We start from the raw sequence: 71,707 nt of genomic DNA, 5'->3' as shown, positions 1-71,707 counted from the left end.
CTTTCTCTTGCCTCAGCCAGTCACTGGGATTACAGGTGTAATACTACTGTGCACCTGAACTGTGCCCAACTGAGATTACCTGTCTTGCCATTTGTGCAAACTCTTCAGCAATGTGACCCCCAACCCTTGCCCTCATTTCCCTACCCAGAAAACCTTAAATTTATTGTCAATCCCTCAAAGACATTTCTAAGGACATGAGTCCCCCATTTCTTCCTGGTGTAGCTACATTAATTAAATCTCCTTTCCTCCTTTTTTTTTTTTTTTTTTTTTGCTGGGGGGGGGGGTGGGTGGAACCCAGGGGTGCTTAACTCCCTGAGCCAGCACCTTTTATATTTTTGTTTAGAGAGAGGGTCTCACTAAGTTGCTGAGGCTGGCTTTGAACTTGCAATCCTCCTGCCTCTGCCACCCCAGCCACTGGGATACCAGGTGTGTGCTTCCACACCCTACTCCTTTCCTGCTTTTTTACCATTACTTTATCCTTTGGTTTTGGGAAGCAAGTAACTGGGTACGATTTGTTGACATCTCCAGAGTCAGGCCTCTGGAAACATTTTCAGCTACTTTTTCACTTTCATGAGTTCTGTCTTAACACATCTTTTTTTTTTTTTTTTTTTTTAGCAAATTTTCTCCCAAACTTACTAGGTCCTGAGGGATGGTGATGACCTCTATCTGCTCCTACTCCAGATTTAGGATGAAAAGCTAGATGGAGTCAATGGAAGAGTGAGGATAGGAGGGGCAGGGGGACCCAGCTCACTGGTAGAGTGCTTGCCTAGCATCCATGAAGCCCTGGGTTTTATTTCAGCTCTGGAAGAAAAAAAATAAAATAAAACATTTAAAAAGGAAAAAGCTACTGTTGCCTAAAAGCATGTCATGGGCTCCACCCTTCAGACTGACATTATTATTATTTTTTCCTCACAAGCACTCCAGAAGGAAGCTGTACATTTTCCATACAAACAAGCTAAGAATGGAAGACCAATGAGCCGTGAGCCCAACTGCATTCCAAAATCAAAGAGCAGCGATGCCTACGATCTTCATTGGTTCCCACACTCTATATCTCCCAGACTTTTCTAAGATTCCTAATCTGGCAAGATCTTTTCTATCAGTGAGTTTTTAATCAAAACTATGCTGCATAGCAATGACAAAATCTCAGTTATGCTTAAAAAGAATTCATAATTGTTATTATTAATGCCAAGTGTATCTAAATTGCTCATGCAACCCTGGGTGGCCGGTGGGGCAGCCCTGTTGATCTTTGATAGTATATCGGTCTGTTTTATGTTGCTAATAACACAATATTATACAATGGATAAGTTCTCAAAGAGAGTCTTGGACTGGGGTTGTAGCTCAGGGGTAGAGTGCTTGCCTAGCATTTGTGAGGCACTGGGTTCAATCCTAAGCACCACATAAAAAATAAATAAAAAACAAAACAAAACAAAGGTCCATTGACATAAAAAAAAAATTTTAAAAAAAGAGAGAGTCTTCCTCCTCATAAAAGCCCTGCAGCTCACTTGCACCTGATTGGCCAAAGAAAGTTATATGAATGACAGTGATAGTCAGAGGTACTGCAAAGTCATATAGAAAAATGTGTGGACACAGGAGGACTGAGAAGAAATGAGCCACACAGAAACCTCCAGAACGAAGGGTCTATTAAGGTATGTGTTGATAATCAGCTTTGGGAAAGGAGGGGATGAGTAGGCAGGGACACTTTTATGTCCTCAGGGAGAGGCACAGAAAAGGCTAATATTTTAGAGATGAATTTTAAGAAACTTTGCATGTCTTCAGAGCCCACAAACTGCAGGTGTCTTAGAGGCTGCCTGTGGCTGTGACTGAGAGAAGCAAGTCATCGAGCCATGCCACTTTCTCTGCAGGACATAGGAGGGAATCAAAGCTCATACATGAGTGAAGAGTAGATAAGAAAAGATACCTCCTTTCATTAAGCATTTGGGGGGACCTGGTCTTAATATATAGAATATATTTTATTTTGATCATCTTATTGGGCTCAGTGTGTTCTCTTTCATGCTTTTCAGTGAAGAAACATGTATGCATGTATGTGTGTACGTGTGTGTGTGTGTGTGTGTGTGTGTGTTGGGAATTGTTCCCAGACTTGTGCATGCTGAGCATGCACTACCATTGGACTATATTCCTGGGCCCTATAATTTTTTATACAACTGAATTGCAGTTTTCATTAGGTTTACTGCTAGTGAATCTGGTGATTTTCATTTTTGGTACAATTGGGATCACTTTTTTTTTTTCCCTACTGCATTTTAAACTTAGCTATTTCTGGTGCTTAAGAAAGCAATTAAAAGAATGAACTAAACTTATGAATATCACGTTGGTGCATCTCTAAAATACAAAACATTCTGTAATCTGTGTAACTTCAAAGTGAACACAGAACAATATTACAGATAAGCATGAAAAGAACGGGGGGGGGGTAAGGAAAGAGAGAGACTGAGAGAGGGACAGAGAGAGAGAGAGAAGAAAATAATGAAGGAAAGCAAGAAAGAACGTGGAGAGGGAGGGAGAGGAAAAGGGAGGGATTGGGCCTTTCTGAACTTATTGAACTTTACTTACCTTCTAAAAGGTACGATCTCCAAACACGGTCACTTTGAGGGTGAGGACTTCAACATGTGCATTGGGGATGGGACACAATTGGATCCATAACATACACAACATTTGTTTAAATAAAAATATTTTTAAGGAATGAGTGACTTTGCAGTACCTTCTTATGTGTCTCTTTGACCAGGTCCCCTGCCTTGATGGATTATACCCTTGAGCCCAACCTGACGGTGACATCCGACTACTACTATCCTGACACCTTCTCGAGCCCCTGCGATGGGGAACTTATCCAGAGAGACAGCAAGTTGCTTCTTGCCATCATCTACTGCTTCCTGTTTGTATTTGGCCTTCTGGGAAACAGCCTGGTTATCCTGGTCCTTGTGGTCTGCAAGAAGCTGAGGAGCATCACGGACATATACCTCTTGAACTTGGCCCTGTCTGACCTGCTTTTTGTCTTTTCCTTCCCCTTTCAGACCCACTATCAGCTGGATCAGTGGGTATTTGGGACCGTCATGTGCAAGGTGTTCTCTGGTTTTTATTACATTGGCTTCTTCAGCAGCATGTTCTTCATCACCCTCATGAGCATGGACAGGTACCTGGCTGTTGTCCACGCCGTGTATGCTATAAAGGTGAGGACGGTCAGGACGGGCACAGTCCTGAGCCTGGCAGTGTGGCTGATCACCATGATCGCCACTGGCCCATTGCTAGTATTTTACCAGGTGGCCTCTGAAGATGGTGTTCTCCAGTGTTATTCATTTTACAATCAACAGACATTGAAGTGGAAGATCTTCATCCACTTTGAAATAAACATCTTAGGCTTGTTGATCCCATTCGCCATCCTCCTGTTCTGCTACGCCAGGATCCTGCACCAGCTAAAGACTTGCCAAAACCACAACAAGACCAAGGCCATCAAGTTGGTGCTTATTGTGGTCATTGCATCTTTACTCTTCTGGGTCCCATTCAACGTGGTCCTCTTCCTCACGTCCCTGCACGACATGCATGTCTTGGATGGGTGCATCCTGAACCAGCAACTGATTTATGCCACCCATGTCACAGAAACCATTTCCTTCACTCACTGCTGTGTGAACCCTGTTATCTATGCTTTCATGGGTGAGAAGTTCAAGAAATGCCTCTCAGAAATATTTCAGAAAATTTTCAGCTACATTTTCCCCTCCATGGGAAGACAGATGCCCAGGGAGGGGTGGGAAAGGCGGTCATCTTCCCACCCTATGGCCTCCCGCTCCTCCAGCATAGACTACATTTTGTAAGGGGGGGGGGCGTGTCTCCAAGTGTCCTCTGCCTTCATTGCCACTTTTCTCTAAAGAGATAAAAATGACTTCCGTGGGGGCTGTGAAGCCATGTAGGAAAACTCTTAGGAACTTTGGTTTAAGATACAGACATATTTTATATATTTAATCCATTCCTACTATTGCAAGTTAATCTCAACTTTCAAAAACATTGGTACTATTCTAGAAATATTCTAAATATTCCACTTTTTTATTTTTTAGCTTTAGGAGGACACAATATCTTTATTTTATGTTTATGTGGTGCTGAGGATTGAACCCAGTGCCTCATGCATGCTAGGAGAGCACTCTACCGCTAAGCCACAACCCCAGCCCCTCCACTACTAATTTTAATGCTAGCAGTAGGGTATTTTTTTTTTAATATTCTTAATCCGGTGCAGTGGTACACACCTGTAATCCCAGCTACTTAGGAGACTGAGGCAGGAGGGTCACAAGTTTGAGGCCAGCCTCAGCAACTTAGCAAGAACTTGTCTCAAGAGACAAAACAAACCAACGCCTTCCACAAAACCAAACCATAATCTTGATATTGAAGAACTTCTATTCTTGCTTCTTTGATGTCTTTATTAGGCACAAATTTAAATGTTATCAAATCCGTTTTTCTTATCTATTGATGTAACCATATAGTTTTCCACCATTGTTAATTTGTTTTATTATACTGATTTTAGTATCTTAAGTCAACCTACATTTTTCCTAAAAAATTAAAAATGACCCCTTGATCTTGGGATTCTTATACCTGTGTTCATTAGTCTTGAAGTTTCCTTTCTTTTCATGGCCTGGTCAGATTTGGCCTCTTAAAATGTATTGGGAAGTACTCTCCTTTTCTCCAGTTTCTAAAACACTTTGTGTATAAATTTGATATGATTTCCTCCTTGAATGTTTGGTAGAATGCACCAATGAATTTATCTGGGGTTCCTCTCCAGGAAAATTTCAAATTATGCACACACGTTCTGTGACAGAGTCTATTCAGTTTCTCCTCCCTTTTCCCTCTTTTTTCTTATCACCAGCCCTTTCCATTTTTATATCGTGAGACAGGGTCTTACCAAGTTTCCAAGGCTGGCCTGGAACTTGCAATCCTCTTGACTCCTTCTCCCAAGTTGCTGAGATTACAGGCATGCCTGGATAGACTATTCAGATTTTCTAGTTTTGCTTATCTCAGTTCTGAAAAGTTGTGATTTCATTTTATTTGACAAGTCTACTAGCATTATATTGTCCTCAATATCTTCTCATTACCTTTTAAATACATGAGGAGCTAAGTAATGTCCCTTTTCGGCCCTGATACTGACAACTGGTATTCTCTTTCTCTTTTAGATCAGTCTTTGAGGCTTATCAGTTGTATTAATCATTTCAAAGAACCAGCTTTGGCTTTGTTGGTTTCCTGCCTCATCTGTTCATTGATTTCTGCTCTTATCTTCATCTTTTTTGCTTTCTTTGAGCTTAATTTACTGTTTTATATTAGTTTCTTGAAATAAAACCTTCCATCATTAATTGCCAATTGTTGTTCATGTATTTAAATCTACAAGCTGAGTGCAGTGGTGCATGCCTATAATCCCAGTAGTTTGGGAGGTTGAGGCAGGAGGATTGTGAGTCAGTCTCAGCAACTTAGTGAGGCCCTAAGCAATTCTGTTTTCTAAATAAAATTTAAAAGGGGCTGGGGATGTTGTTCAGTGGTAAAACACTCCTGGGTTCAATACCCAATACAAAAAAAAAAAAAAAAAACCTACAAAATTCCCTTAAAGCACTGCCTTAGGTGTATCGTGTACATTTTAATGTAATAAGTCTTCATTATTTTTTCAGTTTAAATTATTTTCTATTTTCCATTGTGTTCTCCCGCTTATAATCATGAGTTACTTAGAAATTAATTTTAAATTTTGAAACATATGCAGACTCTATATATGTGTACACTTTCAGTTATTTGTAATTTGTTGAGAATTATTTTATGATGCAAGATTTGGTTTGTTTCAATAAGTGTTAAAAAGAATGGCCATAGTAGGGAGGGAAAGGGGGGTCATGAACTGAAATCAATTTCCATGCATGTATGAGTTTATTGGGACGAAACCAACTACTATGTTTAAATATAAAGCTCTGAAGGGAAAAAGAAAGAAAAAGAATGGTTGTATTCTGAAGTTGTTGTCCATAGCTGATTAATTAGATTGTTCAAGACTTCTATACTCTTGCAGGCTTTTTCTTTTGCTTACTCTGTGAGTAGCTAAGAGAAGTACATTAAAATCTCTAGCTGTGGTTGTGAATTGTCTAATTTTTTTCATTTTATTTTAGGTTACTTTTTCAGTGTATATTTTAAAGCTACCTTATTAAGTACATACAAATAGAAGATTGTTATGCCTTTTTATTGAATTGGTCCCTTTATCATTTTGCAATATCTCTTTTCTCCAGTAATACTTCACTAGGCCCAACCTCTTAAAAAATTCCTCATGTCGAAATAGCACCAAGCTGAGATCAGGTCTTTAATAGATGGACTTTTTGTGTGTGTGGGGGGGGAGGTGCTACCAGGAATTGAACTCAGGGGTACTTGACACACTGAGCCACGTCTCCAACCCTATTTTGTATTTTTTATTTAGACACAGGGTTTCACTGAGTTGCTTAGCGCCTTGCTTTTGCTGAGGCTGGATTTGAACTTGCGATCCTCCTGTCTCAGCCTCCTAAACCACTGGGATTACAGGCATGCGCCACCACACCCAGTATTAGGAATTTTTGAGGGACAATTCAGATCCAATTCGTAAAGTCTACTCTATTCAGCATAGAAACACTGGCTTTCTTTTCATAAGTATATGCATTGCTTAAACCAAATTACTATCCTATGACTAAATGACCTCTTTTGTAAGTATAATTTAGTTGGTGTTTTTTCCACAAACAGAGAGGGTCGTATTACCACAAGGATATATACAAAATCTAAAAATTGATAGACTCTACTGGAGGCACACACTTGTAATCTCAGCTACTTAGAAGCCTGTGGCAGGAGGATTAGAAAACTGAGGCCAAACTGGGCACCTTAGCAAGAACTTGTCTCAATACTTTGCCCCCTGCCTCCTGGGTTCAGTTCTCAGAAGAGAGAGAGAGAGAGAGAGAGAGAGAGAGAGAGAGAGAGATTTAAAATATCACTTTTAGGTAAAATATTCTCTACAAAAGACTGACTTCACAATTTTTTTTTATCTTTTATTTTCTAGTTTAACAATATAATTTTAATCACAGACAATAATACATTCTGCAAGGTGCAAGTTTAGTGATCTACATGGGATGGTATTTGTTAGTCAACTTTCTTTTGCTGGAACAAAATACCTAAGATAATCAACTTTAAAGGAGGAAAGGTTTATTTTGGTTCACAGTTTTGGAGGTTTCAGTTCACTGTCACTTAGTTCTGTCATTCTTGGGCCTGTGGCAAGGCAGGACATCAGAGCAGGAGCACATGGAAAAGGAAACTGCTCATCTCATGGCATCTGGGAAGCAAAAAGAGCAAGAAAGAGGAGGGAACTGGGGACTGGATATGCCTTTCACTAGGCCCAATCTCTTAAAATTTTTTCATATTGCAATGGCACCACACTAAGATTGATGAACCCTTTTCTTTCTTTCTTTTTAAATAATTTTTAGTTGTCGATGGACCTTTATTTTATTTATTTATATGTGCTGCTCAGAATCAAACCCGGGACTTCACATATGCTAGTCAAGTGCTCTACCACTGAGCCACAGCCCCAGCCCAACATGTAGACTCTTTTTTTTTTTTAAACTTCTTTTTTTTTTAAATATTTTATTTTTTAGTTCTCGGCGGACACAACATCTTTGTTGGTATGTGGTGCTGAGGATCGAACCCGGGCCACACGCATGCCAGGCGAGCGCGCTACCGCCTGAGCCACATTCCCAGCCCCCAACATGTAGACTCTTGAGGGACAATTCAGATCCAAACTATAGTATCATGAGCAAGATTCCCAAACTATAGAATCATGAGGAAGGCAGGAGGATTGCAAGTTGAGACCAGTTTGGGCAACTTAGTGAGACCCTGTTTCTAAAGGTTTATATATATATATATATATATGTAATGAAAAAATAAAACTAAATGATTGGGAGTTACTTGCCAACTTGGAAGTAGAGTTCTTTTCTATCCTAAGATAGAAGTCCTCTGGCATGAATTATCTGAAATCATGAACTAAACAATTACCTAAACCCAACTTTTAACTGCAAGATTGTGCAATGCTTCAAAAACCCATTCAGATACCAGATTGTTACAATAAAAAAATCATCTCTATAATAACCTTTAAAACAGACATACCAGATAAGAGAAAAATCTCCCCAGGTTTCTAACTCCCATTTAATTATGACTCCAATATCAGTGGCACCATAGATTTCCCCAGGAGTGGACCAGAAGTGTAAAATCAAGGGTCTCAGTGTGGCGACTTTACTGCATTCAGTGTCCCCTTCTTTTTAAGTAGACAGAGATGGAGCAATCCTTACAGTGCAGGGAAGAAATATGGGAGGTTCTCCGAAGCGGAAGGGGTTTCGGCAGCTGCTGGGAGTCCCTCAGTCCCTCCTTTTACTTACAGGATTAGCTCCTTTGGTTAGGTCTGATCCCAGGCATGCTGGCATATCTCCTAACTTTCCACTAGTCAGCTCCCAAAAAGTTAATCCTCTGCTTGCAGTTGTTTCGGAGTGTTAGGCTTCTCCAAGAAGGCAGAGTGGGGACTCCTCTAAAGTCCCCTCTGGGGTGCCAAAATTTATGAAAATTCGATTCCCGCTCTTGAAGCCAATTAATGCCAATTTAATAATGAGGGCAGGGTTTTGAGAAAAAGAAAAAGTGAGGTATCAAAGTTCTTAGATCCCCAGTAGGCATTTCCCTCTGCAGTGGGTACACTCAAGCCAACTAGGGGAAGAAAAGAAAACACTGCTTCCCTAATCTCGCTTAACAAAGGGGAGTAAAGTTTATCAAAGTTCTTTAAAACACAGCTGAAGGGGTGTAAAAAAGATGAGAACAGAAAAGCTGGCAGTTCTATTGACTTTTGGTCCCTTACAGGAGAAGCATACTAGGGACAATTTAGGCTAAAATTTAGCTAAAGTTACCTCCACACGTCTAAGGCAGATTGGAATTTGGGACTCTGCATCTGTCCAAAGTAAACCAATGCCATCACACTTAACAGAGACACAGACAAAGACACACAAAGACATAGATTCCCTTTTCAGATTGTCAAAAAAATGAAAGTGGGTGCTGGCCCCAAGCCAACTGGGGCCTTCCCTTCAGACAGACAAACGGATTGGGAGAGCATCCCCCTCAGATTGAGTCTGACAACCCCAGATTGGGAGATTAGTTCTCTTGTCAGGGTGTTGGGGTGGAGACAGACAGGACAATAGAAACAAACACACATAACACAAAATTCGCAGCACGGCCACAGAATTCGCAGTGCATCGTGGATTGCTACCCAGAAACTAAAGGCTCAGGCGGACCGCAGATCTGTCAGCTAAAAAATACTTTACCAAATACTTCACAAAATACTTTACTACAGGCAATCCACTCAGAACCCAGAAAGGGGGGCTGGGGATATCTTCCACAAACCCCGTCGGCTGCCCGTCGGTGCGTCCGCCTGGACCTTTTGCCGACCTCACAACACAAAACCAGAACTGTATGCATCCAGAGTACAGAAACTTACACATAGGCAATGCCTTTACTTACTGGCCGGGTTTTCATCACCTCTCAATCGGGGTGTCTGGGTAGGCTTATTAGGGGGATCCCGGGCGAGCCCCCATATGTTATGCTCGAATTTGGGACCCCCAAAGACCACCAGAGACCCAAGATCGATGTAAGCAGCAAAGAGGTGTTTATTGCAGGCTAGCTTGGTCCTCCGCGCACACTCACAGCAACTGGTGACGCTGAGAGGCCCCGAGCCCAGGGTTTGCAGCAGTTTTATACAGTCTTTGGAGAAGACAGGGACTTCACATACATCATAGCATCTCTTAGCAAATCATCACACACTGTGGGAAAATCAAATAACAACTCTAAAACATGTTTAGCACATTCACTGGCCGGAACAAGTTTGGTAGGGGTGATTGGTCAGAACAAAAGGGGTATTGGTTTGAACTGATTGGTTTGAGCCAAGAGGGGTGTACGTGCTGAACTACATGGTTTCCCAACATGTTATCAACCACCATAAACTACTGGGAGGGTCATCTGGCATCCCAGGTATTTCCCTGTCTCATGCTGATTGGTGGCTGCTAGGGGGTTGCTATGGGTCCCCACCTAGCCTGACTGAGTCAGGGACACCTGGGGCAGCAGATCTCTCCTGTTATTTGTAGATAAACAACTTAGCAGGGTGGGAATGTGCTTAGGAGTGCTCTGTGGGTTTTTCCAAGGACAAAGGCCATGTCCCTTTCTTGGACAGGCTTTACTCTGAGATAGAGGCTGGTTTATATATATATATATATATATGACGGGGTTGTGGCTCAGTGCTTGCCTAGCATGTGCAAGGCACTGGGTTCGATCCTCAGCACCACATAAAAATAAATAAATAAAATAAAGGTATTGTGTATCGGATGGGGGACCATGGCCATCGACTCATTAAGGGGTCCTTCTTCCTGCCAAGGATAATCCAAGCCACCCTAAGACTTACAATCTCAAATAATTAAAATAACAAAGCACAAATACTCAGAAATATTTACAGAAAACGAATCCCCTGATAGATCTAGTCCACATGGGTTCTGGAACTAGATAGTTCCAGTGGTTTAAGGTTTCAAGGGCGGAGCCTAGCTTCCTGATGTCCTGCAGTCTGCAGGTTGATTGACATCTTGGCAGGTCACACCCATCTCAGGTGCTGGGTGGGATCTTTGGTAGAGCTTGAAGGGGAAGTTCATCTGTATCAGGCAATCTATCCCTGTGGGGGGTGCCACCAGAGTTCCCAATGCCAAACTTATCCCCTCAGGAGCCTACTATGCGCAGCAGTCCACACACAGCCCATGAACTGATGGCTCGAGACAATTGTGTTCAACTACAACTAAAACAAAATTTAAAACACACACACACACACACACACACACACACACGCACACACACTAATAATAATAATAATAATAATAATAATAATAATAATAATAATAATAGGACTGGGGATATAGCTTGGTGGTAAAAAGCCTCTTGGTTCAATCCCTAGCACTAAACTAAGCTAAATTAAACTAAGCTAATTCTAACCTGAGGAAGAAATCCATCAGTTGTTATGTTATGATTGGGGTCTATTGTAACCAGAAAGTAGCATTAAAACTTATTTGATAAGGGAGAAAGAGAGGAGTATAGTTAACCTAAGAGACTGCCAATCTGGAATCCCAAGTGTAGGATATCCCCAAGTCCTGGGCTCTTCCTACTCTACCTCCCACATGGGCCAGTAAATCCACTGTTCTGCTCACACAGGCCCAGTGCTTCTCAGCCTGACTGCCCTACTGCCCCGCCTAGAGCCAGCCACGCCCTGTGGACCAGGATTAAGAGGACAGGGCCTTCACCCTGGTGTAACCAGCATCTGTTGGGGACAGGACACAAGCTCCCTCTAGTGGTCTATTTGAGCTGAGTCCTGATTGGATAAAGAATGATGGACAAAAAAGAAAGGGAGGAAAGAGAAAATAGCATATAAAATCGGGGGTGGGGGGCAGCAGCTGGAAAACTACTAATCTAGAAATTCTGTCTTAAGATTCTTGGTAAAATGCAGGGTTTTTTTTTTGTATTTGGATTTTATATACTGGAGATTTCACTCAAGACTGCAAATTAAGTCCTATAAACCTGCTAATCCCCCTTGGAGGTCCTACTCTATAGACAGACCTCATTTGAACAGACTCCCAAAACCTGTGGGTGTTAGAGGAGGGGATACACTTGTTCACCCTAAAGAAAGAATTCACTTCTGCTCCTTCCTTGATCCGTCCAAATCAGTGCATGTCAGATTAGTATTTCCCAGTTGGTTGATAGAAACAGTAGCATCCTGATTTCACGAACAGCTCACTCCTCCTCTGTGACCCTTACACCACTGATTGCTTCCCCTTCCTGGAAGCATCTCTTTTGCTTGAAGGAATCCTGAGGGAAGAGGGCTTTCCCGAGGTCCTCCTCTGGTCAAGTGCCTTCTGATCTGGACCATCCTAAGGGTCAGACACCATCCAGAGGTCCTCTTACAGACCTGAACCTTTTTCCAAGTCCAAATGATAGAAGATGCTCTTGCTCAGGTTCACACAGACAGAAAGACCTGGCTTTGAGTATGTCCTCTTCTACAGTGACTCAGAGAAGAAATGTATCTGCTTGTTCCAGCCTAGGCCCCGGCTGGAAGGGCTGCCTGGGTAAGGCACAGATGGCCATCCCAGCCAGCAGGGCCAGTTGGAAAGCAGCTACCAAGTTCTTGTTTACCGAAATGCAGAGGCGACAGGCCTCATTCTACCAGCTCCCTGGGTCGAAGCTCCCCCAGCCACTGGTCCAGGGTGTGTCCTATACTTCTATGGGAATTCTTCTCCTTTGATATCCACCCTCCGAAACTGTAGAGGAGTAAGCAGTGGACCTTAAGAATGAGAAGGGGGAAACTATTCTCATTCAGTGGTGGCCACATGCCAAACCCTGTACCACCAAGAACTTGGGCTATGTTGACTCCCCAACCCAACTGGGGATCAAACCCAGGGCCTGCCCCCTCCCTCTGCCAGCCTTGGTTATGTTGAGGTAATGGTCACAGGAACTTTTAGAAGAGAGTGTTTTCTCCTGCTTTATAAATGAATCAACAGATGACCCAACTGGTTAGAAATGTAGGATCGAGAGTCAGGTGTTTGCCTGCAGAGCCAGTGCTGTTTTCCCCGCACCATTATATTGATAATAATTCAGGAGGAAACACAGATCCATCAGAATTGGAGAGTGAGGGTGGAGCTGGGGCAGAGGGCTTGCCCTCTACACACCTTGGTCTTTTCTTTGCATTTGTTTTGTCCCCAATTCATCTGCTCCACACCAAGTGGGACAGTACTGTGATGCTGGCTGGAAGACAGCCCTTGGGCATATCACTTCACCAGCACCTGGCCATGTGGAGGACAGGGCCTGCTTCTTCCCTTTCTCCCCTCATGTGGCCCTACTGGATTATCCATGGAGGTGCACCAAGGACCATGATAGACACCACGTTTTTCATGACAGCCAACAGTCTTTACAGGAACAATAACCATCACCATCAAGAGGTCTGTTTCCTTGTCTGGGTTCAAGTTAGAAGTAGGCTGGTAGAGGGTCATTCCACGTGTTATGGTGGGAAATAAAGATTCACACAACAATCCTGACAGCAAAGAGTTTTCTGCTTTTGATTTTTAACATGCAGCAATCGGAACTTTTTAGATGATTCTTCTTCACCCAAGGACATGAAGCTTGAAGATGACTTATTGTGTTCAAACATATATTCTACAGAGAGCCAGATGTGGTGGCTCACACCTGTAATCCCAGCTACTTAGGAGGTTGAGGCAGGAGGATCATGAGCTTGAGGCCAGCCTGGGCAATTTAGCAAGACTCTTTCTCAAAATTAACATTTTTAAAAAAGGGCTGGAAATTTAGGTCAGTGCTTGCCTAGCATATGTGAGGCCCTGTGTTTGAACCCCAGTACCACAATAAATAAATAATGTACATATAAATATTATATTATAAACATTCCACATAGAATTATGATGAACTATGTTTCACTGCCTACGGTTGAGAGAAAACTGATCAAGATGCTTATAAATAAATATTAACTCAGTTTACAAATAATTACTGAGCCCCTATGTAATGATGATTTCTCACATTTTATTATCTCTCTACGAAACACTTCTATATACATTGTTTTATTTGCTCTTTACAATAATCCTGGGAGGTTAGGTAATGTTACCTTCAAGTTGACAAATAAGGATTTGAGGTAAATATACACGTTGTTGGGTCATCGACAGGACCAAATGCAGGAATTTGTACTATACCCCTCTGCCTCATTTACTGCTCTCTTGTAGCCCAGTCATTTTGGGCCAGGTGATAAGACTTGAAGCAAAGGTCACCGGCACAGAAGGAGGAAGGGCATTTCTCTCTTGTGAAGCCCAAAGCAGCAACAGGATCATCCTCTAGGCCAAAGCTGCTGGTTAGGCCATTGGAATTCTCTTTTCCTGCTGTTTGTGCCCATCCATATTGGTGGGCACAGACGGTGGCTTCCCCCTTTGCTGAAGATTTCAGCCTTAAGGATGGAGATCATCACAAGATATCCACAGACCTCTCTGAGAGCACTAAGCTTAGAGAGGTTTATGAAAATGGCAGAATATCAGTGCTATATCCCCTTTCTACTCCTACTGGCTTCCAGAGGGTAAAGGTAGGCTTATTGCTTTGGCATCAGAAGTGAGAACTTAGACTCCAGGCAGGCAGAAGGACCTTGCTGGACTGGTTTCCCTGGAAGCATGGGGGTGATTCACCTGTATTCTTTGCCTTTATAGTCATTTTCTTCCATGTAAACTGACCCAGCTGCAAAGACTACAAGGCCCATCTCCCCTGCCCTTGCAGGGAGAAGAAAAAGAAACCAAACATCTGCTGGAGCAGATTCTGTTGGTCCCATTCACTCCAGTTCCCATGTGTACTTTAGCCCTCACTCTGATGGCAGAAACTTCTCCAGGTGTCAAACCTTGCTGTGAATAAAATTTTAAGAAGCGTCCCTGTGCTCAAACTTGTATATGTCTTCCTGGATAGAGGGTGTCTACAATCCCTGGAATGGGAAAGCATCACGTGACCTGAACATCTAACCCAGAAAGCAAAAGCCACATTGGGTTTTTAAAGGGAGGGGGCTGGGGTGTAGCTCGTTGTAAGAGCGCCCCTGAGCTAATTTCTCTCTCTCTCTCTATCCTCTGTTGAGAGCCACAGCCGAAGGGTCTGGCAATCCTCCTTCAACAGGCCCAGGCAAGAACAGCGGTAATTATATGAGCTTCCACAAGGTGGCACTAAAGACACGCTCACCAGGGGCGTGACCCAGCGAAGCACCCGGAAGGGAAATCTTTCCGGCTGTGCCTTTCCATGGGGTTCACCGGGCTTTCTCTTCCCCGGTACACGTAGGACGGTGCTCCTCTAGCGCTGCCGACTTCGGCTGGGCGGGATGGGTAAGGTAGGCTGGAGAGCCGAGTCACGCAGCCTGCGGAGCTAACGAAGAAGGGCTAGTAGCTTCCGCGCAAAGTCCGGGCGTGGACGTAGCTGGGACGCGCAGGCCAGCCAGGCGCTGGGAGCTCGGGGCTCCTTCTTCCGGAGACCCCGACGCGTTGCCCGGCTACCGCGTGGACTCATCTCCCTTCCACAGTCTCCAGGGCCGGGCCTCGCGGCCACCGAGGCACCCGACCCCGAGCTCTCGCTGTTCGCCTCTCCAATGAATCAGAAGGTGCGCGCAGCGCTGCTGCCTCCCCAAGATGTCGGAGACAAGGTGGAGACACTTATGGTGAGGAGCCTGCGAGAAGGGAAGGAAGGGGTTCCGAGGCCGCCAGCTCGGGCGGATTCGAGGCTCCAGGGGGACCCTCGGCACACTCAGATGGCGCGCAGGATTGGGACGTGCGGGAGTGGTAAAGTTGGGCTGTGGGATTAACGCAAGGCGGGACGGGAGGAGCTGCCGCCCAAACCCTGGGACGGGCTGGGTTGACATCTGGGGAGAGCGGCGGTATTGCAGCGGCCGGGACGAGGTGTCGGGGAGTGTGCCCGCGCGGGCCCAGCACCGTGCACGGTACCAGAAGTTGTTCCGAGTGCGAGTCCTGGAGCGATAGATGAGAGGGCAGCCGGGCAGAGCTTTGAACCATAGCAAGGCCAGGGATCGCGCCGAGCCTGAGGAGCCGTAGTAGCCAGAGCGAGCCGTCCCAGGGTTGCCCCAGGAAGCCAGTGGACCACCGCTTAGGCTCCTCCGGGGCGCAGCCTCTTGACCAGCAGTGGCAGGCGGATTCGCTGGCGCCAAAGACGCCACGCCCCTTGCGGTCCGTACTGGCTGCAGCCTGCGAGCCGCTCAGCCGCCATTGGTGGAGGCGGAGGTGTTGGTGGGCGAGGCCGGCGGTCCCCCAGAGCGTTCTCTCCTAATCCTCGCCGGTGATTGGTGAAGGCGGGGGTGTGGCTATGCTGGGGGCGGGCCCTAGGAATTGGGTAGCTAGCTAGATGAGGTGGCTAGCTTTTTTGTTTTTTAAAAGAAATTTAAAGGCAGCCGCAGCAGCTCTACGTTCATGATTTTGAAAATCTGCTTACCTTTTTTCTATCCCTCCAGCCTTCACCTCCAGATCTGAATTGGATTTAGGATATTTTTGTAGATTAGGAATTATTTGTAGAATCACTTTGCAAACTGTTATTGTTACCTTTGTGTTTGTGTTCTTTTCTCTTTTATTCGCCCTATCCCTCTCACACCTAAAAAAAGAAATCAATTATTCATCTTATTTTCCATGAATAATTGAGCACTTTTTAAAAATTAAGTCTATTCTTGAAGGCTGGAGGTGTAGATCAGTGGTAAAGCACATATTTAGCATGGGCAAAAGGCCACCAGAAAGGGGGGAGGGGAAGGGAAGGAGAGGGGGGAAAGAGAGAGGGAGGGAGGGAAGAAAGAAAAGTCCACTCGCAAATGGTGTGCTATCTACCATTGACAAAATCTTAATTATCTGCCTTTTTTAGTTTACCTACTAGAGGTTAATCGATACTTCTGGCATAAATATATTTAGCATCTGGTCTGTGTTCATAGACCTGAAAAATTATAAATATTATGGGCTTTATTAGTTTATTCAACAAATATTGAGTCAATAATAGTTCCAATCTGTGCTGTGAAATGAAAGATATTAAAAAGATAATTTTTGTCATCCGGGGTCCAGAGGTGAAGGATTTCAGCCTTGAAACAAATTAAGTGCAATACCAGAGGGAGCCTTGGGGAAGCAGCACCTAAGAGAACTGCTGGAGGGAGAAGGGCTGGAGAAGGGCTGGAAGGAGCTGAGGAGGATTAACCTGTCCTGGGATGAGGCACCCTGAGCCCACTGAACTTTATCCTGTGGATGTGTGCTCAAGGGATAGGCCTTGAGCATGTCACATTTCCTATTATGTGACAAGAGCCTTTCATTTATCACTGTTGAACACCTATTGTGCCCAGTTATTGAGATACCACCATGAAGAAGAGTTACCATATCTTTTGTCATGGACCCTTAGTTATAAAGGAGATGGGCATGGGTGCTGCTGCAGGAATCCTGGGGAGGGGGCATTGAACCCAGAAGCAGGGGAGTTAGGGAGCAGTAGATGAATTAGGGTAGAGAGACAATACCTCAGTTTTTCTGGGGTGAGAGGAAGGTAATAGGCCTCCATTATGGCAGAGGAATTGTATTTGAGAGAGAGTGAGAGCAAGCACAAAAATGATAAAGAAGGAGCTGCATGATTCATGAAGACTTTGCAGCCCGCAGTTTGGACTTTATCCTGAGAGGAATGTAGAGCAATAAAAGGGTGTTGACTTTTAAAATTTTTTTATTTCAATAAGTACTAATGACTAATATTCTTTCTTTTTTAGTTCTAAAGATTGAGCCCAGGGGTGCTCTACCACTCCAAATCCCTAGCCATTTTTATATTTTATTTTGAGACACAGGCTCTTGCAAATTTGCTCAGGCTGGGACTATAGGCATGTGCCACCATGCCCAGGGATACTTTGTAGTTTCTAACACATTTATTGGTACTATACTTTCAACACATTTATTCTTTTTTAAGTTGATAAATTTTTAAAAATATTTATTTTTTAGTTGTAGTTGGACACAATACCTTTATGTTATTTATTTATTTTTATGAGGTGCTGAGGATCGAACCCAGGGCCTCGGACATGCTAGGCCAGCGCTCTACCACTGAGCCACAACCCCAGCCTCTTAAGTTGATAACTTAAAATTGTATAAAGCATTAACTCTTTCATTGAAGGGTTTTATACCAAAAAGCACTATGGTTAGATCTGCAGTTTTGAAAGATGACTCTGGCTGCAGGGTAGAGTGTGAGTTAGCCTGTCAAAGAGATGAGGTAAAGAGGTAATTTTTTTGGCAGTCAAGAAGGCAAGAGATGATGTATCCTGAGCCAGGATGGATACAAGACATAAATTTGAGCGCTGTTCAGGAGGTGAATGAGCAAGTGTGGAGTGTGGATGGTGCTTGGGTTTTTGGCCCAGGAAGCTGGGTAGATAAATGGCAGTGCATTCACTGGGATGGGGCATCCTAGAGGAGGAGCAAGTTGAAGGTGAGGGGTGGGGATCGTTCATATTTGGAAATATCATCAGAGGTGTGTGGGGGACATCTGAGCAAGTGACTGTGTGGGCCTGAATCTCCTGAGGGAGATGGTAACTGAAGCCATGGGAGGGGTGTGGAAGCATGGTTCCAGGGGAAATAAAGGAGGTCTTCATTTAAGAGAGTGTCCTGAGAAGTGGGAGGAAACCATGGACACTGTTAATACCTGAAGCCCCCCCAAAAAGCATTTCAAGAGGAAATGAGTAGTGGTCAGCAGTGGTGTGTGAGTGATCAGCCTGAATATCCTAGATTTTCACTTCAGTGGAGCATGAATTTTGAGTTTTGACCAATGGCTTCAATACCTCTGACCTAGGACACATTCACAACCTCTGTGAGCTTCAGTTTGATCTGTAAAATGGATTTAAATAGCTCCTGGGGTTGTGAGATTTACCCAATGCTATTCTGGGAGTGGCCTGGAGGTTGACTTTGCACCCTTGAGACTAGAAACTGTCAAGGAGGCCAAAAGGATGGATATATGGGAGTATATAAGGAGTTAGCACCAAAATGGAGTGACTTATGTCAAAATGAAACTAAAGAGAGCCAGCAGGGTCCTCGTGCCTATTTGCCTTATAGCAAGAACGATCACGAGAGACTTTGCCAAATCTAACCACAATCTTGCAAGTAGCTTTGTTAAACACAACTTTGTTAAGGTCAATTCAATGAAGACAAATTCCTAGTAACAGCCAATACTGCCAGTCAGCTAATGAAGCTCCTGCAGTGAACTCTGGGACCAGTGATTCTTTTTTTTTTTTTTTAATGATTTTATTATTTTTTTTAAATACTAGTATTCTTGTTTAAAACACTTTACATGGTGGACTTCCTTCTGCCTTAAAATTTTTCCCTTTGCAATAACCTCCTCCAATGGGTCTATGATCCATCATAGCACACAGATTGCAGATTTGCAAATCCCCTACTCATTCCTGAATACACTATTTCTTTTTTTCTTTTTTTTTTAATGCAGTTCTGGGTATTGATTTGAGGACCTTGCCCATGGTAGGGAAGCACTCTACCACTGAACTATATCCCCAGCTATTTTTATTTTATTTTTGAGACAGGGTCTCACTAAGTTGCCTTGGCTATCCCTGAGATTCTCCTGCCTCAGCCTCCCAAGTAGCTGGGGTTATAGGTGTATACCAATAAACTCAGTATTCTTTAGAGTCCTTTTAGATTGACAGGGGCCAGACTGGGAAGACCAAGGGATCAGCCAGCAGGACATGGTCATGAAGCTGCAGGCAAAGAAAGCCTTCATGTCTTCTGGGTTTCCAGCCTGATGCCTGGAGAATCCCAGTATGGATCAGAGGAGAAACAGATGTGTGTGCAGAACTGTTGACCAAGTTTCCATTTTGCATCTATTGAGTTTGAGACTCTTATGAGACTGAAGGAGGAGGTGTTGAGTTAGTGGGGCCAGAGATGTGGGCGTTACTAGCATGTGTGTGAAGTTGCCCTGAGAGGGCTGCAGACAGAGGAGATAAGAGGAGCAGCAATATCTAAGTGGCAGGTCAAGGAAAAGGAGACTTTGAAGGAGAGCCAGAAACAAAGAGAAAGAGAAACCAAGACTGAGAGGAGAGGCAATCATCTGTATCAGATGCATCAGAGAATCTAAGTAAGATAAAGACAGGGACAGGACAGGAAAGAACATGCACGTCCTTGGTGAGCCCTCAGAACCACTTTAGTGAAGGATATCTAGCTAGATGGCACACTGGGGGCCCAAGGAATGACTGGCAAAGTGTGAGTGAAGCTGATATAGGCATCGGTCTGGAAAGACGGCTTTGAAGCACCAGGCAGAGAAGAGAAGCCAACAATGGAAGGCAAAGGCCCAGTGTGTGAAGCAGCAGTACTCCTTGATGCTGCAAAGTCTCAGGTGAGGCTGAGAAACACAGATCTCCTGGGATATTGGTTAGCAGAAAAGCAAGACATCTCTGGGTAAGAGGGAGTTGGGCCCATACAGACAAAATGTACACCTTTGCCAGGCATCGTGGTGCATATATCTGGAATCCCAGCAGCTAAGGAGACTGAGACAGGAGGATCACAAGTTCAGAGCCAGCCCTAGCAACTTAGTGAGACCCGAAGCAATTCAACAAGACCCTGTCTCTAAATAAACATAAAAAAGGGCTGGGTATGTGGCTGAGTGGTTAAGAACCCCTGGGTTCAATCCCCAGTACAAAAAAAAAAAAAAAAAAAAAAAATATATATATATATATATATATATATATATATATATATATATATATAAACCTTTGTTTGATTTTACCTATTGTCTTATCAAAACACCTGCTGTCATTTCAGGGCTATTGCAACATGGTTGTAAACTCCAGTCTTTAATTTCTGAATTTATTTAGACCTCCCCAGTGGTTTTCTAAGTCATTGCAGTTATAACTTGTTCATGGTGGCTCTTGGGATGATCTGTCTTTTCTGTATATATATATATATATATATATATATATATATATATATATATATATATAATTTGTGATGATTTGTTTTTTCTGTGAAACAATTACTACATATTAGATATTTCAGTTCCTGTAGGTGATTATGTGATATGTATAATGGCAAACTGAATTTATCTTAACAGTATTTTAGGGCTACAGTAGTATAAAAGCTACTAAATGAGGGAAAAGGTCTTTTTTAGATGGAATTTGCCAAGTGTCTTCTTTGGAAAAGAGGGTTTTTTTAAAAAGTGTGTTTTCACCACCATTTGTGCTGCTGGGTTCTGGGGCTCTGGAAAGAGAACACAGTGTTGTCACACTAGCACCAATGCTAGGAGCTGAGGCTCCTGGGCTGTGCTTGAGGGAGGTACATTTAGTCTTTGAAGGAGTTATACTCCTCCAGATGGTGCCTATAGATAAGCCAGTGTGTGTCACAGTGCCGGGGCTGAAGTAGAGGCAACAAACCTAGGAGTGGCTATTGATCTATAGAGCCATCTGTCACCTCTGTAGGTCCCAGTGAGATGGGAGGGAAGGAGAAAGGGAAAGTTTTAAATGAAGGAAATTCATAGATTATAGCAGAAATGGAACTTCTCATACATTGTGACTAAGCTTCAGGTTTCATTTGTTTTTGACCTGATCCTATAGGATGTATAGCCAAGGGAGCCTGGAAACCAAAGTTTAGAGTTAAACTCAATTGAGTTTGCTTTTCCAAAGCAAAGAGATATCTGTAATTTTTCAAGTAGGACAAAGTGTGGTAAGTGTGGACAGTGGCATGGAAATAGACATGTTGCTCAGTCTGTTTGCTCAGGGAGTAAAATTATTAGCAACACTAAGACTAGAGGAATAGCTCTTGTAGGGCACAATATCCTCAGCAACATTCCAGTGTTATGAATTTCCAGCCATGTGTTTCTCTGGAATAGATGAATTCTAGATAGGGAAGAGGGATGGGAGGGAAAGGGAGGGGGCAGGGGATTAGCAAGGATGGTGGAATGTGATAGACATCATTATCCAAAGTACATGTATGAAGACACGAATTGGGTGTCAAAGTACTTTATATACAAACAGAGATGAAAAATTGTGGTATATATGTGTAATAAGAATTGTAATACATTCTGCTGTCATTTATTTATTTATTTATTCATTTATTTATTTAAAAAAAAAAAAAGATGAGGCACTAGCCTGGAGTTACTGGCCCAGCTGTGGAGAAAGGTGCATAATGTGCTAGCAGAGCTGCTGACACAATGCTCTCTTGTTCTGCAGTTACATCCAGTGATCAAGGCTTTCCTGTGTGGCTCCATCAGTGGGACCTGCTCTACCCTCCTTTTCCAGCCCCTGGATCTCCTTAAAACACGCCTGCAGACTCTCCAGCCCTCAGACCACGGGTAGGGCCTGCTGCTCCACATTTCACTGAGGCACTGGGCTCCATTTCTCAGGCACTGGATCATCTTTCCAGTTAAATCAACGTCCATTCTGTTGGATGCTCAAAGAGAAGCACAAGCTGTGTCCAACTGTGTTTCGTGTATAGTGTTCTCAGTGAATATATATTTTTTTATATTTGATGTTTCTTGTTCATTAAGTGGGATCCTTTCCTGTGCAGCTCCAGAGGATCTGCCTCAGTGACATTTGCATTTTATTGTGCTAGCTTGTGATGTCTTAACTGTACTGCTTGATAGGGAGTGGTTTTCTACAAATAACATCATTTGTGACTGTTTTGTGCTATATAGAGCTCAGCACTATAGGAAGTATATAAAGTATATTTAAAATGGGAGGTTATTCCATTGCTTGCCGTGTGAATGGACAGATGAACATTTGTCAAACCAGGAACACATGGGAAGTCAAGAGTAATTCTATGATGCATTATAGGGATTCCTAAGTGTTTTAGGAAAGAGTAAATACAAAGTCTTTGAGTGGAGATTTTTTTTTTTATAAGGAAGTGATCTAAGTGACTTTTCCTCTTCTTTTGTCTGCCTTCAGGTCCAGACGTGTTGGCATGTTGGCTGTATTCTTGAAGGTGGTTCGCACTGAGAGTCTTTGGGGCCTTTGGAAAGGGATGTCCCCTGTAAGCCACCTTCTGGGTCTGGGTTCTCTTGCAGCACTTTTCTTTGGTAACCAGTCATGTCTCATGTACCTCACCAGCTCCTTAGAAGTGATGGGAGTATAGTGGTCTCCCCTTATCTATGGTTTTACATTCTGTGGTTTCAGTCAGTCCCAGACCAAAAATATTAAATTCCAGAGGTGAATAATTTATAAATTTTAAATTGTGTACTGTTCTGAGTAGTGTGATGAAATATCACATTGTTCACTGCTCAGCCCTATAGGTGAATCACCCGTTTTTATAGTCACTTAGTAGCTATGTCAGGAATCAGATTGACTATTGGGGAATCAGTATTTATGTTAAGTAATCCTTATGTGCTTAATAGTGGCCCCAAAATGCAAGAGCAATGATGCTAGCAATTGGGATATGCCAAAGAGAAGCTGTAAAGTTCTTCCTTTGAGTGAAAAGGTAAAAGTTCGTGAGTTAATAAGCAAAGAAAAAAAAGTGTATGCCGAGGTTGCTAACAGCTATGGCAAAAGTGAATATTCTATCTGAAGTTGTGAAGAAGGAAAAAGAAATTCATTCTAGTTTTGCTGTCACATTTCAAACTGCAAAGTTACAGACACAGTGTGTGAGAAGTACTTAGTGCAGATTGAAAAGGCATTAAATTTGTGAGTGGAAGATATGAACAAAAAACATGTTCTAATTGATAACAGTATGTTGCACCAGAAAGCACTGAACCTAGAGGAAGACTTCGTTCGGCAAAGTGTCCCCTGTGATGAATGACAGCAAGCCATTTACTGAAAGTAAGAGATGGTTACATGGATTTAGATAGGTTTGGACTGAAAAATGTAAGACTTGCACCAGAGGTTGTACCTGCTGATGAAATTGCTGCCACATTTCTGGCAGAGTTGAAGAAGTTCATTAAGGAGAAAGCAACAATTTGATGAAGCCAGGCTCTCCTATAAGAAGATGATCTGTATTCGTGAAAGTGTAGAAGAGGCACCATGGCATAAATCATGGAAGGACGTGCTTGATGGAGTGGAAGAACATTGAAGGCCATGAAGATGTGTTAACTAATGAGGAATTGGAAACACTTGTTGAGTCATGAACAGAGGAAGAAGAAGAGGAAGAAACTGAAGCAGAGCCAACAACATGGATATTATTAAAATTTGCTGAAGTGTTTTGAATTGCACAGACATTAAAGGACAAAATTATGGAGAGAACACAGCATTAAAGTCACCCAGTTCATCACCAAAAGATGACAGCCTCTGCAGCAACACTTGGATGAGTGAGAAAGAGATAACTCTTGAATACAGTGTTCTTCCAAAAGATTTTGGCAAAAAGCCCTTCAACTATCAAAGCTCCCCAACCATTGATATCATCTGCTCCTGACATTTAGCCATCGAGGTTGGTGGCTCTATGATCCTCCTTCTGACCTATTGTCAGAACGTCAGTAGTAGCCTTATACTCTGTCATTCACCTCACTTCATCTCATGAGGTAGGCGTTGTCATCTATTATCACAAGAAGGAGGGTGAGTACTGTGTAAGCTGTATTGAGGGGGTGGGGGAGAGATCCAGACCAAGTCATATAATTTTTATTACAGTGTTATAATTGTATTTTTATTACTGTGCCTAATTTATAAATGAAGCTTTATCATAGTTATGTATATACAATATAGGAAAAAACATACTGTTTGTAGAGTTTGGTATTATCCACTGTTTCAGTCATCCACTGGGGGTCTTAAAACATATCCTCCACAGATAAGAGGGGACTACTGCACTTCCCACCCATCTCTTGTACTGTCACTAACTTCTGTTTGAGGGCTCAAGGAAATATTGTACCTGTATACCTTGAGTATGATTTGTTAGTGTAGCACAGTCTGCAGCAGAAATAGCTGGCCCACCTCCTCCCTCTGCCTGCCTTTCAGTGTATTCTTGCCCCTTACCACATCATTGAAAGTGGGCTGGAACCTCACACCTGTATTTCTTTCTCTAATGGCTTTTACTAGCCCTAAGGACTCACTTTGCTAGGATTGCCAAGGTGTTAAAACTTACCCCAACCCACACAGTCCTCAACCACTGAATAATGGGTTGATGTTTAAACTTCACCCTCTCCCCTCCGATGGAGGACTAACTCTGAGGTGTATTCTTCACTGGTTCCCAGAGTTCCCCAAAGGGACTGAGTTGCCCACAGCTGTAACTGCTTTTGTAGTTCATCCTTTATTAGCTGCCATCTCTCCTGTCTCTCTTACCCACTTCCCATTGGTGTTTTCTCTGCACCTTTAATAAACTACTTGCATGCAAATTATCTTGGGATCTTTTGGGGAAACCCAGCTAAGACAGTATCTAATGGTGTTGGCTCTTTGATTTCATTGTTCTTCCCTCTGGCCTTTTCTGCAGTCCATCGTGAGATGTGTCCCTGGCGTTGGAATTTACTTTGGCACTCTCTACTCTTTGAAGCAGTATTTCTTGCGAGGCCATCCCCCTACTCCCCTGGAATCGATCATGCTGGGTATGAGCTCTCGCTCTGTTGCAGGGGTCTGCATGTCACCTATCACAGTGATCAAGACACGCTATGAGGTGAGTTTGATAGCTCTAAGACTTCAGGGTTGGTACACAGAGCCACTGGGTTCTTGGGAAGTGACTAGTGACTAGTGTCAACTCTTGATTTATAGTCCAACTTAGAGTTGGATGTGGTCACAGAACTCATTTGTGTAGGCAGGCCAAGCCATGTGTGAGCTAGAGCCCATTAGTGCCTTGGTGATGCTGAATAACCTGAAAAGTCAGCTGGGGTCACTGCTCCAGTGCAAGACCTCTATATCAGTCACTGGATCTGTGCTCCCTTTGCAGAGTGGAAAATATGGCTATGAGAGCATCTACACAGCTCTGAGAAGCATCTACCGCAGTGAGGGACACCGAGGCCTGTTCAGCGGCCTGTCAGCAACTCTCCTTCGTGATGCACCCTTTTCAGGAATTTACCTGATGTTTTACAGCCAGACCAAAGGCCTAGTGCTCCATGGTAAGGATAAAGGAAGGTGTGGTGGAAAAGAGGTATCCCTGAGACACTGGGTTCTTGCTGTTTTATTTGTTATTCTTTTGTTATTCTGTTTGTTATTCTTACCAGTTTTAGGATCTGAGCCATACTAAGATTGTGTCCGGTTTGGGGCTGAGTGCTGGGCCACAAAGGTGGGTGTGACAGACTTGGCCATTGCCCTTTGGAGTTTATATGCTCTCCAATCAAAGAGTACTGATGCTACTATAATTTGGCAGATTGGTGTGGACTGGGTAAGGAATAACATGTGTTTTGCAGAGGTTCTGTAATAGTACATCCCAAAACAGTACATTGTAAAATTCCTGTGTCCCATCCAAGGCCTCCTAGATGAGAAACTTTGGGGTACAGACCTGTGAGGTGTATCTTTTTAGAAGACTTATTGTGATTCAAGTTTGAGAAACACTGATGGATTAGAAGTTTGAAGGAAAAAAAATTATTTTCATCCTTGCTGTGTTTCTAGTTAATGTTGTTTTGAGTCCTCCCTTTGGGTAGAGGTAAAGCTGCCAAATCTGAGTTTCAGTTAGGCCCACCTCACCAGTAAGCTTATATTGGACTAGATGTGGGTGAAATCTGTAAGTTGTAAACATCCACCCAAGCAGAGCAAGATGTAGAAAGTTGTTCTGTAGAATGCACCTGCATTCAGTAAAGTGTCTGTGGCTAATTAGGGAAACTGGAATGCCTACCATCCAGACTGGTGATCTGCTGCAGTTAGAATGCTTTGGGAGATTAGCTGTCTCTCCCCAAGCCGCAGGAGGTGTGACCCTGCAGGTCACAGCTTTATTTTATAACAGAAAATGAAGGCAATAAAGCATGGAAGTGAATTTTTGTTTGTTTGTTTGTGCGAGGGATTGAACCCAGGGCCTTATGCTTGTACTGTATCACTGAGCTACATCCATAGTCCCTGGAAGTGTATTTCCCCCCTTTTTATTGGTGCATTATAATTATACATATCAGCAGAATTTGTTATATATTCATACATGCATACAATAAAACAGTATAATTTGATCAATTTTATTCTCCAGTATTTCCCTTTCCTCCCTCCCCTGTTCCCCTTCTACTATTCTACTGGTCTCCCTTCTATTTTTTTTTTTAATTTGTTTTAATTAGTTATACATGACAGTAGAATACATTTTGACACATTTTACACAAATGGAGCACAACTTTTCATTTCTCTGGCTGTACTTGGTGCAGAGTCACACCCGTGGTGTAATCATACATGTATATAGGGTAAAATGTCTGTCACATTCTACCTTTCTTCACGTCCCTCCCTCCTCTTAATCCTCTCTGCACAATCCAAAGTTCCTTTATTCTTCCGCTAGCACCACTATGGATCAGCATCTGCTTATCAGAATACATTTGGTCTTTGTTTTTTGGGGATTAGTTTATTTCACTTAGCATGATGTTCTATAGTTCGATCCATTTACCTACAAATGCCATAATTTCATTTTTCTTTAAGGCTGAGCAATATTCCATTGTGTATGTGTACCACATATTCTTTATCTATTCATCTGTTGAAGGGCACCTAGGTTGGTTCCATAATTTAGCAATTGTGAATTGAGCTCCTATGAACATTGATGTGACTGCATTACTGTAGTATGCTGATTTTAAGTCCTTTGGGTATAGACTGAGGAGTGGGATAGTGGGTCAAATGGTGGTTCCAATCCAAGTTTTCTGAGGAATATCCATATTGCTTTCCAAAGTGGTTGCATCAATTTTCAGTCCCATCGGCAATGTGCGAGTGTGCCTTTTCCCCCACATCCTTGCCAATACTCTTTATTGCTTGTATTCTTGATAATTGCCTTTCTGACTGGAGTTTTGATTTGCTTTTCTCTAATTGCTAGAGATGATGAACATTTTTCTGTATGTTTGTTGATCGATTATATTTTTCTGTGAAGTGCTTGTTCAGTTCCTTAGCCTGTTTATTGATTGGGTTGTTTGTTTTTTTTGGTGTTATGTTTTTTGAGTTCTTTACATATCCTGGAGATTAGTGCTCTATCCAAGGTGCTTGTGGTAAAGATTTTTTCCCATTCTATAGGTTCTCTCTTCACATTATTGATTATTTCCTTTGCTAAGAAGAAACTCTTTAGTTTGAATATATCCCATTTATTGATTCTTAATTTTATTTCTTGTACTTTAGGAGTCTTGTTAAGGAAGTAAGGTCCTAAGCTGCTATGATGAAGATTTGGGCCTACTTTTTCTTCTATGAGGTACAGGTCTCTGTGCCTAAGTCTTGGATCCAATTTGAGTTAATTTTTGTACAGGATGAGAGAGTTTTATTTCATTTTGTAACACATGGATTTCCAGTTTTCCCAGAACCATTTGTTAGATAAACCATCTTTTCTCCACTGTATGTTTTTGGTGCCTTTGTCTAGTATGAGATAGCTGTATTTATGAGGGTTTGTCTCTGTGTCTTCTATTTTGCATTGGTCTACATGTCTATTTTGGTGCCAATATCACGCCTGGAAGTGTATTTTTAAATTTTCAATCCATCCTAAAATTTTTTAAATTGGGTATTTAGAAATAATGTTAAACCTATGAGAAAGGCCACAAGAACAATACAATATATAAATCTTTAAATCTTTTGAGAGTAAGTTGTAGACATGACTCATCTTTACCCTTAAATATCTCAGTGTGTATTTCCTAAGAACAAGGACAGGCCCTCATGTAACCATCTATTTTTTCAAATTCAAGAAGTTTAATACAGGTAAAATTCTTGAACACATAAGTCCATATTCTGATTTCTCTAATCATTCCAGTAGTGTACTTTGTAGTAATTTTTATTTCCAAGAATAGAGGCCAGTTGCTATACCTAAATTTGGGTTTATATAATGTGTTTTTTCAGTGATTAGATTTAGTTATTTATTTTTAGCAAGTGGACCAAGGATATGATACAGTTTTTATATCAGGAGGCACATGACATTGTGCTTGACCCATTATGGATAACTTGTATCACTTGGATATTAGTTACACCTTTTTCTTTTTAATATTTTTTAGTTGTTGGTGAGCCTTTATTTTATTTATTTATATACGGTGCTAAGAATCAAACCCAGTGCCTCACACATGCTAGGCAAGCGCTCTTCCACTGAGCTACAACCTAAGCCCATTAGTTGCACCTTCAAATATTTAATCCTTAAACTTGTTTGAATCTACATCTTTCTGAATTTTGGGAAGAATGAAGGGACAACTTACACTGAGTTTTATCTGATAAATCTGATAAATATGAGATATGTAATTCCATGTTATGTGTGTTCTCTTTCAGACCAGTTGGATGCAGTCTTTATTCCTGTCATAAATTTCAGCTGTGGGATATTTGCTGGTATTCTGGCCTCCCTGGTAACTCAACCTGCGGATGTTATCAAGACCCACATGCAGCTCTCCCCAGTGAAGTTTCAGTGGATAGGCCAAGCAGTAACTATCATTTTCAAAGTAAGACCATAGAATGAGTATAGTTTCTTGTAGTGGATAAGGATCTCTCTCTAAAGCAGTAGTTCTTGTCCTTCATTCATTTGGAATCATTTGAGAAGCTTTTAGAAATCTGCATTCCCAGGTCAAAATCTAGGCCAAAGATATCAGCGATCTAGTGGAAGGGCAGTATCAGAACTATTTTTTTAGGGGCTTGGGGTGTAGCTCAGTAGTAGAGCATGTGCTTAGCATGTATAAGACTGTGGGCTCAACTCCAGCACCAAAAGAAAAAAAAATCAGAAAAGTTTTGTTTAAAGGTCCCAGTAATCCCAGTGTTCTGCCAAGGTTGAGAACCATAAAAGCTTATGTGTTTTTGTTTTTGTTTTGAGGGGAGGGGCACCTATATTAGGATCCCCTGTTCATCAACATGCAGATTGTTTGACTATAGCCCAGATCTGCTGAACAGGACGTCTGGGTGGTCTCAGTACTCTAATTAAGGACATAGGAAAAAAGATAGTCAGAAAAGAAGCATACATATTATGTTCTAGCTGTTTGGTCTAATACAAATGGTACTGAAAATAAAATGTTATAAAAGATATAAAAGGCACTAAAGCACTATTTAAAAACCAGTGGATTGGCTGTTTTGGAACACAGTACTGTTATCACACACCAGATCTTCCTGTTAAAAATAAATGTGAATTTGTGACTCTAATACTGCTCATACCATTTAGGCTGTCTGCTTTCTTATTCTCTGTACATAAAGTCATGAAGTATAACAATAATATATTTTTCAATATATGTGAGATTGCAAATCATTTCAGGTTATGAGGGAGAAAGAAGAGGTGTTTTGCTAGGTGCAGAGGTACATGCCTCCCAGCGGTTTAGGAGGCTAAGGCAGGAGGATCAGGAGTTCAAAGCCAGACTCAGCAAAAGCAAGGCACTAAGCAATTCAGTGAGACCCTGTCTCTAAATAAAATACAAAATAGGGATGGGGATGTGGCTCAGTGGTTGAGTGCCCCTGAGTTCAGTCCCTGTTACCCCCTAAAAAAATGAAGAGGTGTTTTGCCTTTAATTCTTATACAGATAGGGCTACCAGGAGCACACAGTGAATTACAAAAAGTACTCCCTCCTGATAGACAAATGGTAAGAAGCCTACTCTTCCTTCAGCCTGTATTCAGGATCCAGGTTTGGCAAACAAACCTTGGCATGGATTTCATCTGCTACTTGGGGCTCAGTGCTTCTGTGTAGTGTACAGACTATACAACTATACACAATAATCTTGCATGACGTAGGGGGCCTGTGAGTGTTGCTCATGGTAGAGAGGATGCTTAACATGTACAAGTCTGGATTCAGTACCTAGCACCCCTCACTCAAAAACATAAAACAAAAAGATTTTTAAGAAATTCTCTTAGATAGAATAGGCTTAAAGCCTAGCAGGTATGCAAAATGATTTTTTTTTCTTCTTCTGTTACCAGGGATTAAATCCAGGGCTGCTCCATGCTGAGCTACATCCCTAGCCCTTTTTATTTTTTATTTGGGGACAGGATCTTGCCAAATTGTTGAGGCTGGCCTTGATATGCATCTTTCTGCCTCAGTCTCCTGAATTGCTGGAATTACAGGCATGCACCATCACAGCTGGTCAAAAAACATTTTTTAAAGTTCATTAGTTATCTTTTTTTCCTTTTGTGGTGGTAGTGGAGTACCAGGGATTGAATACAGGGGCACTCAACCACTGAGGCACATCTCCAGCCCTATTTTGTATTTTATTTAGAGTCAGTATCTCACTGAATTGCTTAGTACCTTGCTTTTGTTGAGGCTGGCTTTGAACTCGTGATCCTCTTGCCTCAGCCTCTTAAGCCACTAGGATTACAGGTGTGTACCACCGGGTCTTATTCATAGATATGGCATATACTTTAGAAACTAAGACTCAGAAACAAGGCAACAGAGACTCTCTGGTGCCAGATGGATAGTTAATTATATTACTACTTTATTTCTGGAGTTTTGACATTTATTTTCATCTTAGGACCATGGGTTGCGTGGCTTCTTTCAAGGCAGTGTCCCCCGGGCCCTCCGCAGAACTCTGATGGCAGCAATGGCATGGACGGTCTATGAAGAGATGATGGCCAAAATGGGCCTAAAGTCCTGATAAGAGAGGACCAGGAAAGGGTGGAATCTGCTGTCCTGCTTGGTTCCTGTCAAGCACTGCTTTATCTCAGCATCTGGAGTCTGGTGAAGTCCTACCTGGAAAGCCAGGAAGAAACATGTTTGCCTTCAGTCCCTCATTGAAGGAGAGACCTGCCTGGAGGCTTCAGATTCCCAGAAAAGGAATCACCAGTGCACAACACATCCCACTAAAAAGTTGGGACAGAGGTTCGCACATCCTGCAAACTACTTGAAAGGCATTTCCAGAGAGATGTCTGCCAGGTGGTTCTGCTTTAGCCACCTGCCTACACTACAGCTCCTTGAGCATGTGCTGGGGCAAGGAATCATAATCCGGAGAAACTGTAGGCCTCCTTCCATGTCTAAGGAGCTCTACATGGGGAAGACTAGATCTGAGAAGAGACATAGTGATGTCTACCAGGTGAAGACTGTCTGAAGTATACCAGGTGTAAGAAGAAAATATTTCATTTATTTGGTTCCTAATCATCTTCTCAGAGGCTCTGGAGAATGGGGATAGTAACTTCCTAGTCTCTAAATGTCCAAAGAAAAATTTTTGGTGTTGGCCCCTGTACTGTTTCAACTCTAAGCTGTTCTGGCTTTTTTCCACAACTAAAGTTTGGATTAATAAAGTAATATTCTTTATCATTGAAAGCTGTTTGTAAAATTTAAATAGTATATTTATCATTCTGTTTGAAAATAATAAATTAGTTCTAGGGTGGTTGTTAACTTATATAGGTCATTAAAACCTAATTTTTAAAAAATAACCTTGTTTTACATATTATACAATTCATCTATTTCAAGTATACAATTCAGTGATTTTCAGTAACTTTACTGAAAGGTGTAGCCATCACCATAAATTAGTTGTGAACATTTTCATTCCCTAGTAAGATCTCTCATACCCATTCATAATTAGTCTTCATTTCCATCCCCAGCCTACCACTCATCTACTTTCTGTCTATAAATTCACCTTTTCTGGACGCTTCATATAATAATAGTGAAGTCTATTGTATTTAGCTTCTTTCCAGTTAGTATGTTTTTGAGGTTGATTCATGGTGTGACATGTTTGATTCTTTATTCTTTTTTATGCCCAAATAACATTCTATTGTATGCATGTATGGTTGACCTACAGTGTACATGGAGATTTTATGCAGGGCCTCCCATGGATGGTCAACTTCCTTATATAGGATGGCATAATATTTGCATATAACCTACATCATCTTCCCTTATATTTTAAATCATCTCTAAATTACTCATAATTTATATCAAATGTAATGTAAATACTTTGGAACTAGTTGACACACTGCATTGTTCAAGGAATAATGACAAGAAGAGTATATACATGTTCAGTACAAATATAAGGTTTTTTTGGTTTTAACCTTTTTAATGACATTTTAGTTGAGTTTATACATATGTAACTCTAGGACCAGCCAGGCAACTGTGCTTTATTAATCCATTCTTGAATTGAAGAATGTTTGGGTTAATTTCACTTTGAAGCTGTTGTAAATAATGCTGCCATGAATATTCATGTACAAGTGTTGGGATTTTTTTTTTCATTTTTCTTGAGCATATACTTAGGAGTGGAATTACTAGACCAAATGGTAAATGTTTAATACTTTGGGAAGTTTTCAAAAACTGTTTTCCAAAGCAGCTGCACCATTTTACATTCCCAGCAGGAGTGTGTAGAATTTCCAGGTTCTCCACATCCCCTTCAACACTTGTTATTGTCCCCTTCTACTGGGGCTATCCAAGTATTTTCTTTCAAATTTAGATGAGTCATTGCTTTATCCAAGGAGCAGACGGAGTTGTGTGGTCTTGTGGTTATCTTGGGTTCTGATCCACATAGCACTTCACTTAGACATATTGAAATTGTGCCTAGGAAATGGGAATAGTTAATATTTTCTACCTCCTAGGGTGGTAGTGAGGGTTGAGTGAGTAAATGTTTCTAGAACATTGTATTAGTTTCATAGGGTTATATCAACAAATTAACCATAAGCTGGATCACCAAAACAACATAAATTGTTTCAGTTCTGGAGATAAAGCAGAGCATTTACTTCATGCTCTCTTGAAGGTTCTGGAGAACCATTTCTTGTCTGTTCTTCTGGTGATTGATGGCAATCCTTGGTGTTCCTGGGTTTACACATGCATCACTCTGATCCCCTACCTCTGTCTTCATGTTTTCTTCTCTGGGTATGTCTCTCCATGTCCAAATATCTCTCTTAAGGACTCTAGTCACCCAGACCCAGGACCTCATTTTAGCTTGATTACAAATGCATAACGACCCTATTTCCAAAAAAGTTCACATCCACAGCTACTATAGATTAGAATTCCAGCATGTATTTTGGGGGCATGCTTCATCCCATAGCATAAATATATTTAATGATTTATAAGTTTATAATAAGTTTATACTTTGTTTTAAATTAAAATATCCTATTTAAAATAATTTGGGTAGGACTACAGGAGAGCATAAAGCAGTTCCCGGCTTCATAGTGGCACCCAAACCACCAGTGTGGTGATCTCCATGTTGTGAGCCCTGTGCTGGGAGAAGCACTTAAGATTTGAAAGTAGCTATCTCTTAAACTTGGGACATGGTAGCTGTTCCATGTCCTCAGGATCTCTTCAGTCTCCTTTGACCCTTGAGGCCAGAGAACCTGTAGGTGAGGCCCCTTGGGGAAGAGGGGCAGAGATGAATCTGGATGTATGGACTTCCCATGTGGATTTGCTGCCTTACACCTGGTGAATTTCAGTCACTGGAGCTCTGGGGTAGTGTTTCGTTTTGCTTTGAGGGGGTGGGAGTGCAAATAAACAGAAGAAATAGCTTAATTTTCTCCAAACATGAAATAAGACTGAAATTTACTGGAAATCCTGATTCCAGTGGCAAGTGGTCCTAGAACACATTCCAAGCCCCAAGGATAACTCACTTTTTCTCTCATGTCTCATGGGATTGAAGCTCAGAAATGAAGTGACTAGGAGTTCCATCTGGCATTTGAAACTTTGCCCATTGCCCTGTATTGTTTTGTTTCAATTTGAAAACCTGTGTTCCTCATTGAAAAAAAAATTAATATACTAGAAAAAGAGGGGGCGGGGAAAGCCAATGCCCTTACATCATATGTGGTCCTCAGGTTAACTTCACATAGAATTATCTGGGAGCTATTTGTAAACTAAACAAAAAATTTAAAAAAATCTGGGGTTGGGCACTATACCTTTAAAAACTCTCCAAATAGATTCTAAGTGCAACCAGGGTTGAGATCTGCTGTATTATTAATAATTTAAATTTTGCTATTTCTTTATGGTAATCTTTTAGTAGCACAGGACTTAAACCTTCATAATCGTCCTCATCCCTAAAAAATTATTTTTGGTATCACAGAACATAACTTCATTATTTTTTAAATATTTTTTTTTGTCATTGGACCTTTATTGATACTCAGTGCTGAGAGTTGAACCCCAGTGCCTCACACTAAGCAAGTGCTCTGCCACTGAGCCATAATCCCAGTCCAAGTTTCATTATTTTTAAGTGGCTGCATGGTATTGTATTGGATGGAATAAATCTTTATTAATGGCCTACAGATAGAAACTGCATTTTTTTTGTGGGGGGGGGGTGGGTCTACCAAAAACTAACAACCTCAAGTGTACAGTCTTTTTTTTTCGGGAAAACTTTCCGTAAGTGAACACTTGAAATCTGAATTACATGCTGGTAATAGTTCCTCCAGGTTTTGTTTACTGAACACTTAGGCTTGATGTGGTGCACAAACTGTCCTACAATAAGAGAAACTCAGACGACGAAACGGCCCAAGTTCACCTGCGACTCGGTAAGACAGTCACATATGTGGCCCGCGGCCGCGTCCCAGCGCTCCAGCAAGCATTCTTGACAGGAAATACTGAACTAAAGCACGCGAGTCGGAGCAGCCGGGTTAAACCCGAAAATCAACCTCCCGGTTCAAAATAGTCTGCGCTTGCGCTGTGAGTCCGCCTTCCGGAGCGGGAAGTCGCGTCCCAGCGTCGCGCCGCTCCGCCCCGCCCTCCTTCCGCTTGATTTTCTTTGCCATTGGTTGATAATGGGCTATATAAGAACGTCATTTCCGGCTGCCTGTCCTTTCCGCGCTACCCAGGGAGGGATCCATACGGCGTTGTTCTTGGTGCGTTTTTTGGGGGGTACCTCGCGCTTCCTTAATCAGCCTGAACCAGTTTCCTATGCAGATAAAGGGCGCGAAAACTAAAATGAAGGCCCGTGGGGCCTGGGCCGCCTTACGTCGGCGTGCTCTGCCTCAGGCCTGCGGCCCACACGTGGCTAGGCTCCCGGGCCGAGGTAGGGATCGTGGCGTGAGTGGGCTGGGTCCCTTCGCGCCCCAACAGCAGTAAACCGAGACCCAAGGGGCGATCTACACCACCTGCTTGGCTGTTGTGTTTTCTGTTAGCGCCTTGCGGGTCAGGAATTAAAATGCTTAGCAAGGATTTCGGTAACTAGTGATGGCTTGGGGAAGTAAATTCCTAAACTTAGGGTTACAACCTTCTGGGGGAAAAAAAAACCTGTTAAGCTTGGCATATGCTCAAACATGGCGGCTCCTTTCACATCTAGTTACCTTTGTCCGTAATTTAGCTTTATTCTTGTGTACCTTGAGAATCGTTAAATTTAGTTCGCTGGTTTTTTAAATTACCTTGGTATTTTGTGGTTCATGCTATTTTTCTTTACAAGATTTGATATGCTGGGCGTGGTGGCTCACACCTGCAAATCCAGCGCCTCCAATGACTGAGGCAAGAGAATTGCAAGTGAGTTTCTAACTCAAAAAGGACTGGGTATATAACTGAGTGGTGAGCGCCTCTGGGTTCAATTACCGGTACCAAAAAAGAGTTAATTTGCTGTAACTCTTATGCGTCCGTTAATTTTCTATCTTGTTCTTTCACTACCTTGTAAGCTCAGTACCTGACACTGTAGAAGATGAAATTTGGTTGCATTTAAACTTGAAGTTTAAATGGAGCCACCCCTATTGCTAGTATAGATAGAAAGCATTCCTCTTTCACTTCATTCACACTAGATTGTTAACATTTTTCTTTCAGATTCCCGTCGTAACTTTAAAGGGAAACTGTCACAATGTCCGGAGCCCTTGATGTCTTGCAAATGAAGGAGGAGGATGTCCTCAAATTCCTTGCAGCAGGAACCCACTTAGGTGGCACCAACCTTGATTTCCAGATGGAACAGTATATCTACAAAAGGAAAAGCGATGGTCAGTTACTGCTTTCATTTTTTGTTATTTTAGCTGTAAGTACAAGTTTTGACTATGCCTTCTCATGGATAGTACTAAGGGTTTTGGTGGTGGGGGGAGAAAATATTTTTGAATTCTAGAGGGAAGACTATTGATATCTTAGGTTTGGGGATTTGAAAAGATGTGAAATGTCAAGTGCCTTATTTTCTATATTTCCTCCTACTTAAAGGTTTATTTAACTGAATTCTAAGAAGAAAGTACAGCAAAGTGTGGGGATAAGCAACTTTGCTTGGAAACAGAAGATAGGTTATGATAACAACCTGGAGTAAAAGATTTAAGCTTGGGAGTGCAGTGTTGTAACTGAGATGTAGAATGAGTATGTTATCAATGCAGATAGAAAAGGAAGAGTGGCTAGAGGGCCTGGAAGTGGGTAAGAACTTAGAGAGGAGCTCAGGGGTCCAAAGATTTCTACAGAAGAAGAGAAAGAAAAAGATGGGCTTTGCCAGTGCACACTATTAAAGCTCAGGGTGGAGGCCAGTCTTGGCCAGTGAACTTCTGAGTGTCGGAAGTGTGCTACATCAATGGCAGGATTTTCGCTAACACCAGTAGAGTTTATCTCTATGACTGGAGTTGATAGTACTCACTGCCACATACACTCACATTTATCAAAGAATGTGCCATTTGCATAGCCAGTTCACATGTTTTTAAAAGATCCATCTGGGGGTTTAGCTCTGGTGGAGTGTATATTTAATCTTACTCCAGGCTGTGGATTTAATCCCTAGTACAAAAAAAAAATGTTCTCATCTAGGCATCTACATCATAAATCTGAAGAGGACCTGGGAGAAGCTTCTGCTGGCAGCTCGTGCCATTGTTGCCATTGAAAACCCTGCTGATGTCAGTGTCATATCCTCTAGGAATACTGGCCAGGTATGTGCAATGTGCTTAGTTTTTATGGAAACAAAATAGACAATTATTTCTGGAAGTTCTTTAAGGATTTTATACACTCCAAATATTTACAGATTTGAATTATTCCTATAGAACGAACTAAGGGACTGCTCTTGCTTGTTTCAGCAAAAATTTACCAAGCATATCTAGCCTGGTCCTGACATGCTAGATCTGTGGGATATGGCAGAAAAATAAATCTGGGACTGGTTACTGATCCCTGGGCTGACCACTAGCCTCTTACAGAAACATGTCAATCTGCCTACCATTGCTTTGTGTAACATAGACTCTCCTGTGCTATGTGGACGTTGCCATTTCATGCAGGTAATAGTCTCTGGAGGAGAATAAGAAAGGGAGGGTAAAGAAAGATGGTAATATACTTTTCTTTACATTGGGTAACTGATTAAATTTGACCAGACCTCAGAAACGTTTATAAGGTTCCAAACTGTTCTGTTAGGTGTATGCATTTCTCATAGCTAGTACCTTTAAGCGAGGAACTTAAAGGCACGTGAATACCTTATCCAAGTCACTGACAAAGTGATTTACTTGGTATTTGAAACCAGGCAGTATAGTCCAGAAGTAGTGGAGGAAGTGAGGTTGAGTGGGAAGAGCATTTCAGGTAGGACATGTAAGGAAGGACCTGAAAAGACTTTTCAGTTAACCCAGAATTGTTAGATGCTTTTATGAAAGGGTGATGCTTTCTTTCATTTTTAAGAAAAGGCTGTTTTGAAGCTCCCAACTAAATGGGCTGGTTTATGTGACTACAGAATTGACGGATGGTGTGGTATTATTATGAAACCATCCCTGGAGTACTTATTGCTAATTCTTCCTTTAATTCTAACAGCGGGCTGTGCTGAAGTTTGCTGCTGCCACTGGAGCCACCCCTATTGCTGGCCGCTTCACTCCTGGAACCTTCACTAACCAGATCCAGGCAGCTTTCCGGGAGCCACGTCTTCTGGTGGTTACTGATCCCAGGGCTGACCACCAGCCTCTTACAGAAGCATCCTATGTCAATCTGCCTACCATTGCTTTGTGTAACACAGACTCTCCTCTGCGCTATGTGGACATTGCCATTCCATGCAACAACAAGGTAACAACTTTACAGTTTGTAAATGAATACTGTAGAAAAGAATTGGAAATTCCTATGCACATTGTTAGAGCTTGGAGTTGAGGCCATTAACTGGCTGATGAACTCGCAAGTGTAGGTAGTGTGCTACATGAGGGGCAAGTTTTTCGCTAACACTCCATTCTGACCCAGTGAGTGGAGTTTGATAGTAATCCTTGCTACAAGTAAACTGTTAATATATAACAGCGAAGAGATGATATTTGGAAAGCAGCCTGTGTTTTCTTGATGACTTTTGGTACCAAGGGGCCTAAATGATATGGGCCAGATAAGGTGAACAGGGAATTGCTTGCCATTTGGGGTTGAATAGATGTTAACTAATAACCCAGCATACTTGCAGGGAGCTCATTCTGTGGGTCTGATGTGGTGGATGCTGGCCCGAGAAGTTCTGCGCATGCGTGGCACCATTTCCCGTGAGCACCCATGGGAGGTTATGCCTGATCTATACTTCTACAGAGATCCTGAAGAGGTAAGCTTCTTCCACAGAAGGCTGTCACGTGAGCATTGGGCTACGTTGGTGTGTGCTTCTTGGAAACTAAATGTGTTGGTTCTTCTAAACTTCAATATGTATCTTACCAGATTGAAAAGGAAGAGCAGGCTGCTGCTGAAAAGGCTGTGACCAAGGAGGAATTTCAGGGTGAATGGACTGCTCCAGCTCCTGAGTTCACTGCTACTCAACCTGAGGTTGCAGACTGGTCTGAAGGTGTGCAGGTGCCCTCTGTGCCTATCCAGCAGTTCCCTACTGGTATGTATCCAGGGAACTTTTAAATTTTTTAATCTCAGGAAATTATGTTAGCATTAAGAGGTTTTTAGTTAGTGTGCTTATCTACAAATAACCTTGCTGTTGAATTCAAGTGTTTTTGGAATATGTTAGCCTTTGTCTTTGGTATATTATGTGAAAGAAGGCCATGAGTATCTGACAGATGGCTTGTTGGGCAGAGTGGGGATAGTAGTACTTTTGGGGACAGAGCTAATGGCTTTTTGGTATTTTTCTTAACAGAAGACTGGAGTGCCCAGCCAGCCACTGAAGACTGGTCTGCAGCTCCCACTGCTCAGGCCACTGAGTGGGTAGGAACAACCACCGAGTGGTCTTGAGTTGTTCTGCAGTCACACATTAATAAGCAAGGTGGAAATAAGGAAATAATAAGCACCAATTTACGGAGAATAAACAACCAATTTCTAAAAGTTTTGTCTATTTCAGTTTAATTCTAGATCAAACTGTTTCTTAAGATTCTCTTAACACTTTTTCCTGGGAGTTTTTCTGAATTTTCTATTACAAGAAACGTATCCTGAAAGTGGACTTCCACTATCATTTATATTGGTGAAATTTTTTGAGAACCAAGATAGTAAATTAGTTTTCACTGCTTACCTTGCTGTTTACAATTTGTGCAGCTGGTGCCCAAGTGACTGTGGCATCTGCATACCTGTGTTGGGCAAACTTGGGGTTTAGTCTTACTGCTGGAATCCATGAAGGGGCCATGATCTTCCCAACACTGAGAGACATTTCCTTTCACCTCATCAGTTTGCCTACAGGCTGTGGTAGGGAATGTTTGTATTATGCTTCTTGAGGAATTTATAAAAACGTTCATGTGACTACATTTCCAGGACCCCTTCTCATGGTGCTGAGGCCGTGAGAGAACTGGACCCCTCCATGCGTAAGCTCTGCATAACAGATCAGTCTGCTGTATGCCTGGCTGGGGGTTTTAAGTATGAAGGGTGCTCAAATTTGATTTCTGGAACCACAAATAGCATTACCAGTCAAGGAAAGGCCTGTGGGAAGGGTAGCCCAAGTACATTGGAGTGGGTGCCAAGAGCTCTACCCAGGATGTGGTATCAGCAAATCATGATTGGAGGTGGTTGACAGCAGGCAGGTTAGGAAAACCCTAGTGTTACATAACACTTTACATAATGGAAAACACTCTACCACAGGTGAGACCCCATGTGGTAAGTGCCCACACCTCCAGTTTCAACCTCTCCTCTAGCCTTATGTCCCATAGGGACCTAGTGTCCTTGAATTTTGTGTGTATGCCCTTGTCAGCAGTTGTGTTTGGCATGGAGGAAACTAGGAAATCAAGATGGGAGGTTATATCTTCTTGACTGTTAAGCTGGGTTTAGATTCCCCTGGGGTCTCAAAAGTCTGTCTCCCTTCATCACCAACCACCTACAGATAACTGGCAAGGTGGTCAAGATTAGAGTCAATTCACTCTTCTAGGATCAAGCAACCCCATAGCTGCAGAACCAGTTCCTTCAAGCCAACCAGCCATTTTTTCCCCCCTTGTACTGGGAATTGGGGCTCAGCTCATACTTGCTGGTGGGAATATAAAGTGGTGCAGTTTTATATTTAGTGACGAACATTTGCATTGTCACATTTGGGGGCATATACTAAAGAAAGGCATGGCTGTTTGCACTGAGACAAATATACATGAATGCTAATTGAGGGGCTGGGGATATAGCTTAGTTGGTAGAGTGCTTTCTTCGCATGCACAAGGCCCTAGTTTCAAACCCCAGCACCATAAAAAAATAAGAGGCCCATCTACAATGCTAACTATTGTATATAGGGCCTGGCAACAGTGAACACGAACAATGTACAGCAACACACGGTGACTTGCCTGAATCTTAGAACCTTGGACAAAGGAAGCATTACAGAAAATTATTCATAATATGATTCCAATTGAAAAAAGTTAAAAATGGGTAAAGGCAAGCTATATTCTTTATAGAGATGTCTCCCTTGGTCTCAAATAATGAAATGTCTAATTTGGGGGTAAAAAGCAAAATAAAATATTCAACAAAATTCATTCAAAAAACTTAGGAATATGTGGAAGATAAAATGTTTAAATATCAACTTTACAACATACGAATGTCTCTCATCCCACAGACTTATCTTACAATATGCTATTGCCACTACCCCATGGGTGGAATCTATGTCCTCTCCCTGTTAACCTGAGTATAACTTTGTGATTCTCTTAATAATATTAGAGACAGTGGAAGTTCTATGTGATTTCCAAGGGATAGAGCATAAAAGTGCCATTCCCTTTTGTCTGGATCACCTGGGACATTTCTTCTTGGAAACTGAGCAGAGATCTACATGAAGACCAAAGTCCCCAGTCCCTGGTCAGATCCCAGCTGAACTCCCTGCCAAGGGTCAGCACTAACTTGCTAAGTGAGTGATGTGTATTGAAAGTGTTGTCCAGTCTCAATTCAAGCCATCTCGGCTGATGCCATGTGGAACACATGCAAGTCATTCCTGTCAAACTGTATATTTGTGAGAAAAATAAGTGTTGTTGCTTTAATCAATTTAACTTTAGGAGAAGTTTGTTAACTGAAGAATAGATACGACATGCCTACTGTCACTTTAATCATACCAATGAACTTTATTGGGCAATGCAGTTGGACAAGAGTAACTAATTATATATACTACAGCCAACTAGCTTCTCCCCTTAAAATTTACAATAAGCATTATCCATGGTATTATAGAAAAGTAAACTCTCAAGCTTTTGTAGTATGACTACTCAACAATACATGATGAAAACTAACCCTCTGTCCTGGGAACATGGGATCTGATGGAGCTAGAAACCTTCCCCATCCTCCAGGACCTTACTCTGTAACTTGGAGAGAGACAGGTATTTGTCAAATGAAGGTGATCAAAAGGGTCACCAAACAGCATTAACGTCATTTGAGATTAAAAATGTAAATTGACTATAGGAAAGATGCCAAGTTCTCATATAATTTCTAAGATGGCTCCAGAACAAATTTCCAGTGAGAAGTCTTGAAGCATGTTTTGAGCAATGACAGCATTGCTAGTATTCACATGTGAATCCTCTAAAGAGCAATGTTACTTTGTAAGTATGGTCTCTAATTTAGGGGCCAGTCATGAAATTTTTTTAGTATTTATATTTTAGTTATAGGTAGACACAATATTTTTATTTGGTGCTGAGGATCAAATCCATTGTCTCACACATATGAGGCAAGTGCTCTACCTCTGAGCCACAACCCCAGCCCCCGTCATGAAATTTTATCCATATTTCTTAAAACTTTGCTAACAGATTCAACCTGCTTTTGATGTGGATATTCAGGAAGAGACTGCAAGGTTTGGCTTGTAAGAAAGTGGTTCTCCATGAACTGGAAAGTTGGTCAAGGTAGTATCAGTCCATTCTGCAAGCAACAGTCAATGCAAATCTGCTATTATCCTGCTAAAATCTGCTATCAGACATAGTCTCCCATACATAACCACTAAAAACTCTGGGAAATGTATTTAAAAGGACTGCTAGAAGATAGCGGAGAAGAACAAAACCAAGTAGTTTCTGGAGGGAAATTGCCCCTTAGAACAGAGTCACTAGGCAAATTTCCTATCTTTTATAGCTTTATCCTTTGGTCAACCTCAGTCCATCCCAAGTAAGGCAGCTAACCCTGGAGAGAGACTGGTGGTTGAGCAACCAGAAGTAGATTGAGGCAACTTAATAAAAATCACCTTAATCCCCAATCATGAAATTCATACGGAAAAATAAAAGACCCAGAATAGCAAAAACAATTCTACGCAGGAAGTGTGAATCAGGAGGTATAGCGATACCAGATTTCAAACTGTACTACAGAGCAGTAGTAACAAAAACAGCATGGTACTGGTACCAAAACAGGCGGGTGGACCAATGGTACAGAATAGAGGACACAGAAACCAATCCACAAAATTACAACTATCTTATATTCTATAGAGGGGCTAAAAGCATGCAATGGAGGAAGGATAGCATCTTCAACAAATGGTGCTGGGAAAACTGGAGATCCATATGCAACAAAATGAAACTGAATCCCTTTCTCTCACCATGCACAAAAGTTAACTCAAAATGGATCAAGGAACTTCTTATCAAATCAGAGACTCTGCGTCTGATAGAAGAAAAAGTTGGCTCCGATCTACATATTGTGGGGTGGGGCTCCAAATTCCTTAATAGGACACCCATAGCACAAGAGTTAACAACAAGAATCAACAAATGGGACTTACTCAAACTAAAAAGTTTTTTTCTCAGCAAGAGAAACAATAAGAGGTAAATAGGGAGCCTATATCCTGGGAACAAATCTTTACTCCTCACACTTCAGATAGAGCCCTAATATCCAGAGTATACAAAGAACTCAAAAAATTAAACAGTAAGAAAACAAATAACCCAATCAACAAATGGGCCAAGGACTTGAACAGACACTTCTCAGAGGACGATATACAGTCAATCAACAAGTACATGAAAAAAAGCTCACCATCTCTAGCAGTCAGAAAAATGCAAATCAAAACCACCCTAAGATACCATCTCACTCCAGTAAGATTGGCAGCCATTATGAAGTCAAACAACAAGTGCTGGCGAGGATGTGGGGAAAAGGGTACACTTGTACATTGCTCGTGGGACTGCAAATTGGTGCGGCCAATTTGGAAAGCAGTATGGAGATTCCTGGGAAAGCTGGGAATGGAACCACCATTTGACCCAGCTATTGCCCTTCCCTGAAGGCCTTAAAAGAGCATACTATAGGGATACTGCTACATCGATGTTCATAGCAGCACAATTTACAATAGCTAGACTGTGGAAACAACTTAGATGCCCTTCAATAGAAGAATGGATTTTAAAAAATGTGGCATTTATACGCAATGGAGTATTACTCAGCACTAAAAAATGACAAAATCATGGAATTTGCAGGGAAATGGATGGCATTAGAGCAGATTATGCTAAGTGAAACTAGCCAATCCCTAAAAAACAAATGCCAAATGTCTTATTTGATATAAGGAGAGCAACTAAAAACAGAGCAGGGAGGAAGAGCATGAGAAAAAGATTAACATTAATCAGGGACGAGAGGTGGGAGGGAAAGGGAGAGAGAAGGGAAATTGCATGGAAATGGAAGGAGACCCTCATTGTTATACAAAATTACATATAAGAGGATGTGAGAGGAAAGGGAAAAAAACAAAACGAGAGAGAAATGAATTACAGTAGATGGGGTAGAGAGAGAAGATGGGAGGGGAGGGGAGGGGGGATAGTAGAGGATAGGAAAGATAGCAGAATACAACAGACACTAGTATGGTAATATGTAAAAACATGGATGTGTAACTGATGTGATTCTGCAATCTGTATACGGGGTAAAAATGGGAGTTCATAACCCACTTGAATCAAATGTATGAAATATTATATGTCGAGAGCTTTGTAATGTTTTGAACAACCAATAAAAAAAATCACCTTAATCCCACTAGCACTCAATGCCAATCATATCAAACGAGGAAACAAATCTATCTATGCTCTCACATGTACAAGGATGGTAATGTATACCTGATAGTAAGGATAAAGGACATCTTTGTGAAATGTCCAATCACAAGGTGCAGCATATGGCAGGCACACAATGAATGTGTCCTTCTTTTCTTCTCAGAAACAATAGTACCACTTTCAGAGTCCAGATTTCACTTCCCCAAATTCCTCTGTTGACCCTTCTCTGAGATTTGTATTGTCTAATAAAACTTATAACAAGGATGTCTGTCTCTGGATGATGGTTCCACAACTGCTTTTGACTAGAGAGCCTTCAAATATGAAATCTTAAGGTCCAGATATTGCTAGAAAAAAAGGAGGCATGAAGGAATTTAGGTAGAACAAAGTAGCTTGGTCCTCACTGATTTGGCCATAAGCACATAGCTGTGGGGTGAGAACTTGCTGGGCAGCCAGCAAGGCATTCTGAGCACTCTGTGCTGGTACAGGGAAGATAGCTGTAGGCTAAGTTCTCTCCTAGGAAATCATTTTCTGGAAGAAGGAGATGGTCATATGGGGTTGTGAAAGGTTGACAGTGTTCCCTTTAAGGTATAAATCCTGGGCTTTTTTTTTAAATTAAAAAAAATTTTTTAGAAGAGTAAACTCAGGAGCACTGACTACAGAGACAGAATTATAAAATCGATTTCCCCTTAGTTGATTCTTGAATTCAAAATAAAAATGTGAAAAGACCATTTCTCAAGACCTTACCTTGAATGTTCCTCAGCACCATTTTCAGGCTTCAGAAGTTCCTGAGTCCTGTGGATCATCCCCAGAGAAGGTTGGTCCTGTGAGTCAACTGTGGAGTGACTTGAAGCAGAGCACCCATGGAGGAGGGGAAGAGGCAGGGATGCCTCTTGGGCACGTTGTACTAATGACAGCCTCCAAAATCCATGAGGAGATCTTCTTAGGCTCACGTCTGGATGGTGCTAAGGGACCCGGGAAAGTTAAGACACTGCCACAATTGCGGATGGAGAAGGAGAATTATTAAAAAGTGTCCTAGGGAGCAGCGGGACTAGCCAAACTGAAGATTCTCCTACCACTCCCCCAAAGATTCCTAGCATTTCCAGGATTTAAAAGATTCTCCAAGTGATTTTGATAAAGGAGATCTGTGTAAAAAATGTTAGACAACACTTCCTTAGAGACCCTACTGGTCTTCCTCTAGGCTTGTGTGCAGAGTAAAGGTCCAAGACAGAGAAATGGGGATGGAATGGGGAGAGAACCAAGAAATGGGATCTAAAGCTTTGAGTGGCATGTAAGGTCATCTCTTGCTATCGAAATTAACAGCACTTTAGCTCAAGACCTAGGATCAGATGGCAGCATGCCGGGAGCTGGGAGTGCCCAAATGGTCTTGTCTCTTAGCTGGGTCTTTTGGGGGTGTTGGGCCATGTCACCTATGGAATCAGATTTCCAGGAGCAGTAAGAAATTTTCCAGTTTCTTTTTGCATCATTTTTGCTATTGTTCCATTGATCAATGCAACTCACCTTCCCAAACCCAGTAACAGGATTTGAAGTAACCCAAGAGTGTGGATATGGGAAGGGATGAGCAAATACACCCACAGAAAAATGAGAAGACCCAAAAGGGGACCAACCATCAAATAAAAGGGAGTTCCCTAACATGGGTTAGGTAGGTGATCAAGGCCTGAAAGCAGAGACCAGAACTAAGCCACCTAGATCACAGCTCTCTCGGGTGTTACCAGAAATCAGAGGTATCAGAAGCCAGGAGTGTCCCTGCACAGGTTCTTCACAACCTCTAAAACTGTAGCCTGTGTTCAAACAGGTCGGGAAACAGCCACAGTATGATGGGAAATTGTGTCCAGTCCAGCATCCCCAAGCTTCTCCTGGGGACACAGAGGTTCGTTGATGGCCCTGTGCAGACGCGGCTTACGACTTGGACTTGGGGACAAGCTGAGTCCCTGGCAGTCCGGATCAGACACACTCCATGTCGGCCCTGGACCTGCCTTGCGCCCTCGCCCTGTCGCCTGCAGAGGGGCTGAGGCAGCGGGCTGTGCCCGGGAGGCCTGTCTCTCCCTCATCAAACTGAGCCTTGGCCACCACCTGGCTGAATCTGCAGAAGCCCAGGCAGTCGGGGGCTCCGAGTCGGATTCCTCCCCACCCTGGGTCGCCAGATAGGGTGAAGACCACAGGCCAGGACGCCAGTGGGCGGGTGTCCCCACGAGCCTACACCTGGACTCCCATCTTCTGGCCCCTATTGTCCTGCTCCACCGTCCTCGCAGCAGCACGTCTGGCTTCCCTCAGGGCTCGAAGCCCCGCCCCAATATCCCCCAGCCAGCCCCCAACGGTCACTGGTCAACTCCAACTGCCCTAGCTTTGCCCCGAGGACCCCACCTCCCTCTACCTGCCTCCCAAGGTGCCCTTGGATCACGTGCTCCCCTGCTGGGCGGGGCTGGCGCTGGGAGGGCTCCCTTGGGGGGTTTCTGCAGGCCAGGGGGTTAAATAGGAGCTGACAGGTGTGTGTGTGTGTGTGTGTGTGTGTGTGTGTGAGAGAGAGAGAGAGAGAGAGAGAGAGAGAGAGAGAGAAGGGATGGGGTTGGGCGGGCATTGAAGCTGAGTGCAACAGGGGTGTGTAATCCCGTGGAGGACTTGGGAAAGGGCCTTAACCTTGAGAGCCTTAGAACTGGAGGCCCAGTGCAGAGGGGTGATGCTGGGGAGGAAAGCAGAGGTGAGATCATGAGGCCTCGGTGCTCTGATGAAGAGGGTTTGGGGTGCAGTGATGTGGGGGATGTAGGGTCTTGGGGTGAAAACAGGACTGTTGATATGCTTTGTCCTTCGTGGTGGTCTTTCCCTTTATAGCTTCCCAGTATCCACATAGTTGCCCCGAATTCTTTCTGCTACTCCTCAAACCGGCCCCATCTTCTCTATCCCAGGATCAGGGAGTTGAAGGGGTACTTAGATCTTGAAAAAAAAAAAAAAATCACTGAAATAGAAGAAAAGGGCTTTGAGATTTCAGCAGGAAGTGCCATTCCTTCATACACCATAAATAAATGGGACTTATAAATTATATAAAAATTCGGGCTGGTTCTGTGCTCAGAGGTAGTATGTGTGAGACACTGGGTTCAATTCTCAGCACCACATAAAAATAAATAAATAAAATAAAGGTCTATCAACAACTAAAAAAAAAATTATAGCAAAATTCCCTTGATCATAGAAACATCTATGATTTCTCCATTTTCCATTAATATGAGAAAGTGATGGTGGTCAAACTATAGAGAGTGAACTCTTAATCCTGGTTATGCCAATTTAAACCATGTAACTAACATCATTATAATGATCTCCATTCCAGCATCCTCATGCTGACAGTGGAAACCTAGATCTGGTCCCCTGGCCTAGGTGGGTGCTATCAAAACCAGAATTATATCTCTGGCTTGCACAGACTAGTTGAATCTACAAATGTATATTTCCAGGCTTTTCTTCCTATAAAATTGTAACCTTTCTGGAGAAGTGGGAAGACATAGTAGCTGTCTTCCCAGTTTTGGCCAAACTGCAATTAAACTCATTTTTTTTTCTATTTATGTCATTCTGTCTTATTTCTGGCACGGGCAGGAGATGGAGTCTAGTTCATTATGTGTATCCGAAATGCATGAATCATTTGCAAATTTGCAGAGTCACTGACAGTGCTAAATTCTCGTGGTAATAATATTTTGGCAGTTTCTACAGAGTTGCAGGAAGCTCTCCTGAGCCTTGGCATTTGTTATGGTTTGGATATGAGGTATCCCCCAAAAGCTCACACGTGAGACAATGCAAGAGGGTTCAGAGGAGAAATTATTGGGTTATGAGAGTCTTAACCCAATCAGTGAATGAATCTCCTGATGGAGTTAATTGAGTGTTAACTGAAAGGTGTGGATAGAGGAGCTGGGCACTGAAGGCTTTGAGGAATATATTTGTATCTGGCAGTTGGAGTCTCTCTCTCTGTTTTCTGATCATCATGTGAGCTGTTTCCCTCTGCCACACTTTTCTGCCCCACCTTAAGCCCTAAGGAATGGAGCCAGCCTTCTATGGACTAAAACCTCTGAAACTGTGAGCCCCTAAGTAAATTTTTCCTCCCCTAAAATTTTGCTGTTTGGGTCTTTAATCACAGCAGCAAAAGGTGACTAAAACAGCACCCAAAGTTCTTATTGGTGCCGGGTCATGTAGATGTGGTTGATGTCCACCCACATGGATGATCTTCAGTCTTCTGCTCCCTTTAGTTGTCATTAGACTACCTGGTGTGTCTAATTAACAAAGACACTCATAATTTGGCAAGACTCTCCAGGAGCTTAAAGAGCACCCTGCAGAAGCCCAGGGCAAAGGTCAGACTTCTCTTTGGTAAGATTAATTCTTTATTATACACTTAGCTTAGTTGATAGCAACATATAAATTATTTTCAATTCTGGGGCTGGGGTATAGCTCAGTGGTAGAGCACTTGCCTAGCATATGTGAGGCACTGGGTTTGATCCTCAGCACCACATAAAAATAAACAAATAAAATAAAGGCATTCTGTCCATCTACAACTTCAAAAATTTTTTAAAAATTATTTTCAATTCTATATCATTTTCTGTTTTTGAATTACTATTTCTATTCTCTTTGTTTTCCTTGCTTCTGATTTTTTCAGATTTCATGTGCTGTATTCGAACTTGAAAAATATTACCAATTCATATATTTTTGGTTTTCAGGTAATTTGCTGTTGTAGTTCGGAGTTATTCTTTGGTCAAATGTTGTTTAAAAGTACTTTTTATGAGTGTTGAACTTTATTATTTATTTTTATTAACATTGCATTGTCAGTGAATTCTGTATTCCATATTCCTTTTAAATTTTGGAGTTGGTTAAAGTTTTCTTTGTGATATAAGACATAGTTGAATTTGGGAAATGAACATTTCCAATGAACATGAACATTTGAAAGGAATATTCTAGTAACTAGGGAGTAGAGTTCCATATATAATTAGATAAAATTATTAATTATATTTAAATAATATGCCACTCATTAATTTCTGAGGTTCGACAGAAACAAGCTAAAGTCTTTTGCTGTTATTAACTTTTTCTGAATTTTTTCTTATATCATATATAGTTCATATATTTAGATGCTATTGTAAATTGGTGAACAGAGGTTTGTTTTCTTACTACTCAGCTTTAGAAAAGAAGCAAATTCTTGTTTGCAGTGATATGGATGCAATTGTAGAACATTGTGTTAAATGAAATAAGCCTGGCACAGAATACTGCATGTTTTCAATTATATGTGAAATTTGAAACAGTCAAACTCATGGAAGCAGAATGGAGTGGTGGCCTCCAGAGGGTGGGTGGGGGAGAAGATGATCAAAGGGTACAAAGCCTCAATGAGGAGGAATAAGAGGTTTTTTGAAATCTACTTCAGAGAATGGCAAATATAGTCAATAACAGTTTATTGTAAATTTCAAAATTGCTAAGAGAGTAAGTTTCAAATCTTCTCACCACAAAGTATTTGAGGTGATGAATATGTTAATTAGCTTGATTTAATTATTCCATATTATATTCATGAATCATAACATCACTTTGTATCCCATAAATATGTGTGATTATAATTTGTTAATTTTATAATAAAATAAAAAGCAACAAAAAAAGATTTCTATTCTTCTATTTCCACTGTGGAGCTTACAAAGTATTCTCCTTTTCCTTATCTGACATTTTTTCCTTTTAACTCAACTGCATATCAACTTCTTCTTTTATTTAACATGTGTGGCATTTATTTAAAAATTATCTGAGCTTCTTTTTTATATTAAGTTTCTAGTAAATTTCTTTATTCTTATGTTTCATATAATTTTAAGTTTTTTAAAAAATACATATTTGTATTTGTATTTATGTCCTTTGATTTTAATGTATAAAAAATTCTTGAGTAAGCCATTTCTACATGCTATGTGATATGAGGGATGTAGGGTCTTGGGTGATCGGTTTCAGAAATATTAAAATCACCTTGCTATCCAGTTTTTTTTTTTTAAATACAGAAACACAAAATTAGGATTACTTTATCCATTTGTTCTATTTTTAAAAAGCATTCTTTCATCAGACAAGACACTAAAACAAGCAAAGTGAGTCACAACTACATTCACTTCTGGGCAGTGGTAGTGCTACATTTACAAAGGTTGCATATTTTGTCATTTGTTGTCATATTTTGTTGCATATTTTAAAATAAAACAAGCAGTCCTTTGAAAGTTTCACTTTATTTGCAAAATAAAAGATTTGTTTGTGTGGACTTTAAGTTCCTTTTTCTTCAAGGAATCTGTCAAAGACCAACCATAAATTCTCCCAAATGATCTGACAAAAATTAGTGGCTTTATGGAAAAATTTTAAAAAGAGGCAGCCTCTCAGGGTTCCCCAGTGGCTTTTGTTGGTAGCAGGATCTGGGCCAGCATCTTATTCTGTGCATTGCCCTTCCAGGGATGGATCTCTGCTGGAGCTTGTTTCACTTCTCCCTGGGTTGTGACTTCCTAATAGGAAAAGCCCCCTAAAAAAATTGCATTATCTTGGAGGTGGAACTGCAGGGGTAAAGGCAGAGATTGTTGAGATCTGAAAAACCTCTGACTGCACCTGGATGGACCCACACACTTGGGAGCTCTCCTCGGTGAGAGCACATCAGGTCAGTGTGGGCTTCCGGTGTTGTAGGGACAGAGGCAGGGCACTGAAGATAGAGGGAAACAGTTTTATTTGGCTGCAGCCAGGTTCAGAGGGCACAGCTTTTGCTGTAATCAATTAATTCCCTGGACCCCAAGTTCAGGTAGTTTCAGAACTTTATACCCAGCATGTAAGGGGAGGGGCTTACAAGTTCACAGTTTGCAGAAGTTCATATAAAAGCAGCTTTTTCTTTCACTGTTTTGGGCAAGTTAACCCTTTAAGGACAACACCTGAGAAGGGGAGAGCTTCTTCTCCCCTTTCTTTCTTCTACCATGGAGCCCAACTGGTAACTTTTCTTATCTTAGAAATGTAGACATAATGTAGACATAAATATTTATTTTAAATGTTTATTTTAAATTGCAGCTGGTCTCACGTGCTGCCAACTTTTAACCATCTATGCTCAATTTATTTGTTTAAAGGTATATATATATATATATATATATATATATATATATATATGCAAGAAGTTTAAATCCTAGGTTGCCCCTGGTTACTCCTTAGACTCACAATCTGGGGCACTTTTTATATTTTCAAGTTAGTAAATCCTTAGAGCATGCCCATTAATTTGGATGGTTGTCTAGAGAAGCAAAAAATCCAAGCTAAATCCAATAAGTCAAAGAGCCATTTGCAACCACAAGAAGTCTCCACTACCATAAACAGCAAGAGCTGGCTGAACTGAAAATAGTGATCTTATAATCAACAAGTTCCACAAAGAATAAAGAGAAACAACATCTAAATTCTTTAAAATTCCAAGCTAGAAAAATATGTCTCAAACACTGAATATTTAAAAGAGGATTTTATCTTCCTACATCTAGAAATACAACTATTACAGAAACTTTCTCTCCTAGTCCACAAATTCCTCAACTGACTTGAAGTAAAAGAAAATCAGGAAATTAAAGAAGTCAAGCATAAGTTTTAGATACTATAAAATATTTACAAAGAAAGGCTTTATGATTTGCAACATATTTTGCAGAGAAAACAACAACAACAACAACAACAACAACAAAACCCAGAAGCAATGTTGAATGTCTAGATTTGAAAACTGTAACATAACCAAGTAGTGCATACTTGTAATCCTGGAGATTTGGGAGACTAAGGCAGGAGGATTGCAGTTTAAGGCCAGTCTCAGCAATTGAGGGAGACCCTGCCTCAGTGGTAGAGCACAAGTCTAGTAAGTGCAAAGCCCTGGGTTTAATCCCCAGCATTGAAAAAAAAAAAAAAAGCACAACATACATCTCACAGGCTTAACCTACACTTACCTGTGTTCTACGTGCCTACTCAGAACCACACATGTTGGAGACATTCTGTCTGATGCTCTGTCTTTCGGATGACTGCAGATTCATACCAATCAGTCACTGTGCAAGCCGAAATGGTAAGTTAATGACAACATGCTTGAAAGCTGGGACTCACAGCACACAAAAAATATTCATAGAAGAAATTATGTATATATATATATATATATATATATATATATATATATATATATATATATATATTATATATATTTCTGGATTGTTGATTTTGTAATTATTTATTTAGGTCCACATAATGAAGACTTCAGTTCTGGCATGACCAAATACACTAGTAAAGATTTTGCCCTGAGTTTTACATCCTGAATTATGGCTTGAATAACTAAAGTCAGTCTCACCATCTGCAAACCCACTGAAATGCATTGCCTAGTAAAGCTCTCCTTCAATATGCTGGGCTGTGCTTCTTTATCCATGCACTCTGTTCTTTTCAAATTTCTCCAGCAAAGAAAGTCCCTCCCCTTTGGCAGTGGAGGTAGGAGTGAGATCATACTCAAATCTAAGAAAGCTGGGAAATCGACCCAAAGGGGAATGATATTTCTTTAAATACTCTTGTTTATGTTTAAAATTATGAGATTTAATCCTTAATGCACTAGAGTGAAACTGACATTGCAGAGAAATGCAGCGTTTTATTCCTGAAGCCTAACACATCCCGGGGGCCCTCTTTCCCCCAGCTCAGTAACCAAGCATGAACACATTCTCTCAACTGTGTGCACAGTCTTAAATATTGCTCTGGAGTGCACAAAACAGAGCATAAACATTTTTTTCTTTAAATCAAGGGTAGAGAATCTTTCTTTTTGTGTACAGCCTCAAACATTTCTACCTACAATAACAGCTCCATGTTCTTTTTTCCAGAATCTACTGACTATGCTGGGAAAAAAAATAGCAGGTGAATTTGAAACAGAAGAAAAAGTCTTGTTACAATTCATATTTTCACAGTAGCAAATAAAGTACTTTCTGAGTTTTTTTCCTGTAAGGCCAGTTTGAGTTATTTATACCAACAATAATCACTAATAAATTGTTATGTTAACAATGGAATTATTGTTAATTTTTTTTTTTTGGTGGGGGGAGGTACTGGGGATTGAACTCAGGGGCACTTAACAACTGAGCCACATCCCCAACCACCCAGTTTTTAAAATTTTTACATTTTGAGACAGAGTCTTACTAAATTGCTTAGAGCCTCACTAAGTTCTTGAGGCTGGCTTTGAACTTGGGATCCTACTGCCTCAGCCTCCCAAGCTGCTGGGATTACAGCCATGCACCACGGAGCTTGGCTGAAATGTTTAGGTGTGACAATGGCATTGTGATCTCTTTAAAACAATAATGATCTGTTAGGCACATATAGCATGTATTCAGACTTGTGGGTGAAATAATATGATGACTGAGATTTGATTTCCAAACTCCAAACACCCCCACCAAACCAAAACAGTATGCAGTTGGGGAGGGAGGTGGAGAGACTGAAGGATCAATAAAACAAACAAACAAAAGACAATGTTAGTAGTTACTGAGGCCAGATTAAAAAAAAATAAGAGAGTCCTTAATTTTGGACTTTTAAGTTTTCCATAATAAACATGAACTACAAAGTTGTGTTGAACTTTGCAATTCACTAAAAAAAAAAAAACCAAATAAATAAAATAAAATTTACTGTTATCAAATATTCATATGAAAATACTGACCATAGAATATAGCTTCTACAGTGAGTTTCTTAAAAGAATGATTCTGTTTTTAACCACAGAACAGTATTTGGCCTTTAGTTGTTTGTCCTTCTTGCTGCTGGGGATCCAACCCAGGGCCTCATCTATGCCAAGCATATGCTTTGCTACAGCCACACCCCCCAGTAGTTTGTTTTTGAAAACAACTACTGCAATTTAATAATGTACAAATGTTAATAGTTTGTTTGACTAGAAATCTATGTTGTAAAATGTCTGATTGGGACTTGCTACACTCAAATCTGTACACAGGCTGATGACATTTGTAATTAGGAAGCAAAGTTACATTTTGTGTGATTAATACAGACACTGCAGATGCTGAGAGATGTAACAAGTTCCTTATTAGTCTTCCTGGATGCTAGTCCTGTCTATCAGTGTTTATTTCTTCAATTCCTGGTTCCATGGAACCTAATGCCTACAGCCTCACATGAGGCCTGAACTGCTTTATCGTGTTAGCCCTGGAACTGAATGGGTATTTGTAATCTTCAAAGCTCAAGCATTACATTTTCCCCCTAAATAATCAAAGAGATGTGTACACATTTTTACAACATACTATATGCATAATCAGCTTATATTATTATTATTTTTTAAAGATTTCTTTTTTAGTTGTAGATGGACAGAATACCTTTATTTGGTTTATTTATTTTTTATGTGGTGCTGAGGATCAAACCCAGTGTCTCATACTTGCTAGGCAAGCGCTGTATCACTGAGCACAACCCCAGCCCCTTTATTATTATTTTAAATAGAAAAATTTCTCCAAATTAAAATTGAATGTCATTTTCTTTCCCATTTAGTCTCTGAATGATTTTCCTTAAACAAAAGTACTATGTTCATTAATGATTCCATTCATAATTTCTCTTTAAATATAAAAGTATATATGTACACATTTAATATATACATGAATATATATATATATATATATATTATCTAATATGAACATCAGATAAAATTCTCAATATTAGAACAAAATCACCAAGAAAGCCACCAATATCTGAATGTGGTTGTCTGTTCCTTTGGCACGGGTAGCTGTGAGGCTGTCATGGTGGGACTCCTGAGTTGTGCCCAGAAGGATGGTGCTCTGTGGAACATTGCTAGTCACCTGTTGGAAGGTGATGGAAATCTGAGATGATGCCAATCAGGGAGCAGTTGGTCACCATTTCATGGTACTGTTGGAAGAGGCATTTGCAGGGCTCCGCTGAAGCTGGAAATTCCCCAGGCCTGTAGCTGTTACCTGAATCTGTGGCCATGAGGAGATTCAACATGAGCAGCATCCACCCCACTGTCAGGACCTGTGATGCTGACATACGTTAGACAGGAGGGTTCTTATGTCTGGACAAGGACATCAGAGGAGCCAGAGCTCCTTCACCAGGGAGTTGGGGGTAGGGGGAGGGAGATAGGAAGCTCTGAGCCTACCTAGTGGGAACCACTGTCCTGGGAACCCTGGGTCCTCTCCCTGCCTACTCTTCTCTTCTCATCAAGCCCTGCATAGAGGTCCAGAGGCCAGGACTGGGACAGGAATCTGAGTGTGCCTCTACTCATTCCTTTGAGTTCAGCCTGGAAGTCTCTTCCTAAGATTTCTTAAGTCTTCTCTGGCTGAATTAAGTGTCCTCCTCTATGCTCTCTTAGCTAACCCTATCAGAGTCCTTATCTCAGCAAATATAAGTGTCTCTTTAGGCCAGAGACTTTATTTTCCACCTCTGTTTATCCCTAAAGCTTTGCAAAAGGCTCGGTCCATAATTACTCCTTGGATGACATTGGAGAAATCAATGGATATAACCCAAAGATTTGCTTATGGCTCATGAAGAACTCTTAGAACTTTTCTTTGCTCCAGCAAAGGGAGGAAGAAAGTGACTTGAAATTGTAGAAACCAGAGGTGCATCCTGATGTGGTTGTTTTGGGGGGCAGAAGCCCTGCTGTATCAGTGTGATCTCGGAAGTCAGAGAGCTCAGGCTCAAGGCCAGGCACTGCCTTTCAGTTCTTGGGGACCCAATATACCTTCTCTGTGCCTTAGTTTTTCATCTGTAAATTTTAGAATAGGAGTGCCATGGCACAGTGTTATTGGGAGAACAAAATACCATATCGAAAGTGTTGGGAGTTTCCCTGAGAACTCTCTGGGCCTTTCAGACACGGCGGTCAGCAAATTGCCAGTGGGCCGCTAGAACTCCCCGGGGCCTTTCAGATAAGGGACCCCTAATGCAACATGGCGGCGGGCAAGTTGCCAGTGGGCAGATAACAAGTTGTTTTGAAAATTTTCTAATTGGTCCTCCCATCTTCTGTGCTCATGAACAGTTCGTGATCCCCATGAATTTTATGCAGGGCGGACATGCGTGCGCCGTAGGTGATGACCTGACCTTTACTATAATTGGCCCTGGGAGCTTCCTGGTTTAAGATAACTGACTTTTGGGGCTGGAGATGTGGCCCAAGCGGTAGCGTGCTCAGCGCCTGGCATGCATGCGGCCCGGGTTCGATCCTCAGCACCACGTACAAACAAAAATGTTGTGTCCGCTGAAAACTTAAAAAAAAATAAATATTAAAATTCTTTCTCTCTCTCTCTCTTAAAAAAAGATAACTTTCACTTTCTATATAAGCTAGCACCAGCTTGCAATAAAGTGCTTCATCTTTATCACTGCTATCTGTGTGTGTGCATTTTAATCTCCTACTATGAACTTTGGCTTTTCAGAAAGCCCTTTGAATATTGTCTGGCAGGTAGCCAAGCTCCAAGCACCTTAGCTGGCAGTGCCTTCAGTATTTATATTTTGTCATTCTGAATGCCCATGCAGAGGTGAGTGTTACACCCAGGGCTGCACTCCCTCCTTCATGGCTTAGCACTCTACAATTGCACAGTGAAAAAGAAAAATGAAAAGAAAACCTGCTAGGCTCAAAACAAGGTAATTTTCCCCTGAGAATAAAAAATGAGTGGGCTGGGGATATAGCTCAGTTGGTAGAGTGCTTGCCTTGCATGCACAAAGCCCTGGGTTCAATCCCCAGCATCACAAAAAAAAAAAAAAAAAAAAAAAGAAAGAAAGACATTAGACAATTTCAGTTTGATTAAAGGAAGCCTCAAGAAAAATGAGAGAGAATCTCTTATTCAATGATGAAACCGTGGACTCTTTCCCAAGACAAAAATGACGCATGGGTTGACAATACTGCATAAAGGGCCAGAAAGAAGGAATTCCAGGCATGAGATAGGGTTGACAAGTTACTGTGTTCTTCAGGTTTTCATTGCTGATACCAAAATACCTGACAAGAACAACTTAGAGGAGGAAAGTTGGCTCATGGTTTCAGAGGTTCAATCCATGGTCAGCTGTATGCAGAAACATCATCATAGAAGAACATGTTAAAGGAGACCTGCTCATGGCACCCAGGAAGGAGAAAGAGAGAGAGAGGGCGGGGGGAGAGAGAGCACTAGGGACATATACAGTTCCCAAGGGCATGCCCCCATAGATCTACTTCCTCCAGCTACAACCATCTGCCTATGGTTGTCACCCAGCAGTCCATTCAAATTATTATTTTCTTCTTCTTCTTCTTCTTTTTTTTTTTTTTTTGGTGGTGCTGGAGATTGAACCCAGAGCCTTGTGCATGCAAGGCAAGCACTCTATCCACTGAGCTATATCCCTAGCCCAATTCAAATTATGAATTCATTAAATGGATAAATTCACTGATGAGGTTACAGCCTCAAGATCCAATCATTGCCTAAATGCTCCACTTCCGAACCTTTCTACCCCGGGGACTGTGCTTTCAACACATGAGCTTTGGGGGAGACAAGCCAGATTCAAGTCCTAACAGTTAACTTTCCTGATTTCAATGTAAATCATAATAACCAACTTAATATATCCATGACACTTGATACTATACATTTCATAGGTAATAAAAAGCTGAAGAGAGCAAATAAACACACACACACACACATACCCCACATTAAGTATGTAAATATCATTTCCCACATTAAGGTAGGGATTTCTCATATCAATTCCAGGTAGTGTTAGATGGTATTGTGAGGAGTGGATTGTTGATAAAAAACATACAGCAAAAAAGCCGGTACTGTGGTTTGGAAGTGTTCCGTAAAGTCTCATGTGTTACAGGTTTGGTACCCAACCAGTGCGTTATTGGGAAGTGGTGGAATCTTTAGGAGGCTGGGCCTAGTGAGAGGGAGTTAGGTCATTGGGGGTGGGGCGTGCCCTTGAGGGGCAGACTGCCTCCCCATTCCCTGGCTGCCCTGAGGTGAATGAGTTTTCCTCTGTCTTGTGCTTCTGCCATGATGTACTGTTTCACTCCAGGCTCCAAAGCAATAGAGCCAAATGACCATGGACTGCAAACCTCTGAAACTGTGAGCTAAAATAAATCTTTCCTCACTTTAAATTGTTTTTCAGGTACTTTGTCTCAACCATGTAAAGCTGACTAACAAACTAGGTTATTTGTGCATGTGTGTAGTGTGTGTGTGTGTGTGTGTGTGTGTTTGTGTGCTCATGCACACTTAAATAGTTCATCTGAGCACAATAAAACCATGTAAATATTTTTTAGTCTTTTTAACCTTAATTTTGTAATGAGAGATGAGTTATTTAGCCCAGAACAGTTTTTCACTTGCCTCCAAGAACAATTTTTTAAAAATTAATTTAATTTTTTATCGACAAATCATACTTGTACACACATAGGGGGCCCAATGTGATGTTTCGATATATGTATACAACATGGAATGATTAGCTCAAGCTAATGAACACATCTAACACCTCACTTATTTTTTGTGGTGAGACATTTGAATTTCACTCTCAGTTGTTTTGAAACATGTGGTCCATTATTATGGACTGTAGTCACCTTGCCTGGTCACAGATCTCAAAACTTACTCCTCTTGTCTAACTGAAATTTTGTAATTTTGACAAGTGCTATAGTTGAATGTTTGTCTCCCTCCAAAACTTATGCTGAGATTTAATGGCTTTCATGAAATTGTTGATACTTTGTATTTAAGAGGTGATTAGGCCATAAGGGCCTGCTCTCATGCATGCCATTGGTGCCATTATAAAAAATTAGTCCCCTTCTTGTTTTTTCACTCTCCGCATTCTGCCATGTTATGATGCAGCAAGAAGGTCCTCACCAGATGCTGGCTCCTTGGTCTTAGACGTCTTAGCCTCTAGAACTGTGAGACATAAATTTTTAATCGTTATAAATTACTCAATCTTGGGCATTCTATATAGAAGCACAAAACAGACTAAGACATCCAACCACACCCAAGAACAATTGCAAGGACTCAAAAATACGCTGGTGATTTGATGTGGAAAATTAGTATTTCACTTCTATATTGTATGGAAACAGTTTTACACATTAATTTAATATAATTTTCATAATTAATTTTAAACATTAATTTATAAGTTAGTAAGTAGAGAAAAATATTAAAATTTTTTGCTTACCAAAAAAGAAAATTTTACATATCATTATGGTCTATTAGTCATTTTACCACCCACTAGTAATTTTTAAGGTATTCATAACTTTTGAAAATGTAAAAGTTTTAATATAAATTCACTTTATATATTAATTTTAACTGCTAGGTGCATGGAAGCAAAGCTACTATAATTGTTTCCAAAAAGTCTTACATATAATCAGATGCCCCTTTCCCCCCCGCTTGGTACCAGGGATTGAACACTGGGGTGCTCAACCACTGAGCCACATCCCTGGGTCTTTTTAAAATATTTTTTTTTAAGAGAGAGTGAGAGAGGAGAGAGAGAGACAGAGAGAGAGAGAGAGAGAGAGAGAGAGAGAGAGAGAGAGAGAGAGAGAGAGAGAATTTTTAATATTTATTTTTTAGTTCTCGGCGGACACAACATCTTTGTTGGTATGTGGTGCTGAGGATCGAACCCGGGTCGCACGCACGCCAGGCGAGCGCGCTACCGCTTGAGCCACATCCCCAGCCCTTTTTAAAATATTTTAAATTTAGAGACAGGGTCTGGGCCTTGCTAAGTTGCTGAGGCTGGCTTTGAACTTGGGATTCTCTTGCCTCAGCTTTCCGAATGGACTGCCCGCTTAGGGACCCCAAGACCCTACATCCTCATGTCCCAGCACAATGTATAAGTCTACCAAATGCTCTGAATGCTATCCTTGGAAAGGGGGTGATGGTCAAGCTGATGCATCTTGAAAGAGCAGAGAATATAGAGACGGGTTAATGCTGGCATCTTCCAGACCCAAGCCTATTTGAGTGAGAGCTCCCATCACTGCACATGTGTGTCACATGCCATGACTGGAAAAGGTCACACAGAAACAGGACACACCTTGGCTTATTTTAGTGAAGTGATTAAGAACAATAATTTGCCATGATATTGGAAATATTGTACCAGTGATTAACCATAAATGACACAGGAAAGAGAGACACAAACTGGGCCTGTCTTAGGCGCTGGGATGGTTGCTAACCTTGGTCAGGTGTCACCCGATAGGGCTGCTTATGGGCCTTGGAGGAGAGTCAAGAGCTGCTTTGTTAATACCTCATTTAGTCTCCAGTTGCCATGAAGAAACTATAGCTGAGCTCTGGGAAAACCCCATTCCCTAGCAGGAGCTCCCTGTTCCATACTCACCACCACCCTCCTCCCAGGCAGCCATTCCTATCCGCTGTTTCTACTGACTCATTCTGGCCACCAAGGGGCAGTCTAGTGCAGTGATTACCAGCACCGAGTGAGTCAGACCTGAAATAAGATCACATTTCCACCCTGACTTTATGACTTTGGGAAGGTTACCCAAGATCACTGTGCTTCAATTTCATAACCTGTAAAAGAAGAATAATAAAATATCTACCTAATAAAGTTGTTGTGGGAGAGGAGAGTAATATATATGAAGCACGTGAAGAAGAGAATATATATGCTTACATATTTGTTAAAACTGGTCAGAAGTTCTAAATTGAAAATGAAGGAATTAATTCTTGCAATAAAAGACCATGCACCTTTTCCTGGTTTCAGATAGCTTTTCTGCTGTTTAAATTTGGTAGCCCAAGGCAGTGTGAAGGGTTAGCCCTGTGTGGCATAGGGTAGAGTACCACAGCTGTTTAACATTTTTTCTTACCCATCAGTGCCCTTATTTACATTTGAATAACAGTATCCAACTTCTATGGTATGGAGTTCAACTGAAGAGGAGGCAGAAAACTCATGTTTATTGGGCATTCACTATACAAAAGACAGAGTACTAGAGTCTTTACAGTTATTAACCAAGTGATTAAGAGGTCAGCTCTTGAATAACTAGTACCTATCAGTATCTCCAGTTTTCAGATTTAGTATGTGACACTGTGGTTAAGTGACCTTCCCAAATTCACAGGGAGGCAAGCTGAAAGGAGGTTAAGAGTAGGGTGACGGTGGGGTGCCCTGGACAGAGGCAGTGAGATGAACCTGTGCAGTCCTGACTTTCGCAGTGGTGTGAACCAGGTGGGGACCCCCACCCAGACCCCTGAAGCCTGGAGCACCTAGCCAGTTACACTGACTGTGACTGTCCGTGACCCTCCTGGCTTTGTAGAGCAGCTGCTGCAGAGAATGGAGGAGGGCCTGGCACCGGGGGTTCCAAGGAGAGTGCAGACTCAGGCAGGTGTGGACCTGCCCTGAGTTTCTCACTCCCCTTTTTCTCCCTGCAAGAAGCCAAAGGTACAGAAAGAAGAACAACGGATGAAGCAGTGTGTTCTTTTATTATCCAATCTGGAAAATTTGCCTTAATTGGAATATTCGATCCATTTACAGGTGGTGTAATTATGGCTATATTCCATAGACTGAATGCCTGTGTCCACCCCTCCAGATTCGTATCTTGAAGTCCTGACTCTAATATGTTGGTATTAAGGGGTAGGGTCTTTTGGAGTTGTTTTGGTTCCAGGGTGATGTCCTTGTGAATGGGAACAGTGCCTGTATAGTAGCAGGACCCACAGTCTCTCTTGCCCTCTTCTGCTATGTGAGCATAGAAGGAGAAGTCATCATCTGCATCTGGGAAGTGTACCCTCCCCAGGACCCAGCCATGTGGATTTCCTGATCTTGGAGGACCTCCAGCCCCCAGAACTATGGGACATGAAGCTCTATTGTTCCTAGCCATCCAGCCTATGATACTTGGTTATAGCAGCCAGGATGGACTAAGATTTTCTTCATCTCACTTTGTACTTTCTATTTGTCTTGCTTGTCTCATGCCTTTTTCTTTCCTTCTTCCTTCTTTCTATATTTTATAATTGATCATTTTTTGAATAAAAATATTTTAATTGAGATATGATTTGTACACAGTAAAATTTACTCTTTTTGTTGTATAGTCCTATGAGTTTTGAGAAACACATACAGGTTGTGACCTGCACCATAGTCAAGATACACAGTAGTTCCATCACCCAAATGTTCTCCTGTGTTCTTTTGTAGCCATTCCCAACCTCTACCTGCTCCTATTCCTGGAAACCATCAATCTTTCTCCATCACTTTAGTATGGGATTTTCTAGAATGTCATATAAATGGTCATTTAGCATGTAGCCTTTCGTGCCTGGCTTTTTTACAGTTAACATTATGCATTTGAGATTCATGCATGTTGTTGCATGTGTCAACACTTTTAACTGCTGAATAGTATTTCATAATATGTATGCCCCAGAATTGGTTTATTCATCACCACGTAGAGGACATGTGAAGGGCACTTGAGCAGTTTCCAGGATTTGGTGATTATGATCAAAGTCACTCAGCACATTCATGTATGGATGGAGGTAATTTCTTTTGGATAACTCAGCAGTGAAATGCTGGGTCAGACAGTTCATTTTTAACTTTATGAAAAGGAAATGTGAAGAAGAGGAAAGACAGAGATTTAAAGATGCCATGTGTCTGGCTTTGAAGGTAGAGGAAGAAGCCATAAACAAGTGTTGAGAAATCAAAATATTCTGCCAACCCAGAAAGCATCCCTGTCAGGAGCGGTGATTTGAATTACAGACTCTGATTATCTGGCGACAGGAGCTTGCCTTTGCTGGGAACTCCTTAAGCAAAGGCACAGTTGAGACTATCCAGTTGCTATGGTAACTTGGCCCTGTTCAAAGGAGGTTTGGTGCATGCTACAGGACTATCAGTATTTACTCTGAATTCAGACATCAGCTGCAAAGGGTAGTGGATTATGAGCGCAAGTTGATGATTATAATTGGGCCACTAGTCTTTGACTTTGGTCCTGCTTGCTTTGAAGAAACTTTCTCACAGAAAACCATTTTGATGTTAAAACCTATAAAACAAATGTGCTGAGCTGGCTCTGGGTTGTTCATCCCTCATCAGGAATGAAGAACCACCAGGCCCCAACTTTTTCTCTCTATGTGCGTCTGTCTCTTTTCTCCATCCCCCATCGCCCCTCACTGGTTTTCTGAATTAACAACGGCCATGCAGGTTGCAGACTTCAGAAAGAAACAGCTTTATTATCAAATTAGCATCAAACCAGAATGTAATGCACACCCCAGGCAATTAGTTGGAGATATTGCAAAGACAGAAGAATCTCACCATTTTACAAAGCAAGGCAGATATGTACACACATGTTTTCAAGACATATGATAACTAGTTCTCAAGCCAGAGGACTTAAGAAAGACACCGACTTTAAGCAGAAAAAGGACATTTGATTCTCTTTAGGGATAATGACTCAAAGTCATTCTTCCATGCCCAAAATGCTTTAGAAGAAAGAAAATGACAGTGTTCAGGAACTTTCAAAGATATCATGAATACATTTTGTGTACAAGATGTCACAGACTGTTTACGCTAAATTCACTGGGCAATCCGGTAACCATGACAGCCATGTTTGATTTATGCAAAGTGAACATTAACTCCTCCTATCACTATGATGGGAGGTAGTTTTGCATCTTGGACTGGAGCTCCCAGGGAAGTTAGCTGGGAGTCTGTGTGCTCTGTCCCTTGTTGCTGAAGTTTCAAAAAGATGATATCCAGGGCTCTGAGGAAGACCTTCTCAAGTTGCAAGGCTGGAAAGAGGCTTATTGAGCTCTTAAAAAAAATTTACATATATCTCAAAGGGGTAGAGACATCTTGCAATTACAGGTTTTCTAAAGTCAGAGTTTTAACAAAATGATTTTTGACAGGGAGAATTGAGTCTTGTTTTTCTTTCTTAGTTTGAATTTTCAGGTGTCTTTGCAGCAGCCATGCAGGCAGTCTCTTCAAGAAAGTCACGTTGGAGAAGGCAAGGTAATGTTTCTCTCCTATAGTCTCCTGAAGGGGTGCAACCTTACAGTATTCTCGACTTTAGTTCAGTGAAGTCAGTTTTGGATTTTCGATCGCCAGAACTGTAAAATAATGCTTGTGTTGTCTTAAGTCACTAAGTTGGTGGCAACTTGTTAATCAGCAAGAAGAAACGGATACTCTAGTTAATATATTCCTTATTATAAGATAAGAAAAGAAATGTGGTGTGCATAGGAGGTCACTGTTACAGCTAGCTTTGATGTGAGAATCACTTTGGAAACACACATAACAGATTTGTGATCATTAGTTTTCTATCCTTTGCTCTGTCCACTGCACTAGACCATAGAGTTTTAAGTAAGATACCGCTGGCACATGCCTGTAATCCCAGTGGCTTGGGAGGCTGAGGCAGGAGGATTCTAAGTTCAAAGATAGCCTCAGCAACTTAGGGAGGCCTTAAGCAACTTGGCAAGACCTTGTCTCTAAATAAAATATTTAAAAAAGGACTGGGGATGTGGCTCAGTGATTAAGTGTCCCTGAGTTCAACCCCTGGTACCAAAACCAAACAAACAAAAAAAGAAAACTAACAAACAAAAAAATCAAATAAATAAAATAAAATAATGGATGCATTAAAGTTTCATGACATGAATATTTACTACAAATAGGGGTGAGTTCCAACCTTGTCTCCTCTCTTCTGGTCCTCATGGAGACTTGTTCATATCATTAGAAATCACCTGGCTAATTACACATACCTAAGAGAACAGTGGTTTGGTGAAGGTGGGGGCACCTTTTTCATTCTGAGTGTGCATTCTCGGCCAGGCAATCCAGATTGCATGGAGGCACCAGGAGTTTTCGCCTCTTCAGGGTCCTCCTATTTGTTCTCTGCCCACCTCAGTTTTTATGTTTACAGTTGCAGGAAAGCCACCATAGTGCCATTTGAAACATTCGTATTGTAGACATTTGAAATATCCCATTTTGTGCAGAAAGAAGAAGGAAAGGAAGGATTGAAAGCCATCTGCCAGCTGACTGAGTCCCTTAAGGCATGTTCACGAAAGCCCCTCAAGGCCTCCACGTGCATCGTTGGAATGGCCATGAGCAGAGCCAGTTGCAAGTGTGGGTTCTTTTTAAAGCTGAGCGCATTACCACCCAACGTTGGAGGGGGTTCTGTGACTACAAAAGGAAGGTAGAAGTGGTGGCCGGGCAATTAGCGGTTTCTGATGCACTGCTCTTCCCCAATTGCCCAGGAGGTTTCAGAAACTCTGCTCCAGCCTTCTGTTGTCTCACTACCAGTGTGTCCAAAATCAAGGAGATAGAAAAATTCATGTCTATTAGTTTTCCACGTGGATCTCTTTGGAATCGAATTCTGGCATTACTGTTCTTATTTCTTGTTCCATATTGATTTTCCTACAATACTTTTTTTTTTTTTTAAATCGAGTAAACATCTGAAAATTCAGCTTCATAAAAATTTATCTTCAGAATGGCTTAAGGAGTTCCACAGATGATAATTTCCTATTTCAAATGAAGATTTGATGTTCTTGAGGAATACCGCCATCATATTCATGCAATTTATACCAGAGATTCTTTTTTTTAATCTTTTTTTTAAAAAAATACTTTTTTAGTTGTACATGGACTCAGTATCTTTATTTTGTTTATTTACTTTTATTTGGTGCTGAGGATCGAACCCAGTGCCTCACACATGGGAGGCAAGCGCTTTACTGCTGAGCCACACCCCAGCCCCTATACCAGAGATTCTTAAACATTCTTGATTCAAGGAGCTTTCAGAATTTCTATAATTCTTTACTACCATAACCCCCCAAAACAGAACAAAACCAAAATGTCAAAAAACTTAATATTTCCTTTTATGAAATATTTAGGTCCCAATATCTTAATAAGTATATGTGTTCTAACAATGTAGTAGTGATTTCAAAACAACAACAAAAAATACCCAGAAATGAAAAAGAAAGATAATATTTTTATCTTATTCTTAAATAACTCACATTACTTATTAATGGGGTATCTGTGTTGTGTGATGCATAACTCCTCAAACTTTGGAATCAGATTCTGACATAACGGTTCTTGATTCTTGTTCCATGTTGATTTTCCTGTGTTGCATTCCTTGCAACAAAAACACTCAGGGTCACTCCAGGGGAACTGGGCTGCATGAAATAACCACACAAGAGACAGAGATACCTTTTACTTTGGAGGTCCTGTCACGGCTCCTCTGACCTTAAGAGTCCTCATAAAGAGAGAGCAAGCGAGTGAGCGAGCACATGCTGACCCTTTTATTGAGGAGAAGCCATTCAAATGAGGCCAGGGGTCAGGTTTCAGGGGGTTGAGTCTCCTTCCTGATGTCTGCTGTCAGCAGGTTGACTGGCATCTAGGAAGGTCACACCCAAGGGCAGAGCAAGAGAAAGGGACACACAGAGTGTTTCCATAGAACATTCTATCCAAAACAGGGCAAAGGTGAATTACCACAAAGGAACAGGTGAGTGTAGCTCCAACCCATGGGGCTGCAGGAAGGCACGCCCACGCATGAAGACACACTCTGATACTTCAAGGATCAGGGAAGTATCCAGGCCACTACAAAAGTGACCAGGTCACTACGAAAGTGACCTACAGAGCTTCTTCCAATCATGGGAAGGAAAATGCTAGTCATTCAGCATGACCACCTCCCACATTCCTGCAATACTTATTTTGTTTTTAAAATTAAGTAAACATCTAAAAATTCAGCTTCATAAAAATTTGTCATCATCCAAAGAAATACATATAACTTGCTGTTGAAATGCTGAACTATCTCAAGCCAGTGGTTCAGGGGGTGCTGGACAGAAGTTGGCTGTTCTGTTCTTCTTGCATGGCATCCCAGGAGCCACACCAGGGCTTCTTGGCAGAGTTTTGGGACCAGAGGACATGTCATACATGTCAACGTGCTGTATGACATGTCATCTGAGCTCCACCTTTGTGGCATATCATAGGGTCTTGGCTTAGGTGGAGGAAACACAGTACACAGGTCACCAAAGAGGGGTTGAGAGAAGGTGATGTGATGTCTACCACGCGGCCTGCGCAGTGGTTTCATTAATGAGGTTCTGGCATTAAGTTAGTTAGAAGAGATCAAAATAAAACACACAGACAGTACCTTATTTTACATTGCTAGGTCCGAGACGGCTCGCCTCCCTGGCTCCCGCCTCAAGCCGCCCAGCAGGGCAGCGAGGATTACTCTGGGCTAGCAGGAGAGAGAGAGAGTGAACACGCCGGGGAGTAGCCTTTTATTTGGGGGGACAAGAGATTCAGGGGAGAATTCCATCCAATGAAGGTTGAGGGGGGGCTGTACTCCAAGGTCAGGGTCAGTGATTGGGTCTCCAGGGTCAGTGGTTACGCACACCCCCACACGGATGGGCTCTCTCATCAGGAAAGGGTCGGGATAACTCCGACACAGCCAGAGTGCCTCAGGCCCTTAACGGGAGTCACCCAATCACGTGTCAGAATGGCTCCCCACAGTGATGGACCCATGATCAAATTAAATCTATATTTCTGAAATGTCTAATATAACTGTGAAATAGGATAGCCCCACTTGCCATGGTCACCGTGGGATATGGTATGGAACTTATATGTCCTCCCAAGGCTATGTGCTGAAAGCTTGATCTATTGGGGGTGATACAAACTTTAGGAGATGGGGCCTAGTGGGAGCAAGTTAGGTTCTTGGGGGCATGACTTTGAAGTGGAAATAGAGACTCCAGCCCCTTTCTCTCTCTTTTTGTTGCCCCCCGCCACCACAAGGTGAGCAGCTTCCTTTGCCTCATGCTCCCACCACATTGTTCTGCCTCACCACAGTTCCCAAAGCAACAGAGCTAACTAACCATAGATTAAAACCTCTGAACTGTGAGCCAAAATAAATCTTTCCTGTTTTTAAGTTGTTTATCTCAGGTATTTTGTCACAGTAACATCTAACAGATTGTGAAAATATGGATTGCTCTGTGTGAAAAGGACAGTGTCACAGAATGACATTATTCAACAGGTGATACCTGAAACAAATTGAGACGTTTCCTTACAAAATAGCAGCCAGTTCTAACAAATGTTTAGTATATTGGTTTGATCAAGGACCAAATTTCATTCTTTTATTTTCATAAAGTGGAAAGATATTATTCTTTTCTTTACTTAAAATATGGGAAGTTTTCTTTATTGGTAAAGGCTTTCAAGTTATATGAATTAGGATTTTCAGAAAAGCCAGAACCCGTAGGATATATGTATGATGATATATATGTATAGGAAGACATTCGTTTTTAAGGTTTCAGCTCATTTGATGAGAGAGGCTGAGAAATCCCCAGATCTGCCACCAGCAGCCAGGAGACCCAGCACAGCCTGGTGCAGCTAAAGCTCTGAGAACTGGGCAGCTGATGGGTAGATTCCAATCTGGGTCTGAAGGTCTGAGCTCCAGGTGCTCAGAAGGCAGGAGAAGATCCATGTCCCAGCTCAAGCTTCCAGGCAGAGGGAGTGCAGATCCAACCTCCTTTGCTTTTTTGTTCTAGTCAGGACTTCAGCAAGTGGATGATGCCCACCCACACTGAAGAGGGAAGTCTTCTATATTGGGTCTATTGACTCAAATGTTAATCTCCTCTTGGAAACACCCTCACAGACACATGCAGAAATAATGCCTAAGCAGCCATCTGGGCACCCCATAGCTGGTTTTGTTGGCTCCTACCATTAACCACGACAGTGTGGTTTAAAATGCTTCCAGCTTATACCTCTCTTAAAGATATGGTAAAGTTATTGGCTGGTAAAATAATTAACTGTAAACTATCTGAGAGAAGTGATTTAGCATTTTCCCTTCACACAGCCCTTTACAAGTGATGTTCCATGTGACTTCTTCCCTGGAACCAATGGTGAATCCTTCATGTAGACGTTGCTGAATTTGCCTGGAAAGAAAAGTCACTGGCTTGGAACTCTTGTGACAATTTTACTTGGTTGGGACCGTTTTTATGAAAAAGAAATCTTGCAGGAGTTGTTGTGCTCAGGGTTGTCTTTGAGAAACCTGCCCAATGCCAATGGAGCCAAGGAGGCAGGTGCTGTTGAGAGGAGCCATCTTGGTCCAGGAGAGAGAGCCTGAGCAAGGTGTGGGCTGGTTCTACCATGCCACAAACGGGATAGAGATCTTTCTAAAATCATCTTACCAGCTGAGAAACTCCTAGCAAATGGGGGAGAGTCATTGGTAAATTTGGATAAAAATAAAGAGTACATTAAAAACAGATCTGCATGAAGGATTCACCGTTGAGTCCCATAAAAGGAAATCACTTGTAAAGGGCTTTGTGAAGGAAGCGTGCTAAATCATTTCTCACAGAAAGTTTGCAATTAATTATTTCGCCAGTCAGTAATTACCATACTCTAAGGGAGGTATAAGCTGGAAGTAGGCTAAATCGTACTGCAATGGTTGATTGCAGGAACCGACAAGACCAGCCACAGGGTGCCCGGATAGCTGGTTAAGCATTAATTCCAGGTATGTCTGGTAAGGCTTTTTTCTAGAGGAGATTAACATTTGAGTCAATAGTCTGAATGAAGAAGACTTAGACTCATATGCTGTCTATACCTTACTGTGCACCTCAGGTCAATAAGTTTAGAAATCATATTTATACTTTACCAGGGGTAATAACTTAGAGTCAGCAGCTTCTATTTTTAGATATCTGATTGTGCATAGGCCATGTATAGGTATAGTCTAAAACAACAGAATGTGGTCATTAGTTCCAATCCATTAACTCACAGTGGCAGCATGTTTCTTGAGAAAGTTTTCTCAAGGCACTTTCTTAACTAACCACCAGATGCTTGGCTGCCTGGTAAACACAGAATTAAGACAAAAATAATTTTTTTTTTTTTTTAAAGAATCAAAATTACATATAAGAGGTTGTGAGGGGAATGGGAAAATAAACAAGAAGAGAAATGAATTACAGTAGATGGGGTAGAGAGAGAAGAAGGGAGGGGAGGGGAGGGGGGATAGTAGGGGATAGGAAAGGTAGCAGAATACAACAGTTACTAATAGGGCATTATGTAAAATTGTGGATGTGTAACCGAAGTGATTCTGCAATCTGCATTTGGGGTAAAATTGGGGGTTCATAACCCACTTCAATCTAATGTATGAAGTATGATATGTCAAGAGCTTTGTAAAGTTGTGAACAACCAATAAAAAAAAAAAAAAAAAAGAATCTTTCCATGAATGCTGGGTCCTGCTTCACGGTGCATCTTTCTCTGGGTAACTGATGTCAGAAATGAGAGTCAGAGCTCCTTCCCTGCAGCATACCCACAATACACTAGCAGATTCTCTTCCTAGCTCTCTCCTTCTGCTAGAATCCTTGCATATTGCCACCCTGCATCCACATTTTCCTTCCCCAGTGATAACATTAAATGAATCTAATACATGGATCGCGTGCCGGATGTTTAATAGCAGAGGTATGGCTGAGTGTGTTTTAACACAGCAAATTGGGAAAAAACCAGTCCCTTACTGAGGGAACACGGCGTCCATTCTTAATGCCAGTCATTACTGGCCAGAACACAATTGTGACTGGGCCCTCGCAGAACAGAGGGAGGCAGACAGAGACGCTGGGTGCGGAGCTGGGAACACACAGAGGCTTTGTCTGGGTGACTGGCAGCTCAGTTGGTATCACATTCCCCTGTTTATCTTTGAAAGTGGGGAACCATGTAGCTACAAATCTGTAAAGTCAAGGTCAAAATCTTGGATGAGGCAGATTAACACCAAAAGTAAAGATGGAAGGGCAAACGAGGAACCATTTAGACTTGTTTCTCTCAGATTTGATCGACAGACTCATTATTATATACCTCCCAATCACTCAAAATGGCCTTATAGTTGCTTATTAAACAAAGCACTCATTTTGCTGTATTTATACAGCACAGCATGGTCGTTGAAAATCTCTGGCTTTTTTTTTTTATCTTTTTTGATCAGATGAGATTAGGCATTTCAAGGTAGTATGATTGTAGGATATTTTAAAATTAAAAAAAAAAACCTTTTACAACATATATTTTGATATACAGTTTTTCTAGGTAAATGACCATTGACTCATTGCTGATATGACTTTATGTGTGTCCAGGGGTCCCCTTATCTTACCCGTGTCACACACATCTCCTTCCTTAAGGTAGATTTCCTCTGTAGATCATTTATTCATTTATACTAATTTTCAATAATCTACCTGACAAAAGATTTGCCTTTCCCTTATGCA

The 71,707-nt window shown here is 41.5% G+C and overlaps 3 protein-coding genes and 1 long non-coding RNA gene across 4 annotated transcripts; 3 read left to right on the top strand and 1 right to left on the bottom strand.

The window, feature by feature from the left end:
• Nucleotides 1-1,605: 1,605 nt before the first annotated feature.
• CCR8 (C-C motif chemokine receptor 8) lies at nt 1,606-3,818 on the top strand (the record flags this gene model as incomplete). The annotated part of the gene is made up of 2 exons (XM_081286465.1): nt 1,606-1,646; nt 2,738-3,818. The coding sequence occupies 2 exons, from the start codon at nt 1,606-1,608 to the stop codon at nt 3,816-3,818; spliced, it is 1,122 nt and encodes a 373-aa protein (XP_081142591.1).
• A 9,995-nt stretch (nt 3,819-13,813) lies between these two features.
• Nucleotides 13,814-31,826, top strand: SLC25A38 (solute carrier family 25 member 38). Its single transcript, XM_081285461.1, has 7 exons — nt 13,814-15,271; nt 21,788-21,909; nt 22,502-22,586; nt 24,966-25,145; nt 25,416-25,584; nt 28,877-29,043; nt 31,043-31,826. Exons 1-7 carry the CDS (start codon nt 15,203-15,205, stop codon nt 31,163-31,165), a joined length of 915 nt encoding a protein of 304 aa, XP_081141587.1. The 5' UTR covers nt 13,814-15,202; the 3' UTR covers nt 31,166-31,826.
• On the bottom strand, nt 30,985-35,161 carry LOC308644402. The gene is made up of 2 exons (XR_014020990.1): nt 34,999-35,161; nt 30,985-31,256 (listed from the first exon to the last, which is right to left on the bottom strand). It is a non-coding gene; the product is annotated as an uncharacterized lncRNA (long non-coding RNA).
• Nucleotides 35,162-35,254: 93 nt separating this feature from the next.
• On the top strand, nt 35,255-39,633 carry RPSA (ribosomal protein SA). Its single transcript, XM_081287698.1, has 7 exons — nt 35,255-35,312; nt 36,232-36,398; nt 37,186-37,304; nt 38,164-38,409; nt 38,783-38,911; nt 39,022-39,187; nt 39,443-39,633. Exons 2-7 carry the CDS (start codon nt 36,266-36,268, stop codon nt 39,535-39,537), a joined length of 888 nt encoding a protein of 295 aa, XP_081143824.1. The 5' UTR covers nt 35,255-35,312; nt 36,232-36,265; the 3' UTR covers nt 39,538-39,633.
• Nucleotides 39,634-71,707: the final 32,074 nt, after the last annotated feature.

The sequence above is a fragment of the Spermophilus citellus genome (assembly GCF_964194105.1).
Source record: "Spermophilus citellus genome assembly, chromosome: 3".
In the NCBI taxonomy this organism is placed as follows: Eukaryota; Metazoa; Chordata; class Mammalia; order Rodentia; family Sciuridae; genus Spermophilus; species Spermophilus citellus.
Note: the sequence above shows the minus strand (reverse complement) of the source record. Positions and strands in the feature narration are given on the sequence as shown.

Coding starts and splice junctions, on each gene's coding strand:
- SLC25A38 (XM_081285461.1), top strand. CDS start 15,203: ATGAATCAGAAGGTGCGCGCAGCGCTGCTGCCTCCCCAAGATGTCGGA. Junction 25,585..28,876: donor CAAAGGCCTAGTGCTCCATG/GTAAGGATAAAG, acceptor GTTCTCTTTCAG/ACCAGTTGGATGCAGTCTTT. Junction 29,044..31,042: donor CAGTAACTATCATTTTCAAA/GTAAGACCATAG, acceptor TTTTCATCTTAG/GACCATGGGTTGCGTGGCTT.
- RPSA (XM_081287698.1), top strand. CDS start 36,266: ATGTCCGGAGCCCTTGATGTCTTGCAAATGAAGGAGGAGGATGTCCTC. Junction 38,410..38,782: donor CCATTCCATGCAACAACAAG/GTAACAACTTTA, acceptor GCATACTTGCAG/GGAGCTCATTCTGTGGGTCT. Junction 38,912..39,021: donor TCTACAGAGATCCTGAAGAG/GTAAGCTTCTTC, acceptor GTATCTTACCAG/ATTGAAAAGGAAGAGCAGGC.